We start from the raw sequence: 72,089 nt of genomic DNA, 5'->3' as shown, positions 1-72,089 counted from the left end.
ATGCATCGGTCGTATTATGATAGCCAGTGTAAGACCATGTCTGGGACATGCATCAGCCACAGTATGAGAGCCAGTGTAAGACATGTCTGGGACATGCATTGGCCTCGAGATGTTAGCCAGTGTCAGACATGTCTGGGACATGCGTCGGCTACAAGATGTGCTAGTGTATGACATGTCTAGGACATGCATCGGCACGGTTACATGTGTTAGTGTAAGACCTGTCTAGGACACGGCATCGACACAAATGGACGAGAGCTAGTACAAGACCATAGTTGAACTATGGCACCAAGTATACGATGTACTCAAAACCATAAGACGTTCTCCAATTTGATAAATACTGGCAAGTGATTAAGACTAAATGTGGGAACTTGATAAGATATTATTGGTAATTTGAGTAAAAGAAATGTAAGTTTGAGTTGTGATAAATTCACTTATGTTTAGCTAATATCCGCAAGAAATAAAGTTGCGTATATTACTGAGATATGTGAAAATGTGTTTATAACAAGTTGGAAATTTGAAATGTTTGAATCAATATGCGTAAAGCTATGTTGTTGTTGAATATGTATTTGCTTGAAAGTTAAAAGTTTAGAGGCTTTACAATCTTCGCCCCCTTACCAAATTAGAGTTATACGATGAGATTTTCGAGAGATATGTTGCATAAGCTTGCAAAAGTGAAACTAAAGAGTACAATAATGGAATAGTATGGGATTAGTGAAGACAGAACTAGTTAGAAGAATAATGTCAGACTTGCACAGATATTTGAGTATGAGGGATTCAGTTAAATAAAAGTTATGGCTATCTTTCTCTTCTGAGTATTCTATGTTTTCCTCAATTCTAGGAAATACGTATGGTTATCCCTTTCGAGTGGGAATTCTATCGTACGAGGATGCTGGTGGCTATGATATTAGATGAAAAGCTCTATTGGTCCAGTTAGTTATGATCGACATTTCTCCATCTCTTCAGATTTCTATTCTGATATATTAGAATGAAGTCGATAGTAAAAATCTATGTCAAATTATTCTAATGTTCTATTGATTATGGTTTATATATATACGGGAATTATATTATCTCTGTTACGAGGAATTCTAGAACGTACAGACAATAGTTTCCTTCTAGTCTTCTCTGAGGGATTTTCTGGATCATCTTTATTATTTTCTTTTGGATTATATTCTCAGATTCCTGGTATAGTCTTATATCTTGGAATTTCTTATATTGGTTTTTCTCTCGTTCTTGTTTCGAGAATTATTGAGCTTGGCTTATCTTTACGAGTAACCTTTGACTTGCGACATTAGAATCTATTATTATTATGCTTCTAGCTCGACTATAGAAGTATGGGGATTTCAGTGTTGAGATTCTTTAAGATTCTTGGGATTATTCTGCAAAAGTAAATCTGAGTTATGTGCCTTTAAGTTTATTCTCTGGTTCGAGAATACCGTTACATGTTCCTTGGTAAGTAGTTGTACAGTCAGAAATGATAAGGTTTTATTCTTATAAGTATGATACAAAAAACATAATTAGTTGGATTTCTCTCATTCGAGAGATGTTGTATAAGTAAAGTTGTCCTGATTAATAAAGAGATCACATCTATGAAGTTGGAATCGTTTGATTCATGTTAGTAGAGTTTCTAAGCAGTTACTGATCAGAGTATAGAAATGTGGCTATAAGTGGTAAATTAAACAAGTACAGCATGATTCGACTTTTAATTTGTAATTGCAAGGAAGATTTGATTTCTATTTTCTGTTACTATTATTTCATAGTAAGATTAGAGTACTGAGAAACTCCAGGCTATGCAGAGAATTGTGTACAGAGTTCATAGCATTCTTTTTTCTATTCTTCCAAAGGATGTTATATTGACTACTGGGTAAAGCCGAATATCAAATGTATTCGAGATTATTACTGTCAGTGATGACAGTGGGAAGAAAATGAGAAAGGACTAGTATGAATTTCGTACCGGGATGTCTTTCTTCTCCAGGTAAATAAGAGATACCATATTGGATTGTGATAGATTGATGATAGTAGTCGCATGACTATTTTGATATATACAAAGATATTGTTAAACGGATTTGGACGAGTGGTGTTTCTAAGCTTATAGTTCTTAGAATGTCAGTTTTCAATATTTTGAATTGAGCCGAGACTTTTATGGTAACTATGGAAAGGTTACAGAAATCCTGAGTATGAGCTTGAGCTGAGTTGTTTTGTAAGTTGTGAGAAAAATATATAAGTGACTCGTGAAAGTAGAGAGCAACTTTTTCTGGTAAGATTTTCGGGGACAAAAATCCCTAAAAGAGGGGAAGAAATGTAACAGACTGATTTTGGGCCTAGTCGGAACAGTGGTTTTGAGACCACTATTTCGAGGCTGGAGAAAATTATTTTATTATTATTTTATATGTTATAATATAATTTTAGCGATTTCTAGTCCAATTTCGAAAAAGGACTAAATCGCGAAAAAGGTAAAAGTTGTGTTTTGATGCCTAAGGTGTTAAATTGCTTTGTGTTTAAATTGGGGGACTTTAAAGTGAAATTAGACCCTTAAATGAAGCATGACCGGCCATGGGGGACAAAAATTATTGAAAAGTCAAAATTAGGTGAAGTTGGTCACCAATTTTGACTAGTTTTATTATTAACAAATCAAAAAGAAAAAGTTATCATTTTTCTATTCTCCTCCACCGAAATATGCAGCAAAGAAAGGGGTTTTGAAGCTTTGAAATATCAGCCACTTACATCCCTTGCTAGTAAGTGATTTTTAATGTCTTTCTTGATGATTTTTACATTTTTGGAACCCTATGAGCTTTCATATGAGGGGTCTAGTTTGCAAAATGATGAAGAGTCTAGGGTTTTTCCATGAGAGTAAATGTTTTTTTGTGTGTGTTTTTATGGAAGATTATGAGTCCTAGTTGTCTAATAAACAACTTTTGTGAAAGAAATTGCATGAAAACACCTTCAAAAGGGCTAATTTGCCAAGTTATAAGATAAGGTGTTAGTGTGTGTAATAATGATTTTTGTGAGTTGCCATAGTTATGAAAATGGTTTATCTAGGCTTAAGGAGTAAAGAAATTGAATAAAAATCATTTTTCGAGCCTAGGGGCAATTTGGTAATTTTGGCAAAATAGAAAGGCAAAATTGTAAATTTTGAAAAAGTGTGTCAATGGACTAATTTGATTAGTACATTGTTTTAATAAGCTAAATGTGATGTTTTAGATGTTGAAAATCGAGATTTCGACTTAGAATGGAAAGAAATCGATTAAGTGATGATTATGTCCTTTTCACCTTTGTCGTATCGACTTAAGTTCGTATGGTAACAATAATGCAATATCATGCTTGAATTAAAATTCTTTATTGTTATGGCATTAAGTGTATGGTCTAAAATATTAGAAGTTTGTATGAAAGTAATGCTCAATTTCATTATGATGTGCTTAATACTTGATATTGCACGAAATGTGGATGTATGCCTCTATTGGAATTGACTTATGAGGATTCAATAAAAAGGTGATGATATGTGTGCTAGTATAAGACCATGTCCGGGACATGGCATCAACAATAACATGAAACCTCGTATAAGACCATATCCGGGATATGGCAACGATATGTGGATCCATGTAAGACCATGTGAAGGACATGGCCTTGGGCATTCTATTCCGTGCATGATAACTCCGAACATCCTTTAGCGTCCTGAGTGTCCAACGGGTAATGTAATGGATGATGTGATGAAAGCACTAAGGAGAGCATGTGACACCCCTAATTTGACCCTAGTCGGAAAGTGGTTTTGGGACCACAAAACCGAGCCACAAAAATAATTAATTGTTATATTTTATGCCTATTATTTATGAATAAGTATGTGTGAAAATTTCATGCTTTAATTTTGTCATTTGGATGTGAAATAAATAAAAAGGGGCTTATGTGAAAAATCTTGAAAATGTTATAGGTTAATTGGTAGTGGCTAAAAATTTGCATGGTTTGAAGCATGAGGGACTTGCATGTCAAACATTCCTTTTTCTTGTTAGTGGACGGCAAGGATGGGCATGAATGACACATTTTGGCATTTTGTATGTTATATTTTAGTTAAATAATATCAAATAGTTTTATAATAAATCAAGTTATTATATGTCATAAGTGATAAGAGGAATTAAATAATTAAAAGGGTGAGAAAAAAAAAACAAAGTTGGGTCTTTTCTTCTCCTCCATTGCCGTAGCCTAAAGGGGGGGAGAAAGTTTGGTTACTTTGATTTTTGGCTTAGAAGATGGCTAGAATGAGGTATGTATTGAATGATTCTTGAAAATATATGCATGTTTGAGATGATTAGTTCAAACTCTACTTATCCCATAGATTAAACTTAGAATTTTGAGGTTTGAGATTCGGTCAATAAGCTTGAAACTCATAGTAGTTTGTTTTGGTAAGCTTGGTATACGGATGATAGATGTGTTTTGGTTTTGGTTTGATAATGATGTTAATGATGGTGATTTTCGGTCATGCATTAACTTAAATTGTAAGTATGATTTATGGTATAATTTGTGTGATGGAATGGTCTTGAGATTTGGCTTGATTAAATGGGTAAAATGCTAAGTGTTTTAAAGATGATGTAATGGTTATTTCGGTTTATGTGAAGTAAATATAGATGATGGTTATAAGCTGTTTTATGATTTGATAATGGTGATTAAATCTTGTAGTTAAGTGTTTAGATATATATATATTAATAATGAATTTAGTTGTACTTGCTATGTGAGAAATGTGCAATGCTATAGGTATTTGATTATTAGATATGGTTATTTTAAGTTGATTTGTAATGGTATGATTGCATTGATGAAATGGTTTGGAAATGGTGGGAAGAATTGGCTATTATGCTTGATACTAATGCCGAATATGAGAATGTTGTACTTGAAAAATGTAGGTGAACATGACAAGTGTATTCGGCTTAGGGCATAAAGGATGTGAAAATTTGGTATTTATTTTTGATTGTGTGTGTATGACCATGGATAATTGCCTGCACAAATATTATGAATTCATAATGTATGATAAATTTATTAAGCTACAAAACATTATACATGATCGGCCAATGTAAATTATTTGAGTAAAGTATATCTTGATGGTACATTTCGGCTAGTATAAAATGTATATGGATGTCGTATGACTATGTTTAATTTGGGAAGTAAATTGTTTGATTTAGCTCAAGAGCCTAGAGGATCAAAGTTGGATAAGGGAAAGGAAAAAGTGATCGAATAGCCGTCGTAATCGTTCGGCAACTTCCGAGGTAAGTTTTAAGTGATTAAACGTTGAGTAAATTCAATCATAATAGGACATAATGAGTTGATTTAATAAGATATGATGTGGCCATGATATGTCTTAAACTCAAATGGTAAGTTCATAAGTGTTTGGACTGGGAAATTTAAGAGCAAATTGTAATAACTTGCTTAGGACAGCGGCAGTAACGTGATTTTAGAAAATCACTATAAATTGTTGGTGTGGAATTATAGGCTGAATAAAATATGTAATGAAAGCTTAATTAGTCTAGTTTCTTATAAAAGAGACCGTGTAAGCAAAGAAATTTCCTATAAAGAGATATTTAAAGTTGTGTGAGACAGTGTCAGAATGACTCCGAAATCCCCTGTTCTATTTTTAGAAAATCATTATAATTTGTACAAAAATGGTTATAAGATAAAATTTATATGTTTAGACTTCTTAATGAGTCTAGTTTCAAATGAAATCAAATAGAACATATTTTGAATTCTGTACAATGAGAAATTTGATTCGTAGTGAAGAGTGGTTAGATTAGTCAAACAGTGAAACAGGGGAAACTTTAAGAAAAATCTGGTATTTATTGGCCAAACCTAAAATTCTGAACATTTTATGGATGGAAGATATATGAGTCTATATTCAGGGAAAATTAACGGCAATTGATTTTGAGTTTTGTAGCTCCAGTTATAAATAATTTAGTGACTATTGCTCAGGAAAAACAGCTTGTAGTGAATATGTGAATTTGTTGTAAACATTGATGAAACTATTTGAGTTGCTTATAAGCTATTGCTGAAATTGATGTACAAGATAAATATATATGTGTGTGGTAAAGCCGAATGGCTAATGTGAAATATGTATGAGATATGTATATGTGGTAAAGCGGAATGGCTAATGTGAAATATGTATGAGATATGTATATGTGGTAAAGCCGAGTGGCTAATGTGAAATATGTATGAGATATGTATATGTGGTAAAGCCGAATGGCTAGTGTGAACTATGTATGAGATATGTATACGTGGTAAAGCTGAATGACTAGTGTGAAATATGTATGAGATATGTATATGTGGTAAAGCCGAATGGCTAATGCGAAATATGTATGAGATATGTATATGTGGTAAAGCCGAATGGCTAGTGATTCGGCTAGTGTGAAATATGTAGGAGATGTGTGTATGCTGTGGCCGAATGACCAAATGTGAAAGGTGTGTATTATTAGATATTTGATGAGGCAAATGAATTACAAATATGACAGTCGATGTGAATGTTGTAACATGTGAATAAATGTACATGAAACTTGGAAATATATTCCGGGTAAGACCCGATGACTACGTGTGGAGATTATGTCCGGGTAAGACCCGATGACTACGTGTGGAGATTTTGTCCGGGTAAGACCCGATAACTACGTGTGGGGACTATCCGAGCTAAAGGTTTCGTTGAAGATTCGAGTAAAGCATAAAATTATACGACCTCATAGTAACGATTGGTAATAAATACGTTCAATGCGTTAAGCTGGTCAGGTATGTATTTTGAGATTATATTTAAGCTTGATTTGGACTAATTCACAATGTCGTTATGTGATGCATATGTGAGTAAAGCAATAAGACTGTTCTATGATTATTTTGCGTTTGGTCAATGCGGAAAGTTAGGTGAAAATGTGTAATGTACCTATGTTTATAAGAGATCACTATCAAGTGAGAATTTATCTGCCTATTATATATGATGAGATGGGCATATTCGGTAAAGGGATGGTATGCCCGAAGGAAGAGTGAAATAAAAATACGAACAACTATGTTATAATTTGACTGTTATCTGTTGACACTGCTTAAAAACTTACTAAGCATTGTAATGCTTACTCCGTTTACTTTGTTTCCTCTGTTTTATAGATCTCATTTGGAAGCTACAGGCTCAGGGATCGTCAGCAACTAGTCACACTATCACTATCCACTGCTTGTTACTGTTATGTTTCGAATTATTTATGGCATGTAAAGAATAGACCAGTGGCCGAAGAATATTTTGGTTAATGTATATAAGCCATGCGAAAATGGCATCTTTTAAATGTGTACTTATAGCAGTTAAATTGTATCCCTGACTGTCTTTAGTATTTACCTAAAGGAACATTCTTTATAAAAAAAATATATATTCAAAATTTTTACTGTTCGGATATGAGTTTCAAGTCCGGTAATGCCCCTTTACCTATTCCGGCGACGGATACGGGATAGGGGTGTTACAGAGCATGTTAAATAAGGTATGATTATATATTTTATCACGAGTTCGTATAGGTATGTACACTGAGCTTTTGAGTAATACCTTGATATGTGATAATCTATGATGTTTATAGTATTTGGTAAATACTATGGAAATGGCATGATTTGGAATAAGTCTTTGATATTTGATGACAATGAGATTATGGATCCATGCTTATGATGCATAGCTATGTGTTCTTACCATGATAGATGATATGATGTTGTATTAATTTGGTGAACAATAATTGTGAATGAATAAATTAGCCTGGACAGTGTTGGGCTATTGCAGTGGTGTAACTTTGAAAATGCACCAGAAATAGTAGAAAATGAGTTAGAAGCTAAATAAAATATTAGAATAAATATTATTGAGTCTAGTTTCTTATAAAAGAAACCGTGTAAGCAAAAGAATTTTCTATAATGAGATATTTGAAGTTGCATGGGACAGAGTCAGAATGACTTCAAGATCCCCTACTCTGATTTTATAAAATCATTATATATTGTAAAAAAATGGTTATGAGTTATGATTTATATTCTTAGAATCTTCAATGAGTCTAGTTTCAATAGTAATAAACGAGAATGTTATTTGAGTCCTGAGCTATGAGATAATTGAACTTTAATACAGAAGGGTCTGAACTGTTAGACAGTGAATCAAGTATAAATTTTAGGAATAAAATGTACTAATTTACTTAGCCAAAAATTCTGTAAATTTTATGGTAGAAATTTATGAGTCTAGTTTCAGGGAAAATTAATGGAACTTAATTTGGAGTTTCGTAGCTCCAGTTATAAATAATTTAGTTACTACTACTCAGGAAGACAACTTGTTGTGAACTTGAGAATATGTTGTAAACATTGATAAAACATGTTAATGAGTTATTTATTGTTTTCATATGAACTTACTAAGTGTAAAGCTTACCCCCCTTTCTTTCCCATGTTCCCTAGGGTTGTCAGGTTAGCTCGTGTTGGAGGCCGTCAGAGATATTATCGCACTGTCGAGTCAACGCTATTGGCGTAAGTAAAATCCTAGTGTTTCGAATTTATGGCATGTATAGGGTTTTAATTTTGAGTATGTGATATTATGATTTAGCCAAAGGTGTTGGCTTGTATTAATAAAGTGTTGTAGCCATGTGAATTGGCCTATGTTGGCTAATGATGTTGTGGGCCTAAATGTTTATACATATATATGTATGATACTATCTCTTGTGATGTGGCATATAGCATGTATGCCTAGAGATTGAAATGAGATTCATTGATGAGTTAGTAACTGATGCAAGATTAGGTGATTGGTAAATAGTTAATAATGCCTCATGAATGATTTTTGGAAATGATTATGTATGCTTAGTGATGGACATGAGGCTTCTGATGTAATGATATTTATGACTAGTATGTGGTAATGATGTGAGCAAATTCTATGATATTTATTGCATAAGAAAATGACTTGAGCATAACTTGTTTGTAGATGTTTAAGAGCTCATTTATGCCATGTTGTATTTTATTGGATAAGTATGTGTGCACATGTTGTGAGGGTGACAAATGGCTTGGAAATAGCCTTGTAATTGTCCACACGGGTAGACACACGGGTAGACACACGGGCGTGTGTCTAGACTGTGTGTGACATACGGTCTGCCCCCATGGGTGTGTTGTCCAACCGTGTGTCCCCTGCACCTAATTTTTTCAAGTCAGTATGCATGGTAGTAATACACGGTCAAGAGACACCGCCATGTGCCTCAGCCGTGTGAAGGACACGGTCATACGACACGAGCGTGTGCCTTGGTCATCTGGTTTTGGCAGAATGTCTAGGTTTCTGGACACCGGTTCGTGACACAGGCGTGTCCCTAGCACACGGGCGTGTGCTTTATACCCACACGGGCGTGTGAAGCCTTGGTGCAAGAGATTTTCTACATTTTTTAGGAGTTCTCGGAATGTATGTTTTGGGCCTCGTAAGCCCGTATATGGGACAGATTGCATGTGAAAAGAAAAGTTTTTTAATTGATCAAAATTTTACTGCCCGATTTTTGTGTGATTGATTGAGTTTAAGTCAGGTAACACCTCGAACCCTGTCCCGACATCGGATACGAGCGAAGGGTGTTGCACAACCATGCTTGAAACCCGAGTCCTTTATACGACTAAGACACATGATCGTGTCTTTTTCCCGTGTACTATCCTGACATCAAATTTAAGGATACAGGGGACACATGATCATTTCACAGGCCCGTAGGCATACCGTGTGTCACACATGGTCTAGACACACGCCCGTGTGTCTTACCTGTGTAGACGAAATAAGGTCATTTCCTAGCCCTATTTCTCACCCAAACTTAACCAATCCCCTGCATGAAAACTTACAAGTATATACCATCCATTTCAACCAATTTCCAATATTCAAATTGATATGTTCCTATTTTCAATCATACTTCTAAACTTACTCTTACATAAAATTTGACAATTTGTGTTCATGGATGGTTTTAATTAACTTGATTAACCAAAAACAACTCATGATACAATACCATATCATATCATCATTAAAACATACATTACTAGCCATTCCAATGGCTAGATTACAAACTGTCATTCTAAGTGTTACTTGTCTACATTAGTCTATACATGCCATTATATCAAAATAAGTCTAACATTTTTACCAAAATCAAGGGATAGATAGTGTGATGATAACTCCGACCCGAAATCCAACCTTCACGAGCTTTGAGCACTATAAAACTAGAAAAATAAACCTAGTCAGCATTAATGCTTAATAAGTTCATATAACCAAAATACACTTACCATTCATGTTCATCAAGTAATTTACACATTAAGTAATATGTCCATTAACTTAGTTAATTAGCAAATAAGGCCTATGCACAATCATTCAACCAATTGATTAGTTTTCAAAAACACTAGAATGCATAGATGAGCTCATCATACCATTTCTCTTTATATATCTATGTATGTCGTTACCGCTAAATTATTGAATATTCGATGGACCTTTCCTTTTTCCAGTTGTACACTTGAGGTGTACATTCCTTTTTAAGTGGTACACACAAAGTATACCTTTCTTCTTCATATGGTATACACAATGTATACCTAACCTTACCAAGTATACACACAAAATGTACATAACCTTTTCAAGTTGTACCACTTGGGTACATAAGTCCTTTTCAAGTATCACCCTTTTGGGATACGTTTCTTTTTCATAATGAGATCAAAAGATTATCCTTTTGGAACAAACTTTACTGTAACATATGTAGGATCTTATATACACGGTAATCACCTGTCCAATAGGAAATCAATATTTAAACGGATTCTTGTAATATTTCATCATTTACATGTAAATCACAAATCATTATTGGTTTATTACTTGTACATACCAATTGAAAATCATGATGTACATAATTCAACAATCAATTTAACACATCAATATGCTTAATTTAGTTATATACGAACTTACCTTGACAATTGATCGTATTTACTAGTCCGAGACTTTTTCTTTCCCTCTATATTTTTCTTTGTTCGATACTTCCGGATCTATATAAATACACTTAATCATCAATTCTATGATTTTTACATTCAATCAAACCCATTTCACATTTTAGGCAAAAGTACCATTTTGCCCTAAACTTTTAATTAATTTCAATTTCGTCCCTAGGCTTGGAAATTGAAATTCATGCAATTTACTCCTTATTCCAAGCTTATTCAAAATTCCAATATAACTTTTACAGCACATGTATTTCATAAATTTCAAAATTTTTCCAAGAATTTCACTACTTTGCAATTTAGTCCCTACACATGTTTTCACTAAAAATCACTTTGTAAAAGTGGTTTATCTATCAATAATCTTTTATTTTCTATCAAAAAATTTCAATTTACAGAATATTCATCCATGGGTAATTTTTTAAACTTTGGTTTTCTTTTAATTTAATCACTCAAATAAAGAAATTAAGCTTTCTCGATCACAAAAAATATAAAAATTGCTAAAAGCGAGACATAGAACTTACTGATTCATGCTTGAAAAGTTTCCTTTCTCTCTCCTAGGGTTTCCATGTATTTTATGAAGAAGAAGATTATATAAAATGAGTTTTAATTCTATTTAATCATTTATCATACTTTATTTAATTCAATTTCCAATTTAATCCTTAACCTTTTTTAATTTTTCCATGGATGACTCATTAAAAATATCTACATATTTTTTATCAATGGTCTAATTGCTATATAAAGACTTCTCACTTTTAATTCTATAGCTATTTAATCCTTATAACTACTAGAATTTAACTTTGACATTTTATTCAATTCAGTCCTTTTTGCAATTAGAAACATAATTGATAAAATTTTTTGATAAAAATTTTCATGCAATATTCCTATCATAATACCTATCATTTTATGAAATTTAAATAATTTCATTTTTCAGACTCGGATTTGTGGTCCCGAAACCACTATTCCGATTTCACTGAAATTGGGTTGTTACAACTCTCCCCCCTTAAGGATTTTCGTCTTCGAAAATCTTACCAGTGAAGAGATTCAGGTACTACCTTTTCATGATATCTTCAGGTTCCCAAGTAGCTTCTTCAATTCCATGTTTCTGCCAAAGAACCTTTACCCATGTTATCTTTTTATTTCTCAACTCTTTTGTTTCCCGTGCTAAGATCTTAATTGGTTCCTCACTATATGTCATGTTCGGCTGAATTTCCACTTCTGTTGGAGAGATAACATGTGATGGATCTGATCGATACTGTCTTAACATTGAGACATGAAAAATATTGTGAATTCTTTCAAGTTCTGGCGGTAATGCTAACCAATAAGCTACCAGTCCAATTCTTTCAATGACCTCATATGGTCCAATAAATCGAGGACTTAATTTTCCTTTACAGCCAAACCGGAGAAGTTTCTTTCAGGGTGACACTTTTAAGAATACCATATTACCAATCTCAAACTCAATTTCTTTTCTTTTAATATCAGCATAAGACTTTTGTCTGTTTGAAGCTACTTTCAAGCTATCTTGTATGACCTTTACTTTTTCCTCAGTTTCTCAAATTAGATCAACCCCATGAATCTTCCTTTCATTGAGCTCTATCCAGTACAATGGTGTTTTACATTTTCGACCATATAAATCTTCATACGGTGCCATTTTAATACTCGATTGGTAGTTATTATTATAAGCAAATTCAATCAGAGTAAGTACCTTTCCCAGCTACCTTCAATTCAATCACACAACACCGTAATATGTCTTCTAAAGTCTAGATCACCCATTTTGATTGACCATCAGTTTGAGGGTGGAATGCAGTACTAAAATACAACTGGGTACCCAATGCTTCTTGTAACTTATGCCAAAATCGAGATGAAAATCGAGGATTTCTATCAGAAATAATAGAAATCGGTACACCATACAATCTAACAAATTCAGAGGCATACAATTCGACTAATTTATCCAATGAAAAGTTCGTAGGTACCGATATGAAATGTGCCGACTTTGTTAACCGGTCAACAACTACACAAATGGCATCTTTCTTTCTTGGTGACATATGCAATCCCATTACAAAGTCCATGGTAATCCTTTCCCATTTCCGCTCCGGTATATTGATTGGCTGTAATAACCCTGAAGGCATCTGATGCTTAGTTTTCACTTGTTGACATATTAAACATTTGGCTACGAATTTAGAAATATCTCTTTTCATTCTCGGCCACCAATACATCTTTTTCAAATCATTATACATTTTATTACTACCGAGATGAACTGACATTGTACTATTATGAGCTTCAACAAAATCTTTTGTACCAGTTCTAAGTTCTTTGGAACACATATTCTATTTTTAAACAACAAGTAATCATCAGACCCAATTTGAAACTCTGAATCAGAATTCTTTTGACATTGCTCCCTTTAACTTGCAACTCATTGTCACTCTTCTATGCTTTATAGATTTGTTGTATAAATGTCAGTCTAGCTTTCAATTGAGCTACAACCGAACCATCATTTAAACAAGATAACTGGGTGTTCATTGCTCTTAAAGTAAACAAAGATTTCCTACTCAGTGCATCCGCCACGACATTGGTCTTTCCCGGATGATAGTCAATAATCAAATCATAATCCTTTATTAACTCAAGCCACCTGCGTTGCCTCAAATTCAAGTCTTTCTGTGTCATTAAATACTTCAGACTTTTATGGTCAATGTAAATATGACATTTTTCACCATATAAATAATGCCGCCATATTTTCAATGCAAACACTATGGATGGTAGTTCAAGATCATGTATTGGGTAATTTATTTCATGTGGTTTAAGTTGTCTTGAAGCATAAGCAACCACTTTACCTTCTTGCATCAAAACACAACCTAAACCATTTAAAGATGCATCACTGTAAATTACAAATTCCTTACCTGATTCAGGTTGTACCAATACAGGTGCTTCAGTCAACAAAGTCTTCAGTCTATCAAAACTCTACTGACATTTATCACTCCACTCGAATTTTACAGCTTTCTGCAACAAACAAGTTATCGGAGAAGCAATCATTGAAAATCCTTTAACAAATCTCCAATAATACCCGGCTAAACCTACGAACTTCTGACCTCTGACACGTTCTTTGGTGGACTCCAATTAATAATTGCTAAAATTTTACTCGGGTCAACCCTGATACCTTCAGCAGATGCGATGTGACCAAGAAAGCTGACTTCTCGTAGCCAAAATTCACATTTACTAAACTTAACATACAATTATTTTTCCCATAAAGTTTTCAATACAATCCTCAAATTTTCAGCATGTTCATCTTCACTTCGAGAATAAACTAAAATATCATCTATAAATACCATAGCAAACTTATTTAAGTACAGTCTGAAAATCCTGCTCATTAAATCCATAAACACTGCTAGTGCATTTGTTAATCCAAATGGCATCACCAAGAATTCGTAATGACCATATCTAGTTCTAAAAGTTGTCTTTGGAACATCTGAATCCTTCACCTAGAGCTGGTAATAACCCGAACGAAGATCAATATTTGAAAATACAGTAGCTCCCTTCAACTGATCAAATAAGTCATCAATTAGAGGCAGTGGATATTTATTTTTTATAGTGAATTTTTTGAGTTGTCGGTAATCAATACACAACCTCAAAGATCCATTTTTTTCTTTACAAATAACACCGGAGCACCCTATAGTGAGAAACTAGGTCGAGCAAACCCCTGTCAATTAATTCTTGTAACTACGCCTTCAACTCTTTTAACTCGACAAGAGCCAATCAATAAGGTGCTATCGATATTGGTGTTGTTCCTAGAATTAGATCTATAGAGAACTCCACTTCTCTGACAGGTGGTAAGCTAGGCAATTCTTTCAGAAACACGTCTGGAAACTCACATACAACTGGCACAGATTGAATCTTTGACTCGGTTACCTTAGTGTCCAACACATAAGCAAGATAGCATCATATCTCTTCTTCATACATTTTTGTGCTGCTATTGCTGAAATCATATTAAATAATCCATCTAGCTTGTCAGATTCAACATGAAGTAACTTACCGTCTTGACATTTCAACACAATACATTTCTGCTTACAATTTACCATTGCATCATGTTGGGTTAACCAATTCATTCCCAATATCACATCGAATTCATCAAAAGGCAGTAGCATTAAATCAGCTAAGAAACATTTACCCTTTACCATAAGTGGACAATTTTTAGAAACTTTATCCACCTTTACACATTGACCCAAAGGATTTAAGACTTCCACCACAAATTCAGTGAATTCAACAGGTAAATTTTTAACATTTACTAAATATGTGCATATATACAGTGTGTGGAACTAGGATCAATCAATGCAGTAATATCGTTATCTAGTAAAGAAAAAGTACCAGTAATGACATTTGGAACTGAAGCATCTTCTCGGGCTCGTATGACATATGTTCTTGCAGGAGCTCAAGCCTCAGATTTAATATTTGAATCTTTTGTAGTGCTTCGACTACCACTAACATTTTCGGGGTGACTAGGTGGTCTGCCTCTTGAAGAAGTGTTACCAGGTTTTGAAGTCTGTTCAGCATCTCTTTCTACTATTTCTGGACAATCTTTCAAGAAGTGATTAAATGAAACGCATTTGTAACATGCACCGATTTTCATTCGGCACTCACCATAATGAAATTCGTTACAATGTTTACATCTTGGCTTCGTGTTTCCCACACTTCCAACACCAGTCACTGACGGTGACGATGGCCTGGGATTAGAGCATTGAGAACCACGTTCTTTACTGGAATACCTAGCTGAAGTAGTAGATCCTTTTTGATACCTCTTTGATTTCTTTGAAGAAAATGATTGAGACCTACCAATAGGTTTTTTCCCAGAGGATCGGGCTTCTCTGTTTGTCTTCTTCTTTTCTTTACTTAGCTCTTCAGCTTTCTTTGCACGATCAGCAAGTGCTGCAAACTCTCTTATTTCTAGAATACCAATCAGTAACTTTATGTTTTCATTTAATCTTTCCTCGAAAGGTTTACATATTTCTGCCTCTGTTTGTACCCATTCACTAGCATATTGGCTTAACCGTACAAACTCCCTTTCATGTTCTGCAACGGTCATGTTCCTCTGCTTTAATTCTAGAAATTCTTTCCTTTTCTGATCTAGGAATCTTTGACTAATATATTTCTTTTTGAATTCAGTTTGAAAGAATTCCCAAGTAATATTTTCTTTTGGAACCACTGAACTTACTGTTTTCCACCAGTGATAAGTCGTGTCCTTTAACAAAGATACAGCACATTTCAAGCATTTAGCCGGAGTACATGATAATTTATCCAACACTCGAGTAGTATTTTCCAGCCAGAATTCAGCTTTTTCCAGCCAGAATTCAGCTTTTTCTAGATCATCATCAATTGTAGCTCTAAATTCCTCAGCCCCATATTTTCTGAGTTTATCCACTGGAGCCTTACCAATTCTAACAGTTTAGTACCCGATGGTCTCTCAAGAACTGTGACAGCCCTAAAGTGACCCTAATCGAAAAGTGGTTTCGGGACCACTAAACCGAGTCATAAAAATAATTAACCGTCATAGTTGATGCTTATTATATGTATGTATGCATGTATAAAAATTTCATATTGGAATTTTGTTAATTGTAAGTGAATTTTATTAAATAGGACTTATGTGGGAAAATTTAGAAATGTGCTAGGCAAATGTAAAGTGGCCTATTTATGCATGTTGCAAAATAATTGTACTTGCATGTCAAATTAACCAAAGAACAAGATGGTGGCCGGCCATGCTATAAGTTAAAGCCTATTATAAACATTTGGTGTTAGTGTTTTATGGGAGAAAGAATAAAATAAAAGGTTAGTAATAAAGTAATAAAAAGGGAGGGGTGATGAAAACAAAGTTGTCTCATCCATGTTTCTCCCCCCCATTGCCGTGACTTGAGGAAGAAAGAAAAGAAGAAATCGGTTCTTCTTGGCCGAAATGAAAAGAGGAAGAAGGGAGTGAAGCATTCGATTATCCTAGGTCAATATTAAGGTAAGAAAGTTTATACTAGTTCTTGAAATTTTAGTTGATATGGAGTGAGATATCAAGTTATTTTTGTAACCCATGTTGAAATTTTGAGTGTGGAATGAGTAAGGTTTTCGGCTATGGAGATTTATAAGGGTGATGGTTGTTGTTTCATGCTAAATCTAGATGAACAATGGTAGTTGCTTACATCTTGATATTTATGAGTTCCTTTCTTGGTTCTACCTTAGACCCACGAAGTATATTTTTATTTAGTGTTGTTGGAGATTGATGATAGAAGCTAATGAGTGAGAGTTGGATAGATATTATGAGGTTAAAATTCATGGGATTGTAAGCTTGTAAGTTGGATGATGAAATTCATGCTTTCTGAGGGTAAATGGGTTAAAAGAAGCATTCGGCCATGATGTAAAAGCATGATGAAGTGATGTTAAATGCTTTGAATATTGAGTATATGTTGTTATAAGTTGAATTTAAGGTTTGTTAAATTGTCTTTGTCATTGCCGAATGTGTGTAGTTAAAGAAAAAAAATTGTTAAAGTGCTTAGTTAATTGATATTAGGTTAATGTATGTGTTTTGAATTGATGGAATGGAGAGGATGCTTTAATTGTGTTATGAACAATTATATGTTAAATTAAGGTTTGCTAAGCTAGCTATTAAGGTGAAGTACTAATGTTAATATTTGATTGCTAGTGTATATATGGGTATTAGCCGAGTTTTGAACTTGAAACAAAATGGTATTTAGTCAATACAAGTAACCATATTCGTAGAATGTATTAAGTATAGAATTGGCCTCAACATAGACATGCATATTCGGCCACATGAGGTAGATTGATGTTGCATGTATTCGGTTAGAGGCAAGCATATTGATGCTTTTATCTTGTCTTAGATAATCGGCTAAAAGAGAGTGTGGGCTAATATGTTAAGTTGAATCATGATTTCATATATATGTGACTCTAATGTCTAATGTATATATGGGTTAAGTACCTTGAGTTTCTCTTTTTGATGTTCAAATGATTAAATCAATTTATTTGTTAAATTAAGCTCAAGAGCAAAGGGGAACTAAATCCGATAAAGGGAAGGAAAAAGTGATCGAATAGCCGTCGAAATCGTTCGACAACATCCGAGGTAAGTTTTCGAGTAATGAAACTTAGTTTACGATTTGATTAAGTCATGACGTATAATCATAACAAATATACGGTGATATAATGATTCTACTTGAATTATATGTTGAGTTAATTAGTCTATACGTATGATGGGTAGCCGTATGTGCATAGAGATCATGTCACAAAGCAAACCAAATCATGCTGTTTGTATGTGGCTATTGAGCCGAAAATGGGAATGCTTAATAATTGATTTGTGTTTGAATTCTATTTATGAAAATGAAATAAAGATGTGTCATGATTTATTGATATGTGCATGAATATTCGAATGATAACGAAGGCATTTGTGCTAGTGACTAATCCCGGGCTAAGTCCCGAAGGCATTTGTGCGAGTTACTAGATCCGGGCTAAGTCCCGAAGGCATTTGTGCAAGTTACTATATCCGGGCTAAGTCCCGAAGGCATTTGTGCGAGTTACTATATCCGGGCTAAGTCCCAAAGGCATTGGTGCGAGCTACTATATCCGGGCTAAGTCCCGATGGCATTTGAGCGAGTAGCTATATCCGGTTAAATCCCGAAGGTACTTGGTTTGGGAATGAGCGATTTTGCTGTAATAATTTCAATTAATATGCTCGTAAAATCCCCAACGATGAGGTATGTTTCGTATATGCATTGGATTAATTGATTCCTTTTAAATAGTATTCGCTCTGTCGATTAATGAGCTTCCGGCTTTTGGTTAAGTTGATTTCTTATGTATGAGTATAAGGGTTGGTAATGTGAAGTAGGTATGATTTTGAGAATGTGTGTATATGAAATTATCCGTTTAGTCATATGAATGCTATACTTCAATTGTGCCTAATTTCATTGCTCAAAACTTACTAAGCATTAAATGCTTACTCCGTTTCTTTGATTCTCTGTTTTATAGATTTTGGTTCGTCAGCTATCAGACTCGGGATTGTCGAAGTCGAAGTCGTCCACACTATCAAATCCCTTTTGGTACACTTTTGGTTGAACTCTGAAAATGGCATGTATAGGACTACCCTTTTGTTGTTAGTCAAGTACCTTGGTGTTGTATATATTTGGATAGCCATGCGAAAATGGCTTATATATTTTGAGCATAGTGTTATAATCATTTTGTATGTATATGGTTAATGAGAGGTGTGGATATGCTTGGCAATGATTGGCCATTGGAATGGTTAATCATGATCATATTTTGTGATATATATGCTAAAGGGCTAGTTGAATCATGGAAACTATGAAATAGGTAAAGTCTACCTTAAAGGCAGATGCTGACAGCAGCAGTGATGTAATTTTGAAAAATCACTAAAAATAGTAGGAATGGAATTAAATAGTGAATAAATTATGTAATATAACCTTGATGAATCTACTTTCATATGGAAGAAACGAAACAATCATATGAGTCGTATTTTAAGAGATATTTAAGTTTTCATGGAATAGGTCCAGAGCGATTTCTGGATCCCCTGATCTGACTTTGGAAATTCACTATAAATTAACCAGAGATAATTAGAAGTCATTCCATATATGTATAGATTTCTTTTTGAATCTAGTTTCCTTAGAAAGAAACATCATAAGTATTGAATCCCTGTACAGGGAGATATATAAGTCGTAATGCATGAAGGTCAGAGCAGTCGAACCCTGAAACAGGGGAGACTTTAACTAATAAATTGTACTAATTGGACAGACCAAAAATTCTAGAAAAAATTTTGTAGATGGAATTATGGGTATAGTTTCAGAAAAAATTTACAGAACTGGTTTTCAAGTTTTGGAACTCGAGATATGATTTTTAAGGTGACAGTGACGCAGTTAGCCAGCTTGTCTGGAAATTTTAAATGAACTGTGTTTTACAATGAAATAAGTCCGTAAATACCTCGTGTTTGACTCTGGCAACGGTCTCGGGTACGGGTTGTTACAAGAACAGTCTGAGTATTTGGTGGGGGAGGTTGTAATTGAGAAGCAGTAGAATTTCTTCTTAAATATTCATGAAACCATTTATCCAACATTTTAAAGAAAGCCTCTTTAGCATATTCACTTCAACCCTCTGATTCGGACCATTTACTACTACTACTATCTATAGCTCATCGTACAAAAGCTTGAGAAGCACTCTCAGCTTCCTCAGATTTTGCTCTTGCTTGGTTGGAAGACATGTACTATATGAAAAACACATTTAAAATGGTCAGGAGATATCACACTATCATCAATTATATAATGGCATGTATAGCTAAATTCACACTTGCTACATTAGTCCGAGAATCGGTTAAACCATAACTCTGATACCACTAAATGTAACACCCTTAACCCGTATCCATTACCGAAATAGGGTTACAAGGCATTTTCAAACTTATACAGTAGCATTTGTGCAAAACCGAGTCATAAATTTACATTCCAAATCAAAACTTTTCAAATTTCATCAAAAATTCCATAATATGGGCCTACGTAGCCTAATACAAGCTTTGGAAGCGGTTCAGGACTAAACCGGCAACTTTGGAAATTTATCCTTAAAGATAGGGACATACGCCCGTGTGGCTTGGGACATGGCCGTGTGGCCAGCCCATGTGGAATTCTGACTTGCAATTTCTTAAGTATCAAAGGAGCACACGACCAGGGCACACATCCAGGGCACACGCCCATATGGCTAGGCCGTGTGGTACACTGATTTTTCACCATTTTTAAGTCATTTCACATGATTTTGACACACGAACATGCTTGAAACCTGAGTCCTTCACAATACCAAGACACACGGCCGTGTCTTTTTCCCGTGTACTATCCTGACTTCAAATTTAAGGATAAAGGGGACACATGGTCATTTCACAGGCCCGTCGGCTTACTGTGTGTCACACACGGTCTAGACACATGCCCGTGTGTCTTACCCGTGTGGACAAAATAAGGCCATTTCCTAGCCTTATTTCTCACCCAAACTTAACAAATTCCCTGCATGAAAACTTACAAGTATATACCATCCATTTCAACCAATTTCCAATATTCAAACTGATATGTTCCTATTTTCAATCATATTTCTAAACTTACTCTTACATAAAATTTGACAATTTGTGTTCATGGATGGTTTTAATTAACTTGATTAACCAAAAACAACTCATGATACAATACCGTACCATATCATCATTAAAACATACATTACTAGCCATTCCAATGGCTAGATTACAAACCATCATTTCTAAGTATTACTTGTCTACATTGGTCTATACATGCCATTATATCAAAATAAGTCTAACATTTTTACCAAAATCAAGGGATAGATAGTGTGATGATAACTCCGACTCGAAATCCAACCTTTAGGAGCTTTGAGCACTATAAAACTGGAAAAATAAACCTAGTAAGCATTAATGCTTAGTAAGTTCATTTAACCAAAATACACTTACCATTCATGTTCATCAAGTAATTTACACATTAAGTAATATGTCCATTAACTTAGTCAATTAGCAAATAAGGCCTATACACAATCATTCAACCAATTGATTAGTTTTCAAAAACACTAAAATGCATAGATGAGCTCATCATACCATTTCTCTTTATATATCTATGTATGTCATTACCGCTGAATTATTGAATTTTCGATGGACCTTTCCTTTTCCAGTTGTACACTTTAGGTGTACATTCCTTTTCAAGTGGTACACACAAAGTATACCTTTCCTTTTCATATGGTATACACAAAGTATACCTAACCTTACCAAGTGTACACACAAAGTGTACATAACCTTTTCAAGTTGTACCACTTGGGTATATAAGTCCTTTTCAAGTATCACCCTTTCGGGATATGTTTCTTTTTCATAATGAGATCAAAAGATTATTCTTTCGGAATAACCTTTACTGCAACAAATGCAGGATCTCATATACACGGTAATCACTTGTCCAATAGGAAATCAATATTCAAACGGATTCTTTTAATATTTCATCATTTACATGTAAATCACAAATCATTATTGGTTTATTACTTGTACATACTAATTACAAATCATGATGTACATAATTCAATAATAAATTCAATACATCTACATGCTTAATTTAGTTATACGAACTTACCTTGACAATTGATCGTATTTAATAGTCCGAGACTTTTTCTTTCCCTCGATCTTTTTCTTTGTTCGACACTTCTGGATCTATATAAATAAATTTAATCATCAATTCTATGATTTTTACATTCAATCAAACCCATTTCACATTTTAGGCAAAAGTACCATTTTTCCCCTAAACTTTTAATTAATTCCAATTTCGTCCCTAGGCTCGGAAATTGAAATTCATGCAATTTACTCGTTATTCCAAGCTTATTCAAAATTCCAATATAACTTTTACATCACATGTATTTCATAAATTTTAGAATTTTTTCCAAGAATTTCACTACTTTGCAATTTAGTCCCTACACATGTCTTCACTAAAAATCACTTTGTAAAAGTGGTTTATCTATCAATAATCTTTCATTTTCTATCAAAAACTTTCAATTTGCAGCATCTTCTTCCATGGGTACTTTTCTAAACTTTGGTTTTCTTTTAATTTAATCACTCAAATAAATAAATTAAGCTTTCCCGATCTAAAATTTTAAAAATTACTAAAAACGGAACATAGAACTTACCGATTCAAGCTTGAAAAGTTTCCTTTCTCACTCCTAGGGTTTCCATGTATTTTATGAAGAAGAAGATGATATAAAATGAGTTTTCATTCTATTTAATCATTTATCATACTTTATTTAATTCAATTTCCAATTTAATCCTTAACCTTTTTCAAATTTTCCATGGATGACTCATTAAAAATATCTACATATTTTTCATCAATGGTCTAATTGCCATATAAGAACTTCTCACTTTTAATTCTATAGCTATTTAATCCTTATAACTACTAGAATTCAACTTTGACATTTTATTCACTTTAGTCCTTTTTGCAATTAGATATATAATTGATAAAATGTTTCGATAAAAATTTTAATGCAATATTCCTATCATAATACATATCATTTTATGAAATTTAAATAATTTCATTTTTCAGACTTGGATTTGTGGTCCTGAAACCACTATTTCGATTTCATTGAAACTGGGTTGTTACAGTTTCGACCGAAGCTATCATGTGTAAAAGATTTGAAGACGGGTTGAATGAAGATATTAAACTGCTAGTTGGCATACTTGAAATAAAAGAGTTTGTAGTATTGGTTGAGCGAGTGTGTAAAGCCGAAGAGCTTGGGAAAGAGAAAAGAAAAGTTGACTTTGAAGCTAGAGACTCACGGAAGAGATCATCGAGTAAGTCATTTCAATCGGCATCAAAGAAGTTCTGAGATTATTTTAGCCATTCTAAGGCAACTTCGGGTTATTCTAGACGGGATCGGGATAGACCACCTGTGAGCTCAAAAGCTACCTCAGTAGCTAGTGTTTGGTAATATTAGATCGAATCAACCTGAGTGTAATTGTGGTAAACGATATTCTGGAAGTTGTAGATTTCATGATCGAGCCTGTTTTAAATGTAGATCGACAGATTATTTTGTTCGTGAATGCCCTGTGTTAGCTGAACAAAATCCAGTACAAAATGAGAGACTGGGTAGTGTGTCAGTGTGAGGCAGACCACCCAGACATACGGGTTATGTGAGTGGCAGTTAAAGAGAGACTAAAGATACAGTAGTCAGATCTGAGACTCGTGCACCAGCCAGAGCCTATGCTATACGCGCACGAGAGGAGGCTTCACTCCAGATGTTTTTACCAGTACATTTACTCTCTATGATACTAGTGTTATTGCATTAATTGATCCTGGTTCGACTCATTCTTATGTGTGTGAGACCTTAGTATCCAGTAAGACTCTACCTATTGAGTCTACTAAATTTGTAATTAAAGTATCAAACCCTTTAGGCCGGTGTGTTCTGGTTGACAAAGGGTGTAAGAATTGACTGTTGATGATTTGAGGTTCGTGTTTCCCAGTTGATTTAATGTTGCTACCATTCGACGAGTTTGATATAATTCTGGGTATGGACTGGTTGACTTTGCACGACGCTGTGGTTAACTGCAAAAGAAAGACTATTAATTTACAGTGCTAGAATGATGACGTTATTCGGATTGAATCTAATGATCTGAATGATTTACCGACAGTGATATCCTCGATGTTAGTTCAGAAATATGTGAGAAAAGGTTGTGAAGCTTACTTAGCATATGTGCTTGATAGTAAAGTGATCGAAAAGAAGATTGAATCAGTACCAGTTGTGTGTGAGTACCCGGATGTATTTCTTGAAGAATTGCTGGGTTTGCCACATGTTCAAGAGGTAGAGTTTGGTATTGAATTAGCGCCTGGGACAACTCTAATTTCAATAGCTCCATACAGGATGGCACCTACTAATTAAAGGAATTGAAAGCACAGTTGCAAGAGTTAACAGATAGAGGCTTTGCATGACCAAGTTTCTCTCCCTGGGGTGCGCCAGTCCTATTTGTGAAAAAGAAAGACAAAACTATAAGAATGTGCATCAATACCGTCAGCTCAATAAGGTGACTATAAAGAAGAAATACCCGTTGTCACGTATTGATGACTTGTTTTATCAACTGAAATGGGCTACAATGTTTTAAAAAATAGATTTGAGATCACGCTACTATCAGTTGCGAGTTAAAGACTCCGATGTGCAGAAAACTGCCTTCCAAACGAGGTACAGACATTATGAGTTTCTGGTTATGCCTTTCAGACTTACTAATGCACCTGCTGTTTTCATGGATTTGATGAATTGGATCTTCAGACAATATTTGGATCGATTTGTGGTTGTGTTCATTGATGATATATTCATCTACTCCCGTGATGAAACCGAACATGCCGAGCATTTGAGACTCGTGTTATAGAATTTTCGAGAAAAACAGTTGTATGCGAAGTTTAGTAAATGTGAGTTCTGGTTACATGAAGTTAGCTTTCTGGGACATGTTGTTTCAGCATCAGGTATTCGGGTTGATCCGAGTAAGATTTCAACAATACTTGACTGGAAACCTCTGAGAAACATTTTTGAAGTCTAAAGTTTTTTGGGACTTGCTAGTTATTATAGACGATTCGTGAAAGGGTTCTCGATGATTGCAACCCTGATGACCAAGCTATTGCAAAAAGATGTTAAGTTTGAGTGGTCAGAAAAGTGCCAGAAAAGTTTTGATCAGTTGAAAGACCTTTTGACCGAAGCTCCAGTCCTAGTTCAGCCAGAATCGAGTAAAGAATTTGTTATTTATAGTGATGCATCTTTAAATGGTTTGGGCTATGTTTTGATGCAAGAAGGCAAAGTTATAGCTTATACCTCGAGATAGTTAAAGCCGCATGAAAAGAGCTATCCGACGCACGATCTAGAGTTGGCAGCTATTTTGTTTGTATTGAAAATATGACGCCACTATCTATTCGATGAAAAATGTCATGTTTATTCCAATCACAAAAGTCTGAAGTATTTGATGACTCAGAAAGATCTAAATTTGAGACAACGTCGATGGTTACAGTTGCTAAAAGATTACGAGCTTGTGATTGACTATCATTCGGGAAAGGCTAATGTTGTTGCTGATGCTTTAAGTCGAAAATCCCTGTTTGCTTTACGTGTAATGAATGCACATATGGTTATGTCAGATGATTGTGACACCCCTAAACTGACCCTAGTCGGAAAGCGATTTCGGGACCGCTAAACCGAGTCACCAAATTATTTGAATATGATATTTATTGTCTAAAATATGTGAATATGAATGTGTGAAAGTTTTAAGCTTCGATTTAGTCAACTGCATGTGAATTCAGCTAATAGGACTTATGTGTGACACTTTTGAAATGTGATAGGTTAATCTATAGGATCTATTAGTGCATGTAATAAAAGGGTGGACTTGCATGTCAATTTCCCCCTTAATTTAGTAGTGGCCGGCCATGACAAGGAAGGAGGACAAAATGTTATGGGCAAAACATGTCATAAACATGTTATGTTAGTGATTTATGTTAGGAAAAATAAAATAAGGAGTATGGGTAATAAAATAATAATGCAAAGGGAGGAGTGATGAAAAAAAAAATTGTCTCATCCATGTTCCCCCCCCCCTCCATTGCCGTGAATTGAAGGAAGAAAACAAAAGAAAAAAAATGTTCATCTTCTTCTCCTACCTCTCTCAAGCCGAAACTAACCAAGAAATGGAAGAAAGCACACCTAAGGCATTCGGCCATCTTGTGTGGGGGGAATTAAGGTATGATATCATGTGATTCTTTTGGAATTTTTGTGAAGTTGAGTTTGTTTTGGTGCTCATAACATGACCCATGTGTTAATTTTTGAGTTTGTGTTGCAAGAAACATTTGGTTATGTCCTTATATGTCAAATTGATGATAAATTTTTGATATTTGGTGAATGAATATGGGTTTCGGTCATGGTAGATAACAAAGAATGTGGTTGTTGTTCTTGTTAATTTGGATGAATTTTTGGTGGATAGGTGCTTGAATCAAACAAATGATCATGTGTGTACACTAGGTGCTAGTTGAGAAGAATCGGTCACTATATTGGAGGCCATTGCCGAATATGAGTTTAGTTATTGAGTTGATGGAATAAAAGAATGCTTAAAGATGTGTCACAACAAATTATATGTTAAGCTAAGGTTGTTAAATTATCAATCTTTCTTCCTAGCCGAATATGTGTTTATAAAGTTGAGTTGTTAAATAGATTTTGAAGTTAGCCCATGCATTTATTTTTGAATTTAAGAAGAATGATACATTCGACTATGCTTTGATGTGCTTGGATTGTTGTTCATTGAGTAAATGATTGAGGAATGGTTAGAAGAATTTGAATGCTAAACTAGTTGATTTGTTTGATGATATATATATATATGTATTCGGCAATGGGATAAAATGTGTATTAAGGTAAGTTTCATGGTGATTATGCTTGTGATGTTGGGTTAATATTCGGCATTGAGTAATGTGGGGTAAGGTGATTAATTGGCTATGAAATTAGCTAAATTGAATAGGTATGTTTAATAATATGCTTAGTATAATGTATGATCTTATAACTCGGTTTGGTATTGAGATAAAGGTTAGATGTATGATTGGATTTTGGTATGTGTTAAATTGGTCAATCAAAGATTAAATGATATGTGATTGCCAAATGTGATTGTTAAGTGAATAATATTAGTTAAGTACTTAAGCAAATCTATTGTTTTACTTAAGCTTAAGAACAAAGAGGATCAAAGTCGGATAGGGGAAAAGAGAAAGTAAACGAATAGCCGTGGACATCTAATCGTCGACCACTTCCGAGGTAAGTTTTAAGTGATTAAGCGTTGAGTAAATTCAATCATAATAGGACATGATGAGTTGATTTAATAAGATATGATGTGGCCATGATATGTCTTAAACTCAAATGGTAAGTTCATAAGTGTTTGGACTAGGAAATTTAAGAGCAAATTGTAATAATTTGCTTGGACAGCAGCAGTAATGTGACTTTAGAAAATCACTATAAATTGTTGGTGTGGAATTATAGGCTGAATAAAATATGTAATCAAACCTTAGTTGGTCTAGTTTCTTATAAAAGAGACCGTGGAAGCAAAGAAATTTCCTATAAAGAGATATTTAAAGTTGTGTGAGACGGTGTCAGAATGACTCCGAAATCCCCTGTTCGGTTTTTAGAAAATCATTATAATTTGTACAAAAATGGTTATAAGATAAAATTTATATGCTTAGACTCCTTAATGAGTCTAGTTTCAAATGAAATCAAATACAACACATTTTGAATTCTGTAAAATGAGAAATTTGATTCGTAGTGAAGAGTGGTCAGATTAGTCAAACAGTGAAACAGGGGAAACTTTAAGAAAAATCTGGTATTGATTGGCCAAACCTAAAATTCTGGAAATTTTATGGATGGAAGATATATGAGTCTATATTCAGGAAAAATTAACGGAAAGTGATTTGGAGTTTTGTAGCTCCAGTTATAAATAATTTAGTGACTATTGCTCAGGAAAAATAGCTTGTGCTGAATTTGAGATTATGTTGTAAACCTTGATAAACTTGTTTTAGTTGCTCATAAGCTATTGATTAAACTCATACGTGAATTCTAAATTGTGATATTGGAAAATGATAGATGTAGATTCAGGCAAGACAGTGTGTATACGTGAAAGTATATGTGGTATGTGAAGTATATTTGGATAATTGTGATGTGAATACATGAAAATTTATATTTTGATTTAGGATTTTATGTGATGGATGTGAAGATGCGTATGTGTGATAAGGCCGAATGGCCAATGTGATGAATGTGAACCCGTATATATATGTGTGATAAGGCCGAATGGCCAATGTGATGAATGTGAACATGCGTATGTGTGATAAGGCCAAATGGCCAATGTGATGAATGTGAACCCGTATATATATGTGTGATAAGGCCGAATGGCCAATGTGATGAATGTGAACATGCGTATGTGTGATAAGGCCGAATGGCCAATGTGATGAATGTGAACCTGTATATATATATATGCGTGATAAGGCCGAATGGCCAATGTGATGAATGTGAACATGCGTATGTGTGATAAGGCCGAATGGCCAATGTGATGAATGTGAACATGCGTATGTGTGATAAGGCCGAATGGCCAATGTGATGAATGTGAACATGCATATATGAGATAAGGCCGAATGGCTAATGCGAAACGTGTATGAGATGGATATGTGGTAAAGCCAAATGGCTAATGTGAGATATGTACGAGATGTGTATATATATATTGTGGCCAAATGACAAACGGTGAAAGGTGTGTATTATTATATTTTTGGATGAGGCAAATGAATTACAAATATGACAGTCGATGTGAATGTTGTAACATGTGATTAAATGTACATGAAACTTGGAAATATGTCCGGGTAAGACCCGATGACTACGTGTGGAGATTATGTCTGGGTAAGACCCGATGACTACGTGTGGAGATTATGTCTGGGTAAGACCCGATAACTTCATGTGGAGATTTCGTCTGAGCTAAAGGTCTCGCCGATAATCCGAGTAGAGGTTAGAGCTATAAGACTTCGCAATAAGAATTGCATATAAATATATTCAATGCGAAAGGTTAAACAGGTATGTACTCCAAGTTTATATGTGAGCTTGATTTGAACTAAATCATAAGGTAGTTATGTGATGCATATGAGAGCAATCTATGAGACTATTCCTATGATTATGTGACTTCGGATCAGTGTGAGAGGATATGTGAAATCATACAATATATCTATGTCACATGAGCTCACTTTTATGTGAAAGTTTATCTGCCTATTGTATATGATGAGATGTGCATATTCAGTAAAGGGATGGTATGCCCGAAGGGAAAGTGAAATAAAAATATAAACAACTATGTTATAATTTGATTGTTATCTGTTGTCATTGCTTAAAACTTACTAAGCATTGTAATGCTTACTCCGTTTACTTTGTTTTCTCTATTTTATAGATCTCATTGCGAAGCTACAGGCTCGGGGATCGTCAGCAACTAGTCACACTATCACTATCCACTGCTTGTTACTGTTATGTTTAGAATTATTTTATGGCATGTATAGAATAGACTAGTGGCGGAAGAATATTTTTGGTTAATGTATATAAGCCATGCGAAAATGGCATCTTTTGAATGTTTACTTAGAGAAGTTTAAATTTTCTCCCTGGCTGTGCTTAGTACTTATTTAAATGAATGATCTTTATTTCAAGAAAAAGTTCAAAATTTTACTGTTCTGACATGAGTTACAAGTCCGGTAATGCCCCTTACCTATTCCGGCGACGGTTACGGGATAGGGGTGTTACAATGATGGTGTGATAATAGCCGAGTTAAAAGCAAGACCGTTATTTATTCAGTAGATTTGCAAAGCTAAGAAGGTCGACAATGATTTGATAGTAAAGCGGGCTCAATGTGATTCGAACGTTGATTTAGAATTTCAAGTGGATGCTGAGGGATGTATGCAGTTTAGAAACCAAATATGCATTCTGAGAAATATAGAGTTGATTCAGATGATTTTGAACGAAGCTCATAACAGTCGACTATCTGTTCACACGGGTAGTACGAAGATGTATAATGATCTTAAACAGTTTTACTGGTGGCAAGGTATGAAACGAGACATTTCTGACTATGTTTTGAAATGTTTAGTTTGTCAGCAAGTAAAAGCCGAGCATCAGGTACCTTCTGGATTGCTTCAGCTAATCATGATACCTGAATAGAAATGGGACAGAGTTACGATGGATTTTGTATCCGGTTTACCGTTGACACCGAGCAAGAAAGATGCAATCTGGGTTATTGTGGATAGATTGACTAAATCGGCTCATTTTATTTCGGTTCATACAAATTATTTGCTCGATAAACTTGTTGAGTTATATGTTTCTCATAGTGTGAGACTACATGGAGTACCTATTTCTATTGTGTCGGATAGAGATCCAAGGTTTACATCGCGGTTTTGGAAGAAACTGCAAGATGCTTTAGGTACTAAACTGCATTTTAGTACTGCTTTTCATCCCCAGACAGATGGTCAGTCTGAGCGAATCATTCAGATACTTAGGATATGTTGAGATGTTGCATTCTTGAGTTTGAAGGTATGTGGGAACGATACCTACCTCTAATTGAATTTGTGTACAATAATAGCTTTCAATCGAGTATCAAAATGGCACCTTACAAGGCTTTATATGGCCGTAAATGTTGTTCACCATTGTATTGGACTGAACTTAGTGAAAACAAGATGCACGGGGTTGATTTGATTAGAGAAACTGAATAGAAAGTTAAAGTGATCCACGAAAGTCTAAAAACAGCGTCAGATCGTCAGAAATCATATGCAGACTTGAAACGTAAAGATATAGAGTTTCAGATCAGGGATAGAGTGTTTTTGAAAGTCTCACCGTGGAAGAAAATACTCAGATTCGGTCGTAAAGGCAAATTGAGTCCGAGATTTATTGGGTCGTATGAGGTTATAGAGCGGATTGGGCCGGTTGCGTATAGACTGTTGTTGCCACCTGAGCTAGAAAAGATCCATAATTTATTCCATGTTTCGATGCTATGTCAATATAGATCTGATCCTTCACATGTGTTAAATCCGTCAGAGATTGAGATTAAGTCCGATATGACTTATGAAGAAGAACCGATTCGTATTCTGGCTCGTAAAGTGAAACAATTGTAAAATAAGAAAATTCCGTTAGTGAAAGTACTGTGGCATAAACACGGGGTTGAAGAACTCGAGAATCAAAAGATACAATGAAAGAACGTTATCCGAACTTATTCACCGGTAAGATTTTCAAGGATGAAAATCACTAGGAGGGAAAGTTGTAACAGCTCGATTTTGACCCTATTCGGAACGGTGGTTTCAGGACCACAAATCTGAGTTAGAAAAATATTTTTTTAAAATTATTTTTGGTGTTTATAATGTCTGAATTTGTGTGTGCTAAATTTTTGTTTTAAAATTTTATCATTTGGGTGCCCGATTTAAAAAAAAAAAGGGCTTAATTGCATAAAATAAAAATTTAATGGTTTAATAGAAAATGGTCGAATTGAATATGTCTTTTAAATATGGAGTATTTAAGTGGCAATTTGACCATATTTAAATAGATGGACGGTAGTGGCCATGTTTTATAATGGTCAAATATTTGTTAATAGAGGTTAAATAGGTAAATTAATAAACATGTTATATTATAATAAAACATAAAATGAGAAAACATGCTTTCATCTTTTTAATGGCATGACTGAAACACAAAAAGGAAGAAAAGAAAGAAAGCTTTAGTTATTCGGCCATTGTTGTCCAAAATTAAGGTATGTAACTAGCTCGGTTTTTGATAATTTTTACATTTTTTAGATTGTTGCTTCAAATACTATCCGACCCTAGCTATGTTGTTGTGAGATTTTGCATATTTTGTGTTTTGCGCAATTCGGATTAAATTGTAAAAAGTGTAAAATGTTAGGGGTAAAATGGTAATTTTCCCATTTATGTGTTTTTGGACTAATTGAATGGAATTATATTTTTATTAGTTTATTTTGAATATATTTAGATCAAGAACCAAAGGAACCGGACTTCGATCAGGGGAAAACAAAAAAAGTTGAATAGTCATTTTATACCGTTCGCAGATATCCGAGGTAAGTCTATAAGCAAATAAACGTTGTTAATTTTGAATGTAAATTAACTTGATATGCTGATTTGAATATTATGGATTTATAATTGAGATTGCTAAATGTGATTATGCATAGAAATAATGTGTTCAAGTTCAATTCGATCGAGTTACGACGTCTGAAAAGCCCCGTACGAACCTTAGAAATATCTAGGATACATATGTCATGACATAGGATTTACGATATGTGATTGCGTGTAAGACCATGTCTGGGACATCGACATCGTATACGTGATTCGTCTAAGACCCTATCTGGGATAGTGGCATCGATATGTGATTACATGTAAGACCACGTCTAGGACGTTGGCATTGTACGATATGTGTGATTATCCGAGTATCCTATTCGATTCCAAACCGTTCAACAAGCAATGATAAATTATGAGCGAATGTGTTTAACGAGCTAAAATGACCAAGTATGTGATGTTTGGTTACCTATTTAACAATATGGTAAGTTAGTTAATTTATATGTTATAAAAATAATTCAAAATGCTATTATAAATATATGTGTGAATATGAAATACATATTCGGCCCTATTGATAGGTATAAGTGTGTGATTTTAATGCTTGATCTATAAGTATGTTTAGATGAATACATGAGAATAATCGGATATATATGCCAACATGACTTTGAAATTGGAGAATGTATTTGTAATATATATACAAGTGTATATTCGGCTATGTTAAGTTGTTTATGAAAGTATATGTTATATATAAAATTATAAGCTTGAAATTATAAGTGATTATAATTGCTAAATCAGTTTGGTTAATTGATTTGATTATGTTTTTAAATGTTTTATTTGCTTATGACTTACTAAGCTTTTATAGCTTACTGTGTGTATGTTTATTTTCTATTTCATAGATTTTGGAAGCTAGTTACGGGCTCGGGTGTCGTCGGTGAAGTCTATCACTCTATCGTTTGTTTTCGGTACTTATATAAAGTTGAACTTTAACCTATGGCATGTATAGGCTGGTTTGTGTTATGTTTGATTTTGGAGTATATATATATGATAGCCATGCAAAAATGGCTTAATTATGAAATTAATGTTGCTTATATCTGGTTGTGTTTTAACTCATTTTAAAGGTATGTTTTATAATGATCATGCTTGTGATGTTTGATTATGAAGATAGCTTAATTGAATAGATGATTATAAAGTTATGCTTGGTGTTATGAATAGATTTATAATTTGACTTGGAAACGAGTTAAAATTTGGATGTATGTTAGGTATTTGTTATGCGTTAAATGGGCTAAGTGATGCTTGTATCATTGTTAAAATTTGACCAATAGGTACGGCTAGAGATAGATAATTTGAACTTAGTTATAAAAATGCATTTGATATGTTGATATGAAGTATGGTTTGAAATGACTAAGTTAATGGTTGTGTATGTGTTTATAAAATTATGGTTTATGTTATGTTTGGAAGTATTTATTTATAAAATATAATAAATTGGTATATTAAGTATGTTTTGAAGATGGATTTTAATTTCATAAACTCGGTTGATGAAGGCAACTTATGGTAGTGTATTGATTTATTATTATAGCCGAACATGTATTGAATAGATTGATTTTTGGGTGTGACATTTTGGTACATTGTAAATAGGTGTAATAAACATGTATTGATTCAGTACTTGTAATTTATATTAAAATGGTTTAGCTGAATTTTATATTATTATAAAATGAGTTTGAGATTCGGTAGTATGATTAAATGATAAGTCAAGTATAATGTATGTTTATATTTGACTAGTAATAGGTAGGATCAATGGGCATATGTTTATGTCGTTAATGACTTTGATTTAGTTATTTTATTAAGGTTAAGGTAATATTTTATTAAGGTTAAGGTAATATATATATATGAATGATGCATTTATAAAATGCAAATTATAGTATGTTTATATATGCTTCCATGTGTGATTGCATATTTGTTTAGTAATGGAATAAAGTTGGAAGGGAAATGGTAATAGGCGTGTGTATATTCGGCTAATGAGATGAGAATTGACCAAATGAATAGTAGCTTTTGCTAGTTATTATCAAAATGCTTATATATGAATTTGTTAAATAGATATGAGCTTTGTGCGTCTATGTTAAGGTAGATTGTGGGAGTACATTATTGCTCAAGATGTATTCAGCTTATTATATGTATTTATTTAAATGTGTTTATATTTAAAAGCATATTATACCTGACTTGAGATATGAATTGTATTTTGTATCACGATGTATAAGGTATGTTTAATGTTTAATTAGTCATATGATTTATGTAATGCGAATATGACATGTATAAATTTGTGAATGATTGAAAACTATTTCTTGTTCGGTAATGCCTTGTAACCCTAATCCGGCGACGGATACGGTTAGGGGTGTTACATGAATTACCAGTGCAGGCTAAATTCAGACCCTAATCGGATTACCCGTCCGGGCTAAATCCATTTCAACACACTTATTCTTCGGGAGGCTCGATCACTAAAGGAACATCTGTCCGGGCTAGATCCTTTTTACCGTCAATTCATTTCGAGAAATCCATCAGATATCCTTTTATTTCAATCGGGACACTTCAATTCTCTTTTAAACTATACTACCACATTTCATGGATTATCATGCAATGAATGTCTAAATTGTCATACATTCAAATATATACATTTTGTGCATATTAAGAGTTTGCTTCGAGTTACACGAACTTACTTGGCAATTGATTCGGGTTCGTATTTCGATTATTCCGAAACCTTTCGTTTTCCACGGTCAACCTCCAGAATTGGTTCTTCGGGATCTGTATCAGTAAAAATCAATTATTAATACCTCACATTGTTTATTTTCGGTTTAAGACTCACCCCGAGCAAAATGACCAATTTGCCCTAACCTTTCACACTTTTTACGATTTAATCCTAAGGCTCGTATAATGAAATGCATGGAATTTCTAAGTTATCCAAGCCTAGCCAAATATTTTTCTTGCTTATAGTAGCCCGCATTTTCTTTCATTTCACATTTTTCTACCCATTTTCACAACTTTTACAAAATGGTCTTCCATGAAAAACTACTTAGTAAAAGTTGTTTACTATCCTTTAAACGCTCATATTCCTCCATAAATCATCAAAACACAAGCATCTCATGCCTTGGTAAATTTTTGAACATGAACCCTAGCTTGAAATATGGGTAGAAATAGAGAGAACATGTTACGAGGATCTCAAAAACATAAAGAACATAAAAAACTAGGCTAGGGAATACTTACTATCAAGCTTGAAATGTTGAACCAAAACCCTAGCTATGGCATTAGAGAATTTCGGCAGCCACAAGGAAGATGATTGCTGATTTTAGCTATATTTTTCCCTTTTTATTTCATTTATTACCAAATGATCAAAATGCCCTTCCTTAATTACCTTTCAAAATTTTCCATGCATGCCTATTTTTATCCAAAAACTTAAAAATTGGGAAAATTGATATTTAATGCCTCATAATTAATAATCCATAGCAATTTCATACTAATTGCTTCTAGAACCCAAGTTTTGCAATTTATTCAATTTGGTCCCTAATTTTCAATTGGACACCTTATACTTAAAATTTCTTCATGAAACTTTAACACATGCTTATTTTCATATCCTAGACCTCATAATAATCATAAAAAAATATTTTACTGTCGAATTTGTAGTCCCAAAACCACTATTTTGACTAGGCCCAATTTTTGGGATGTTACAATAACAACCTAATTTTCAATGATGTCAAAAATAGTGATTCGAGATTACTAAATCTAATGAGTAAGTTTGAAAATTTGAAAAATTAATATTTATAAGTTAAGTGTGATTTTAGATGAATTTTTGAATTAGTGAATTTTTTGATTTAAAAAGAAATTATTAGGTAAATTGGGAAAAAGAAATTTTCCCTATGTGAGTTCAATTCTTCCTTTTTCTTTGTAATTTTTATGTTTTTATGACTTTTACAATTAAATCCAACTATTGAATCCATTTGTTTTTATTCTATGAGTGATTTTGAAAGTTAGCATGACTGAGTGTTGGAAGTTTATGATGAATTATCATGGATTTGAAGCTTTAATTTCATTATATGATGATTTTATTAAGTGATTTTTAATAGAAAATGATTTTTAGGACTTAATTGTGAAAAAATTTGTAAATTAGAGCTTGGTGTTGAAATTTTGTGTATCAAAGGTTGTATAATAGCTTAAAATATTCCGATAAAGTGTGAAGAATTAGTTCAATTGATGGATAAATTAAGCAGGGACTAAAATGTAAAAATTGTAAAATTTAGGGTAAAAGTGTAATTTTGAAAATTGAAGGGCATAAATTGTGAAGTGAATTAGGATTGAATTAGATGCTAATGAATGGAAAATTTTACATTATAGATCGAGAATCTGAAGATAAACGTGAAAAGGAGAAAATTTCTAATTAGTCCCTGAATTCCTACAACTTCTACAAATTAGTCCAGGTAAGTTCATATGGTTAAAATTTCAGGTTTAATTGTTAATTTTGGAGTGGTATTATGTGTTATTTCATGTTTCTTTATTGAATTATGATTATTGTAAAAATATGAGAATACGAGTTAGGGGTGTTACACAAACTTTGTAATATGATTTTTTTATATAAATTAAATACATTACAGCATTAAAAATTGGAAAAAACTTTGTAATAGAAATTTCTTTATATAAATTACATAAGCTCAATTCCTACCTGATCGTGATGATTGTCCAACATCGTAATTTCGCTGCAGGCATTTACTTCGATTATGGCCAGCTAATTTGCATATTCCACAATGCTTACCATTGGATTTCTCCTCAATGTCCATATCATTACGGATTCTGGATGATTGTGGATGACGTTTCGAATTCCTACGCAACCCTCTGTTTGGGACAAGCTCGAAAGTCGTCAGAGGTACCTCCCGCGTAGATAGGCCAGGCAGGACGGGGAACTCATTCTCTCAGACACGCAACGTGCATTCGAGTGTGTACATGTCATTGACAAATTGTTCAACACTGAGCGAGACTTTAGCACACACTGCCACAATATGTGCACATGGATAATGAAGTGTTTGGAACCTCCTACAATCGCAATGTCTATTTCAGATATCAACTCTATAGGACCTAGGTTGTATATCGGGTCGACGACCAATGGTCTCCGTAACTTGAAACATTTCAAGATATCGTGAATATTTTTCTACATTCATCAACCTCGCCATCCGACAGTTTGCAACCATTGCATCTTCGACAAACACGTGTCCTACCTCTATCTGGTTGACTTGTTGCTGACCCATTCTTGGCATTAAGGTAGCCAACTTGTAGAATGTAGCCGAGAAGACAGATGAAATCGAAAGATGTTGTGTTTTCAACAACACAGTGTTGGTCCCCTCCACCAAGTTTGTGGTCATTTGACCATAACGAAAGCCCTCGTTAAAAATTTGAGCCCATTGCCACTGCTCCATGGTACCCAACCACTGTTGGCAAGATGTGTTCGTTTGGCCCTCCATGTCACTCTCAAGTCGTGTCATTCTTTGGCGGAAAATGTGTGGTTGTAGCTCGTGCGCTGTATATGTATTAAGAAAAGATAATTTTTAGTATTGCACTAAAACATTAAAACTTATATTGAAAAGATAAGGTAATCCTTTACCCATTTTCACAACTTGTCTCTTCCAGTCTACATTTTTATAATCTCGATGAAAGTTAGCCGCGATGTGCCGGATGCAATAAACGAATCTCTATGGCACATCAAAATGCCTAATGACGGTAATTAATCCTTTCCCTCTGTTGGAGATGATGTAAATATTATCATTGCTAATAACATACCTCCGCAGGATAGTAAAAAAGAATTCTCACGATTCCACGTTCTTCTTATCTACGATGGAAAATGCTATCAGGAGCAAGTTTCTGTTGTCATCTTGAACAACCGTAAGAAGTAGGATCTGTGTATATTTTCCATATAGACAGGTCCCATTTACTTGTACAGACGGCTTGTAGTGGGGAAATGCATGCACACATGGATCAAACGTCCAAAACATCTGATGGAAACTTTTTTTTCCCAGTTGTAGTTGGTTATCCGGGCCGTAATAAGGTAGTGTCTAACTCAATGATAGTCTCCTGTACGTACTCCCGCATAGCGGCTATCCATCCCTATAGCTTATTATCGACACATCGAAATCCCCGTACAATTGCTCCATTGCCATCTGTTTAGCTATCTATGCCTTTCGGTATGATAGTCGATACTGGGATCGTGCCTGCATTTCGGCAATCAATACCAAAACTTTAATGGTCGGCATGTCCTTCACCATTGGCATGATACACGTACAAATAGTTTTGGAATCAAGTTTTCGATGATCTTTTGTCATACATATTGATGTGCATGTGTGAGGCTTCACAAATTTTCGTATCTCCCACAACTATGAATTTTGAATAAGTGCAGTTCGTACCCACCAATTGCAGCCTTCCACCAACTTCCAACACTCCCTAATATATAATGTCGATTTAGACACTACGACTTTGTAATCTATTGATATATTCATACTATACCACTTAATAGAAAATACGCACTCTTCCTTACTTTCGAATCTCTGGCCTACGAATAACTCCTTAGGATCAGAATTTACGGCCAGCCGATGAGCAGATACTATTTTAGGGTACTCCGGGAACTCAGCTACGTGCATCGCATCGGGGTCTATAAGCGACATGTGTGGCTCAGGATTATTGTGTATCACAATACGTCGTATCTGGTTCTTGACTGAAGACGCATTAATGTTTCCATTGTTATTCATGCCTTCATCGTTAATATCATCAGGGACCCCGTCCACATCGGGATCACTATCACTATCGACCTCTTGATCACAAGGATCACTACTATCGTATCCATCATCACCAACCACATCAACATTGGGTGTAACATTAAGATCGATATCGGTTCCGCGTATAGTCGATTTACTATCAACGTACGATATTGGAGCCACCATGCACGGTTCTTGAGCTCCATGTTCTTCACCATATGCAGTGAGATCTTCATTTTGCTCCATACCGGCTAACTCAGCAAATAAGTGAATCAGTGCATTTTTGTCACTCTAATTCTCATAGTTAAGAGCGATCATTGTCTCCATGTCTTCGGTGTCTACAAGTTCTATTTCAGTGAATTTGATGGGATCTGCCGAAACTGGAAACTTTTAGAAAAGTTTTGAGACCCTTCTCCCACAACGTCTAACAATTTTTGCGTTAATCCTTCCCTTCATATCATCCAACGAGATATTTCTATTAAATCTCATTGATATTTGTTGCAGATATTCAAATATACATCCAACGGTTGTTGTCAAGATGATTCCATCGAAATAAACGCATACGAAAAACTAATTATCTATCTTCAATACTCAATCTGTTAAAAAATTAACAAAAAAATCTCAAAACAATTTCAAACAGCATTAAAAAACTTGCTTAAAAAATTTAATGAATGATAATAGTCCATTTCTAACAATATCAAATTTATTGTCATTTCTAACAATATCAAATATATTAAAAAATTTTACAAGATAACATTCTCAATAATCTAAACATAAAACTTACTAACAAATCACAATAAACAAAATATAAAAATAACACTAAACAAACTATATAATACTAACAAAATTTTTTTTCTTATCATAATCTATTATATTTGAAAAAAACAATAAGAAAATTACATTTTCTTTTCTTTCTTTGAAAATAACAATAAGAAAAATACATTTTCTTTTCTTTCTTCTCTTTTCTTTCTTTCTTCTCTTCTCTTCTCTCTCTCTTGTTCTGTAATTTTTTTTTTCAAACTGATACGAGCCGGATGGGGGACTTGGGGGAGGGGGGAATATACTAGAGGGTGCCGCCTATTAGATAGGCACAACTGGTGCCGCCTTTGACAGCCCCTTCACTGGTGTCGCCTCTGATATCCCCTCTACTAGTGTCATCTCTAACATCCCCTCCACCTAGGCCATGTCACCATTTATTATTATTATTTACTATTTTGATCAGAAAATAAGGGTAGTGTCGCCTATGCACCACCTTCTATTACTTGAAATGTACCATTTTGATACTTAATTTTATCAATATACCATTTTAGAGTTTTTTTTTTCAATATTTTTCGATAAAAAGCCCTCAAAATAACAAAAATAGGAGAAAATAGGTTTAGGGCAGACCACTGTAGCGCTTGGCCGAATGCCGTGGCATACAGACAGCTTGTCAATCAAGGGCGTCATGGCACTTAGCTAAATGTCGCGCCCTTACATCCTTTCCCAGTGCTATTGCTTTTTAAGCTCTAGCCACTCATTTCAGCTTCGAAATATCCTTGAGTGCTTGTTTTACTCGATATTCTTAAGCTTACATGACACAAATACTAAAAAGGAAATTAGAAAGTAAAAGGACTCTGAAATAAATCAGTCATGCAAAATTCAATGCAAAAATAGAAAAGAGAGCGTTTAAGAGAGAGTAGTTCTTAACTTAGAACGATTTCCCCGTCTTTGATTAGGACCATCTGAAGATAATATTTTTACACATGTAAAATAAAAACAGTTATCTATAAAATTAACTTTGTCGTTTACTTTACATTTAAAAAAGTCTGCCTCCTGGTGTCAGAATAGTTCCTCTTCCTCTCTTTGAAGTCTTAAGGTATTGCTATCTGCCGAAGCCATAAGAGAGAAAGAAGTTCCTGCAAAAGCTTTTTCCAAACTTTCTCTTGTTAACACATCAACAAAACAGACCCCAAAACCCAAATAAAAATATTTCTGTCAAAATAGCCCCCGCCGCCCCAACCAACTAAAACCCCCAAAGCACCTCTCTTTCTCTTTCCATGAACTTGCATCTGAAGCAATGTAGAAACCAGCATGAGTCAGACCATCAACAACAACCACCTTCTGCAAATATACCAAAACTTCACCTTCATCATCATCATCACCAACACCCATCTCCTCTTCCTTTGCTCGTACCTCATCACCACTGCAAATCCAGCAGCAACAACCTGCCACCACTTCCTCATTCATCCTCCACGTTTCCCAGCAGTGAGATTTTCTTCCTTTTTCTTTGCTCCTTTTTTTTTCTTGGCAGGATTCTCAGAAAAGTTTTCAACTCCTAAGTTTGGGAAGTTTCTGGCTAGCTTGCTTACTTGATTTTTTCCTTCTAAGTTACCTTTTTACTTCTCCCTTTAGTGATGGGAAGTTTCTTCAGCTTGTCTCAATGGCAGGAACTGTAGTTACAAGCTTTGATCTTTAGATACATGTTAGCAGGCGCAGCTGTTCCTCCCCAACTCCTTCAATCAATCGACAATACTACTATTCTTCACTCTCCTTCATATTTCCTCCACCACCCTCTTCGACACTTCTCCCATTACCAGCCACCTTGTGAGTGATTATATTTATGAGATGTGTGACCTGTCCTTGCTTTTATATTTTTATGAAATGCGTACTTTAGCATTTTCTCATCAAATTTATAAAGAAAATAAGTACATAGTAAAAGAGATTGATGCATAAATGATTTTATAGTATTATATATATATATATAAACCCGGGTGAAAACACGAACAAAAAGAGAGAAGAAACGTAGAAAGGGGGGAAGAAGTCTAGTGCTAGTTCTTACTGAAACTTTTTTATTTAACTTTCATTTTTGAGTGGTTTCTTTGTTCTCTTATTTTGATTGAAAGAAAGACAAAACTTCCATATATATCGACACGGTCTACCTAAGGAACTTAATGAATCTGTCCAAATAGTATGTACTTAAAAGATATGAAGAGTAAGAGGATGTCGGATCAGTGTTGCAATCAGGGTATTGGGGAAGAGCAGCAATGGATCCAGAGCCAGGCCGATGCCGGAGGACTGACGGGAAGAAGTGGAGATGCTCGAGAGGCGTGGTGGCTGGCCAGAAATATTGCGAGCGCCACGTGCACCGTGGCCGCAAACCGTTCAAGAAAGCCTGTGGAAATGCTAAAATCTAGTGGCGCCTGCACCAACATCATCAACAACAATACTCTTGTTGGTGCTGCTGCTGGTGTTGTTGATGTTGGATGTGGTGACCTTAAACCCACTTCTCTGATCCCCAATTCACCCTTAGAATTGGCTGGTGATAGAGCCAACAGTTTTCTCCTTTCAGGGCATTCCTGATCTTCTTCGCCTTAATTATAGGTAACTTCTTTTAATTGGATTTGAATTTTTTTAAGAAAAAAAAGTTGAGAAAATTTGATTTGTGAAAAAGATATAAATTACATAAAATCATACTTCATACAATCTCTTCACATTTTTAAAGTTTGCTAATATTTGCTATCTATTTTGTAGAAAGTAAATTGTTTTACAGTAGCGATGATGATTACCCCTTGGTAGGACCCTAATCAATATCTGACCAATGGATGTATCTCAAAATCTGGGCAGGGGGTTTCGATTCTGTACAAGCTGACCCCGACCACTTCTTTAGTCTTTATAACGTGCTTTCTTTATGGTCCATCACAATATATTTTCTTTATTTTGCTTATTTTTGTTTGCCCTACAATGTTTGTGTTTCTTTTGTCTGGCAGTTTCTCAGATTCTAAAAATGTTCATAAGGGCCATTTCGATGCCCAAAATGAAGTCAATAACAGATCTGATGGTCAAATGTTGAGACAATTTTTTGATGATAGGCCTAGATCCTTACAACAACCAGACAACCATGCTGAAAGCCCGATGAGTTCTGCAACATGCCTCTCCATTTCAATGCCTGGAAATTCCTCATCAGACGTGTCGTTGAAGCTGTCAACTGGAAATGGAGACCAATTGAATTGGGCTGCTGGGTGGGCCTCATACCAGGCGGCTTCGATGGGAGGGCCCCTTGCCGAGGCTTTAAGATCATCCATATCCAATTCACAACCTTAAAGGCTCTGCATCTCAAACTAGCATTGTTACCACTTGAATCTTTTTTAGGCACTCCAAGACTTAAAGTAAATTGCTTGCACTCTGTTCTTTACTTTTATTGAACCAAACTGACTACAATAATGGTTCCTTTAAAATTAAGTTTGCGAGAAAAATTAGCACATAAGTTGTTTCAGAACATGCTAAACAGGACTCTGAGCATAATTCAGATAACAAACCGATAAACATTTGCAAGTGACCAACTGAAATTTGACTAATTATCAGATGGATAATCAACTGTACTGCACGTGAAAGAAAAAGCCTTTTTGAATGGCGATTGTTTCAGCTCCTGGATACCGAAACTCCAAGGTCATGGACTTCTACATTCTGTGTAAGTTGTAGGCCTTAAAACAGCAGGCTGAGTTAGGGTAGCTCCTCAATAAGAGATTCTGTGATAGAGATAGTTTAGCAGTCCAAAGGTTCTGATTCTTCCACAGGTTTCGATGCCTTCACAGCTTTGGCTTCTTCAACAGTTTTTAACGTTTTGAGTAAGTTGTAAATTGCCAGTTGCTTTTGGTTCATCTTCAACAAGCGCATAAACCACCGCTGTTCTATTTGGTGCATACACCAATAGGAAACGAGGGCGGTTATCATACCATCCTTCCTGGAAAAGCCACCATTAGGTTTTTCTAAGTTAGAGAACCCTTGGGTGAATTGAAGACAATGGTATGTAGGAAGAGTATGCAGAATTCAGCAATCAATGTTCTTCAGAGAATTTACTTACATTGCTGAAAAACTCAACGTCATGGTTAAGTCTGTTGAACCCTCCAAATAATAGATCATCTGAATCCAGTACAATCTGGAAGAGCAACAAAAAAGAAGTTAAATTATGATTAATGAAGAACAGGGTAAACATTTTTCTGTCACTATATTCCAAGAGTCAATAACAAGATGTAAAATAAATGATTAATAGAAATGAATAATCGGGATGTATTGGATGAGTAAACAAAAGGCTATAAACCACAAAATCCTATACCTTGTACTTTCCTGGCTTTGAGCAACCAACCCGGTAACCGCAATAGCTTTCATGCCAGTGAAAGTTGAACACAAAAACCAGGTTGCCTCTTTCAAATACAATTACTCTTTCACCTTTATCCTTCCGTGATATATATTGGTGCTCAGAAGTCATGAACTGAATAAACAACAGAACATCAATTTTACATTCTAAACAAGTAAAGCTTTTTGGCTACCCAGACAGCACCGTTCGGGCAAATCACTTTGCATGAAACAGGTGTAAATTGTAGAAGACCATGAAAAGAAACGTAATAGTAAATCAGAGGTCTAACGTTGTATTCCAAGAAGTATGAAATAACGGTAATAGAATAATCCAAAAAAAATTCTGAAATCTGAATTATTTCCTTTTGTCTTTATGTAGAAGAGAGTATCTAATAGAATCAGAGCCATGCTCACACAGGCATATATAATGGCGAACTTTGGAAGGTTTATATATCAATGACCATGAAACAGTTTTAAATGAAATCATTTAACGATATTTTTTTTTCAAAAAGCTTTAAGGAATGACTTGACTTTAAGAAGAATATTAACTTAACAAAAAAAAAAAAAGTATATCTATTTGTAAGTAAAAAATATAATCAACATTTCTGAATATCGTTTCCTCTCTTCTATAATCTCCACTGATTTTCAATTTTATCATCCCTTTATTTTAAAATTTCACATGTAATTTTTGTGTGATTAATCACTAGTACAGAACAATTATTAAATAAGAAAAAAATGTATGGTTCTACTATCTCATAATTCATCAGAAAGTATAAAACAACAAACCAGTAAGCATCATCATACTTACGCCATACTTAGCTTCAACATGCTGCATTGCCTGATCAAATTGTTGCATCCCCTTATACCTCAGATAATTTGCATCCCCCTATGTGCATATAACCAAATATTTAATTGTTGATTGTAAAACACAAATACATATAATGTTTGCCAGTAGACCTGTTCATGGGTCGGTTTACCCGCTCAGGCCCGGCCTGTTTTAAAGTTTATGATACTTTATATTATGTTATTTTTATATAGTATGTAATTTAGAACACATTAAAAAATAAAACTATACTAATATATAATACTACTCTAATGTAAACATTAAAATAAAGTTATGACTATATAAAAATTTTCAATAAATAAAAATGTATAAATTTATTAAATATTAAAATAATATGGGCAGGCCTAAAAAGGGCTTGGGTTAGTCTTTTGCAAATATGGGCAAGTTTAAACAAAATTTTAAGCCCATAATTTGGGCCGGGCCGGGCTGGGCTTGGGCAAGCATAAAGTATGTTAATATCATGCTTAGGCCCGGCCCATTAACAACTCTAGCTGCCAGTTGCCAGATAAAAGTAAAATCATGTTTACCTTCAAACTTTTAATGAATTGTAGCACAAGCAAAAAGTGAATTCAAGAGAAACCTTACAAGATCGAATCTACGCCGACATTTATCATAACTGAAATTATTCCCAGGAATTACTTTGCCACTAGGAAGATGTTGCTCTCCCCTTGGAAAATCAATCCACTCTGAGGAAAAGAATAGCTAAGAAATTATATTACAGCGTTGAAATTAAAGAATGATGAGATGTCAGGAAGAGTTGCAACCAGTTGATCTTACCAGGATGTCCAAATTCATTTCCCATGAAATTCAAATATCCTTCTCCACCTAGTCCCATAGTAATAAGCCTAATCATTTTATGTAATGCTATACCACGATCTATAAGTGGAGTACTTGGTCTGTCCAGAGACATAAAATCATACATATCCTGCAAAAAGGAAATGAAACTAAAAAAATTATAATGCTGAATCAGACTGATAATATACATTTTCTCCATTTAATGAAAAGCATAACTTTTTACAGTTGTATTTAACTTTGCAAGGAAGCAATATAATTGCAAAATTTTAATAGCTAAAGAAGTCAAAGAAAGAAAAGATGATCAAGTAAAAGCATTTCTTTTAGCCTGTTAGCCTTCTAAGTGCATAATACTCATCAGCATGAATATAAGTAGAACATATTTAACCTTATCCATCAACCAGAATGCTATTGTTTTATCACCAACTAGAGCTTGGTCATGACTTTCAGCATAAACAACACACTTTTCCAACCACCTCCTGTTGACGAGCGTGTAAACAATGTCACCCATTTTCCAGTCTTCATCCCTCTTCCTATATGAAAAAACAAGGCAAAAAAAGTACACATTAGTTTAAAACAAAATACATTTAACAAGATTTTATATCTGAAGTCATAACATGGTAAAAAGTTTTGAGTTGGAAAGTTAAGCACTTGAGAAGCTCAATCCATTTATCAGCAACAGCCATGTGCAATCTGTAATCAAATCCCACACCACCATCTTGCACAGGAAGGCAAAATGTAGGCATTCCACTCACCTGTATAATATATAATTGAATGATTGCCAAAAAGAAAACAAAGACTACTGACATTTTCCAGAGAATTTCCGATCTTTGTAACATTCCTCTTAGTGTTATTATTTTACTGGTTTTTGTCATTATGTAATTGTTTTATTTATGACAGATGACAATTTAAGAAGGTGGAAATCTACTTTCAACTTTTGTTTCTTATCCAACCATCTTGCCTGAATGTTCACAGAACTTTCAGAATGTTATTCTGCAAATAATATATGAAAGTATGCAGCAAAATCACTCCACTAATCTATTTATTTATATAAAAGGGTCACTCCAAAATAGCATTTTGTTAACTAAATGTTCTGTACAAAACAATGCTAATGTCTCTTACATTTTCTTGTGCTAGTAGCCCTTTAGGTATTCTTCGTACAAAGGATGAAATTTTTGAAACAGCAAGAATATTTTAAGGTTTCTAGAGATTCTTGTTACTTCCCTCCTATTGTTTTTGGCATCTTTAGTTGCTATGTTTCCATAACTCTTGGTCTAAAATAAAATTTAGTTCAGTTTGCAACAGGTGTTTTAAGAATTCTTCATTTCATTCTACAATGGTCAAATTCACTTAATTACTAGCAGGGTAAACCTACTTATTCATATAGTGGCATACGAGCACAATGGAACAATGAAGAGAGGTGATAAAGCAGAAGAAAATTAGTAAAACATGCACGATACGCAAAAGTTTGGTAGGCTATTTGTACCCTTAACATCCACATGCATGCAAAATGTTTTGGACAGAAAATGTTGCTTTAGAAGAGACAAGAGGACTTAAAATTGAATGTCTAGTTCAGGAATAGACAAATGATTACAAGTCGAAGGATACTCAACATGACTCAAAAGGAGTTACAGAACATACATCTTCACCAATGGTGACAGCCTCAGGATAGAGTCCATGAATCATATCATTAACCAGCATCAGATAAACAACAGCATCTACATCAGTTGCATATCCAAAGTACTCATTGTAATTTCCAGTAAATGCTACCTACAGAAAGTTCAGGAAAGCAAATGTTAAGATGGGATAATACATTGTAAAGATGCAGTGCCACTGATATCCTTCAGTTCTCCAGAATATCAAACCATGAATGAAGAAAGCCGTGTGAGAAAAGGAAAAGCAAGATTTAGTTAACAAACATAGAGAAATGTTGCTTCATCATTAGAAAGCATGGTGAATGAGCAAATATCCTCCCATGTTTTAAAATGTCACTTTATCCTCCTTGACTATTAAGGATGTTAAAAAATTGGTGAGAATTCATACCTTAATTCTGGGTCGACATAGCTCATTTTTTAGCGAAGTTTTATTTCATTTATAGGTTATACTCTTCTTTTCACTTTAATTTTAATTTATCTTATCAATTAAGAATTAAAAACTCAATCTAAATACCTAAAATTTTCTCATAATAAAAGAAATAAAAAAACGTTTTGGAGTGAAAAACAAAAAAAAAAATTAACTATGAACATTTTCTATTCTATGAAAACCCAAAACCCATGCCCTTCACAGATTTGAAAAAGAAATTGAAAATATAATTTCTTCTAGGATTGAAGCAGAAAAATAAGGATATCAGAAAAGAGCTTAGATCCATTCGTATGGCATAATTGTGTTGCATCTAGAGGTGCTCATGGGCCGGATCGGGCTGGGTTCAAGCCGAGCCTAAGTATGATATTAACATATTTTATGCTTGTCCATGCCTGCCCGGCCTGAATATGGACCTAGAATTTTACCTAAACCCGTACATATTTGTAAAAGACTAACCCAAGTTCATTTTAGGCCCGTCCATATTATTTTTTATTTTTATTTTAAAAAAATATTATATTATATTATTTTAATATTTAATAATTTTATACATTTTTTATATATCTTAACATTATTTTAATGTTTACATTAAGAGTAGTATAGGTTTATTTTTTTAAGGAGTTCTAAATTACATAATATATAAAAACATAAAGTATTATTAACTTAAAAATGAGTCAGGCAGTGCTCGAGCCTTGGATGTTAAAGCCCAAGCCTGGCCCATATTTTAAACAGGCTTAATTTTTGCCCAAACCCTCCCAAATTTCAAGCGAGTCTTCAAGCTTGGGCGGGTAGCCTGGCCTATGAGCAGGTCTAGTTGCATCCATAGTTCAAAACCCACTCATACCCCAAAGTCTTACTCTCCTTAAGGCAATGCAAGGCCATGCTTATATTTGGTTAACATAGCGCTAGGGTATGATTAAACTGACATATTAACTAATAATGTAAACAGTCAAAGGGGAAAGTAACATTCTAAAACAAGATGGCAGCTTTGTGACCATCATATTATGTATTGGGTTTTGCATATTTCACCCATGCAGGAACCAAAAATTACATCAGTTCCACTTCTCTATATGATATAACTCAAAACTTTGACAATTAATATCTGGACATGCAAGTGATTTATTTTATGACACCAAGCAAAAATAGAATTATCCAAACTCACTAGGGTAATACCTGCAACCCATGATGGGTGTACATCATTGAAGTCACGCCATCAAATCTGAACCCATCAAACTTGTATTCTTCCAGCCACCATCTTGCATTTGAAAGTAGAAACCTTAGTACCTAAAGCAACATGTAAAAAATTAGATACAATAGGAAGGAAGGAACCCAAATTCCTTCAACAATGTATGACAAACTATTATACAAGAGAAGTTTCAACAGAAGTACATACTTCCCAGCTTCCATAATTAAAAAGGCGAGAATCCCACATCCAGTGGTGACCCTTTGACCCCGAATGGAAGTAATGAGCATCAGTTCCATCAAACATGTTCAACCCATCCAAAACGTTATTAGATGCATGGCTGTATTCATAAAAGATCAGTCAGATAAAAAGATGAATGAAAAATTTTAAAATTTTATTAGTAACTTAATTAATGACTCTAAAGATAAAACTTTCTTTTTAAAACAATATGCTAAGGTACCAATTGTCATTCGGTTACTGTTTTTGCTACCAGTTTTTTGCTTCCACAAGCAAAAAGTATATTTGGATAGGAAAGAAAATAAAATAATTAAAAGTATTTATATATATCATTTCTTTTAGCACAAAATAATTTGATTTTTCTTTTAATAGAATAGTTATACTAGAAATTTTGTTACATTTTAGTCATATATTTTCAATCAATAATGACTTTGCTTTCTCCCTTTCCACTTTTCAGCAGCCTTTTAAAAAATCAAAAGCTCCGAAAGAAGACACAAGTTTAAACCTTGGAGACAAAATTTTCGGGAGGGACAATCACGAATCCCAAACACGGATCATAAAATGGACATGGAGAATACCAAAATACAAGAAACAAAAAGCATATTTGCGGAAATCGGGGATTCTTTTCCAAGAATCTCGGGATTTGATAGGCTAAATTGAAGACAGACTAAATTATAGGAGATTGTGTATGGGTAATTGATACTTTAGGAGAGATTTTCTTTCTTATTGTAGCTTATTTTTTGTGTATAAGGTTGGCTTTTCAGGCAGTAAAATTTAAAATATAGAGAAAACTTCTATTTCTTCATCCTAATTCCTCTTTAGAATTCTACATGAATTCTTCATAATCTTCTGAAAATTTCTACATGGTACCAGCGCCATTTGGCTTTCTTTGGTTCAAACTTCATCCATGTTTTGCCTCTATTATTTAATCTAAAGCAGTAACCTGATCCAAACCCTCATGGCCTCAGAATCAGGCAATATCAGGAAGCATGTCTGGTCAGGAAAGTTTGAGCAGTGGCAGATCAGAGGACTCTGTTATGTTCATCACTTGCCGCATATCAGAGTGATTACCTCACTAGTGCTGCCATTTCCCCAAGACAGGATGATCCATGTTTCAGAATTTGGAAATCAGAAAATAATATGGTTTCTAATGCTAGGGACAATAACATCAACAATGCCTAAAAAAGTTCAGCGGGGAACCAATTCAGTCTATGCTGCAAAGCAAAAGAAAAACAGGTCTAGGTGTGATCATTGCCGCAAACCAAGACATACTTGAGACACATGCTGGAAAATTCATGGTAAGCAGGCAGAATGGAAGCCAAATAAGGACAAAGAACCCCATGGTTTTGCAGCTGCTTCAAAGAATAAGGATAAATCTGACAGTTAAACTACCTTGGTCAACATGTAGTAGGTTGAATGGCTACAAAAAATGTTTGGCTTAAATTCAAACTCTACCGCAACTGTCTCTACTAGATCCACTGCCCAAAATGATAATTTTTTCGCCGATCACCATGTTAATGCAGATGATACAGCAGGCTGGATTATCAATTCTGGATCTCAGACCACAAGACAAATGACGCATCTTTATTACAAGATTGCAGTCCATGTCACAATAATTATGAAGTCAGCATTGCCGATAGGTCACTTTCCTAGTATATCTGACACATTAATACTTCAATCTATCCTTTTGCTTCCAAAGTTAACATGAAACTTGCTGTGTTAAATAGTAAACTTACTAGAGATTCAAAGTGAATTCCAAAGTTTTTGTCTTCTCATTGCATGATTCATATTTGGATTCTTGGGAAGACGATTGGCAATGCTAAAAAAAGTTGGTATTTACCAAATTAAGGCCAAGGATCCTCAGAGGGCTCAAACTCATCATGTTGACTCCTGTATGATCAATGTTTCAGGTTCATCATTTTCTTGTTCCAATAAAGATGGTACAATAATGCTATGGCACTTTTGTCCAGGACACCCAAATTTCATGTACTTGCTCAAGTTGGTTCCATCATTATTCATCAATAAAAATCCAAAATCCTTCCAATATGAGGTTTTCATTTGTAAAAACATTGTTGTAACACCTATCTGCTTCAAGAATACAAACCATCTCAACCTTTATCAATCATCCATAGTGATATTTGGGGACCTTTAAATTTGATCAATAAAACGTCATCACGGACCTTTAAATTTTGTGCCCCGTGTCGAGTCCTATGTAAGTCTGTTCAACAAAATAGTCATGACAGATATTTCACCAAGAGGCTTTGGATGTTTAGCCTATCTCCATGTCCCCCTCTCATCAATTAAGTAAATTTGATTTGAAGTCCATCAAATGTATCTTTCTAGGGTACTCACCTCATGAGAAGCGTTATAACTATTACACTTGACTAATTGACAGCTGACAGTATATAATTGAAAATTTGTATAACTTATTTCTAAGGATTAATTAGATTCAATCAGCTTCTGTTTAGGAATTTTAGTCATTACTAATTTCCTTTTCTCTTCCTACTTTCCGTATATAAATAGCTATGTAACCTACTCATTGAAACACATAAATACAAAGAAATCTTCTCCTATTCTTCATTTTTGCTGCCCCCTCTAGTTTTAACATGGCATCAAAGCTAAATTTCCAGATTTAGGAAGAAATTTTTCAATTTTTTTGAAATCTCTCAAAACCCTAGAACTAAAAGTTTGTTACTTACCCCTTTAGGTCCATTTTCCTTTTTCACTGCCCACACTAGAGATGTCAGAACCCCATTGCCAACAAAACCCTTGATTCTGGTGGCCAACAGACCTGAGCATAAGTCCCATGCACCTCCATCAGATTCTAGTTGATTCCTCATGACCAACGCATGTAGCTCACCCTGCCAGAGTTTCTTCTCTGCCACCGCCATCGATCTTGAGGCAGTATATCCAGCCTAGCCCTCTGTTTTGACTCCATTTGGTGCTGGTCAGATTTTTTTATTTTTTGGCCTATTGTTGGGTAACTATATTGGCTACTGTTAGCCTTTAGGGGATAAATTACTTGTTGCTAAATTGAAGGGATTTGATAGACAAAATTATAGATTGTGTATAGCTGATTGATTCTTTAGGAGAGATTTTCTTTCTTATTATACAGCTTAATTTTATTCAGGCTGTAAATTTTAGAATATAGAGAACTTTTACTTCTTCATACTAATTCGTCTTAGAATTCTACATGAATTCTTCATATCTTAAAGCTTCTATTTGCATAAAGCCTACGGGAGAGGAGCATAGAATATAGGCAGAAAAAGAAGAATTTATATTCACTTTTTGTCGAAAAAATATGGGACAAAAACCATTTGGATAAAAAATGTAATAGAATTTACAACTAAGGAGCATATTTCTATAAAATATATCTCCCGAAAACCTAATTTGTTTACCTGTGCACAATATCCATAAGAACAAGTAGACCCAACTCATGAGCCCTGTCTATCAAAGACTTAAGATCATCCGGGGTTCCAAAGCGGCTGCTTGGTGCAAAGAAATTTGTCACATGATACCTGCAACATATTAAATGCAAATTGGTAAAGTAGAAGAGTTTAGTTTCCATAACGGAAACTAAATTGTAAAGACATTTTATTTTTACGTCACAACATAGCAGAGTTTAGTATAAGTTAACAAAACATAAACAGCAGGAAATAGATTTGAGCTAATATTATGATTGAGATAATACCCAAAGCTTGCGTAATATGAGTGCTCTTGAATAGCCATGATCTGAACTGCATTATATCCAAGTCTTTTAATGCGGGGAAGCACATTATCTCTAAAGTTGGCATACGTGTTAATTACTGGCTCCTACATCTCAAAGTTGATAATATTAAGAAAACTAGGAAATGGAATAACTATACCATAAGGTAGCATGGAAAATAAAGGCTGGAGATGTTTATGATAAAAATGTTCTTTGAACAACATTATGCAGGAAAATTCAGCTACTTAAAAAATGAGTAAAATTTACACAATGATCGGTAAGGGGCCAAAAACCACAAAGCATGTTAGACTTATATTATATGCACATACCACCACCACCGATTTTGAGGTAACATATAAGACTAAGTTTGATTAATGCAGAATCAATGTCAACTACCAAGAAAAGAAAGAGCAGACCAAAGAAAGGCTAAAGATTAGTTGACAGAATCTTCCTTTTTAAAAGCAAACATCTTAAAACGCACTACACTGTTATTTATGGCTTTCTTCGTAACAACAAAGGTTTTGCCTAGTGGTTGTTACGCCTCATTAAATAGGGTTGAGATCTAAGGTTTGGATCCCCTCTCCCTTCTTAGACTTCTTCACATGCATGTATGCCACAGAGGCATACTGGTTTTCAGCATCTACAGGTAATTCATTAACAGAAAATCTATAAGTAATTTGGAATGAATAAAATTTTCTATAGGTTTTTTTATTTTTAGATGAGTTAAACATAGTTTATGCATGTCTAGAAATTTTATTTCATTAAATTAAATTCTTTAAAGCTAATACATATCAGTAACATGTATCTTTTTATAGTGTAGGAATGACTTATTAAAATACAAGGTGAGATATAACTTAATAAAGTTATTAAAAAAGCAAAAATCAAGTTCTTTTTACCTACAAAAAAACTTCCAATTAGTGCCTACTTTTATGTAATTTAAAGGAAATCCATAAGCTCAATATACAACCAATAAAATCTCTTCAAAATTAAATTAACATTTTACCGCATTTGCAATACGACAATTTTCTTTGTAAATGTTCTTTACCTCAGGATTCTTTACCTTGGAACAGTTATGCAACTTAGCTTTCTAAAGTTATGCCTACAAAGAATATGACCCATGACAACAAATTCAATGTTATTAGTCATAAATAATTAAACTGAATTTACTTACCCCAAAAAATAAAGAAGAACAACATGTGAAAACCAGGGATGCCATAAAAATCTTGAATAAAGAGAGTGAGATATTGAGAAGGATAAAAAATTTGTGTATATTAAGGTTTTGAAAAAGGGTTTTGTAGTAAAAATGATGCTAATTTTTATTTTTTTTTTAAATTCTCTTGGACATTGTTCTCTATGCAATGCAATTTTGAAGTGGTATTTGCAAAAGATTGCATTTAGTATCTTTTTTTCCCCTACAGTACAACAAAATCATAAAACTGTCCAAGCATTTGGCTCAATGATAAATGTGTTCCTTTACTCAAATAGTTGGGTTATTTTCCTTCTTCATAGTCAAATTATATAAAAGATTAAACTCATATTTAGTGCACTGAACTACACTAATTCGATTTTTAAAGAGAAAAGAAAAACACAAAACACATTTGGTCTTAGCTTCATATTAAAAACATGTCGTGGAGAAATCTGAAGATACTTCTAGAACCAAAATAATTGAAAAATCTACCTAAACACAAATTAGGCCTGAAACTAAAATTCCCAGAGAAAAAACTAATGAAAACCAAGAAAAAGACAAAAGGAATGGTCACACTGATACAATAACAGTTTGTGAGTGCTAAAACAGTAACTTGGATTGGGTTTTAGCATATTTAGTAACATGTAGCAAAAATGAAAAGAATGGAATGGTTTTCTTCTACATTTAAGAATATTAATTGTCTGTAAGCTGCATACAACTTAGCTTATTAAGACCCAAGAACCGCTAAAGGCCCTTAAAACTATATATTTGTAATACCATGTCACAGGACCTTGTGGACCCAGACAGACACCTTAGTTAATAACCATCATGAGGACAAGAAGATGAAAAATAGTTCCAGATTTTGGTTTAATGCAAATCCAGGCTTCTTAATAGGTTTCAGAAATGGGTGAAGAATCCTAATGAAATGCAATTAATCCAACTTCCATTTTGTTGATTTCTAACCGCTAAGTGAGATATTTCAATACACAAAGCAGTTAACAGAGATCCAAGTGACTAGTTATTTGGCATTTGCAATATCATTTACAGAAGTAATACTCAATATTTAATGCAATCCAAATGGAAGACAGTCTAATTTCCTTTAATCCAAGAACAAGGGAAGTCGGCCACATACACCTACAAGGGTTTTGGAAAGCTTAATCCATCCTTTTCTCTTTAGGAGAGGTCACTTTGTCATCAGGATTCAGACTCATTTTAAAATTAAAAGGTTTCTTGAGACAGCTATACAGTTTGATGCACTTCCCAGTGCATGTTTTTAAATATAATATTAAGATGATTTTTCAGTATAAAAAACTCCTGCTTTTCTTTTCATTCTCAAAGTCTTGGAGGAACATGTCATATAAAATATTGGAAGAAACAGTACAAAAAATATGGCATGATAGCAATTAACAACAAATTAGAACTGTTAAGCAATGTGACAGAAGAGTGGAATAACAATTCATGCAAGGGAAAAGAGAGATGCATACCGTGCTACTCATTCCAACATGTGATTCATAAATTCTAAGTGATTTTGGTCTTTTCGGATGGGGGTGTTTGAATACGTACTTTTCCTGTCACAATATAAATTCCGTTAGTCACAAAAGAGAGTAACAAAAATTTGAGATTAGATACATAGAACTGCCTGAATCTGGCAGTGATTAAACATGCACATGCAATAACATAACTTAAAAACTGATTTCACATACGAAAGTGAACCAACCAAAATCGGTTAGTTATAAACTTTTTTAAGGGAGTTGATTCCTAACACCAACACTACGTTCATAAAAAACAACCTCCTTGCATAATTATTCAAAGCAGTATAAGAAATTATTTCTCTTTAAGCTCCTTTTTTCATGCATGCTGACGCATCTTCACACTCATGCATTCATTTTAAAAGTATTACAAACATTAGTTGGTACTTCTGATTTTACCCAGGCTCCAATTATTTCAGCAGCTCATAGTTTGAAAAGAATTAAGTCATTTAATATTTCCAAGCAAACGACACTAAATATACCTCTTCTGGTGGGTCATAGTATATTCCACTGTATGGGATTTCACCAGGTGCTTGAACAGAGAACTTGATCCAAGCAGGAATAGAATCCTTAACCCCAGATCGAGTTTCCATGCGAATCTACAATCATATGGTCAAAATTTTAAAATGCACAAATGGAAAAGGAACTTTAATAAATGGTAATTGACATTATCATAGCAGCTAGCCAGAACAGGGTCAAAAAATCTCTTCTGTTTCTTTTTTTTTCTTTCTGTTTTTTAAAGCTGGAGTTGGTTGGATCTCAGCTAACTTAAATAATTTTGTTTGACTTCAAGCATCCATTAAATACATTAATGCCAACAGATACAAAGCTTTACACAGACAGATTATAAAGGTATTTTGCTCCATTCCATTTTTTTCTGAGAAGTTTCAAAAGATTTTAAATTTGCATAAATGATCTTAGAAGCAAGTTCTACAACAGGAAGAGCTTAAACAATAGAACTTATAATCTCAATTAGTGAAAAGAGTAACATATATATTTTAAGATTATTTAATATCTTAATATGATATCAAAGCCCAGGTTTTTCCTGATCCTCCTACCCCCCATGTGAAGTTTTACTAGCCCTTGAGAGGTTGTACATATCTATGATCCTGTGGGGCTACATGTAAGGGGGAGTGTTAAGTGGTATTATCTCTCATCTGTTAAGTCTTGGTTTTACTGTTTGTCTTGTTTTCAAATCAGGCCCTTCCACTTATGGCCAATTGGTTTTAGGTTGGATGCTTAACACAAGTCATGTAAACTTGGTGTTACTTTTAAAATGTTCAACTCATGTCCACCGAACTCAGCAACTAGCCTTCTCAGTTCTCACACCTCTTATTTTTCTCATTACATTACAAATTATTCCCACAATTACTATTCTTTATTTCAATAATAACAGAAGAAAATTATCTCACTTTTTCAATCTTTTAGTAGCACACTTTTGTGTACTGAACTCTAGTTAAATTAATTATTGTAAACGTTGTAATACAACCCAAGGTTCAAAATTTTATACTGAGAGCTTTTATTCAATAGATATTTCTGCCAATTAGATGAGCAACAGGATCAGTTCCTCGTTCACAGGTCATGACCAAAAGGTTAAATACATTATTTATTCACAAGGAAGAGTTGCAAAATTTTATAGTTCCATTTTTCTCTGAATTCACAAAAACGGGGAAAACGATTTTTTTTTTTTAAATAGCATTTGAATGTACACACAATAACATTCAAGAGCCAAATTTATATTCATTTACTGATAACTTACCTTCACTCGAGAACCATGGGGAATTGCTGGTGAGCCATCAGCAGTATTAGGCAAAAAGATCTCCCAGACACCAAACTCATTCTGTTAAAATATAATGGATGATTATAGAATTAAGCAATAGATGGAAAATAAAAGACGGTAAAAGCAACACATCACTACCAATGTAATTTACATGGCTTTCTAAGAACTTAGCACATAGTCATGTTCCCTTTTATGCTTGGAGGACTTGGGGCTGCATGGCATTAAATTTTAAATACATGAATCTGCATGGCAAGGTGACATCTCATTATAAAAACTTTGATAGTGTTTATCTTCTTAACTTTTCCATTGGGAGCTTGGAGGCATACCAACTGTACCAGACTATGCACCTAATCTTTGGTCCATTGAGAAGCTTATTTGTGCTCACATACATACAAAAAGATCAATGTTTACATTAGCGTTAAGCCAAGTTTTTGAAAACCAAGCTTAAATCTCTTTAAACTTCTTTCAGCACATGCACTGAGAGAAGATATAAGCATCAACTTATGAACAGCCAACAATGCAAATATTCAGTTCCCAAAAGCATTGATCTTAAAAGCAGACTAATCAGAGACAGTAAGAAGAGCAGCAGAGCAGTAGCTCAATAAAAGCAACACAAATGATGTGGAGTTCAGCAACAGATATAACATAGCAAGAAGACCGCCCCAAAAACATAGTGCTGAGTTGCTGATATTTTGAGATGTCAGCAGAACCAGCTAAATCTTATGGCTGCATAATTTAAGACATGCATAGAGGAGAAAGTTCACATAGCAATAGAAGAAAATGCTTTTAGTAAATATAGGACTTCAATCAAGCTGAACCCTAACAACAAGAAGCTTGAGCTTGACATCAAACTTGATCAAGTTTCATCTTTAAAGCTTGAGCTCAATTAGAGATAAAATTCGAATCATTGGAGCTCGCACAGTCAGGTTCGTTTACCTAGTCAAAAATTAATTTGATTCTTATGCTCAACTCCAAACTCAATATTATGCTAGAGCTTGACTTGTGCATTAAGATGCTCGAGTAGGGCATTAAGATGCTCGAACTTGACTTGCTCGATTACTTGAGCTACTCAAGATCAACTCCACAATGACCGAGCTGAATTTAATTTTTTCTGAGCCGAATTTAAATAGCTTGCAAGCACAGGTATCCCATTTACACCAGCTAGGTGCACCTAATAAAACATTATTCTGCTAGTTTGTACTGCACTACACTTCATTCAAGTAATCCTCCATCTACAACAGGACATTTCTTACAGACATAGGTAATATAAATTCAATTAATAAGTAATGCACAGGTAGCAATTGTTCTTGCAGAAGAAAGCATAACATACCTGGCTCATCGTATCTGCACTAGGGCTCCAATTGTTAAAATCTCCAATCAGTGCTGCTGACTGAAGCATAAAATGCAGTAGAACAATCACAACATTGAAGTAAAACAGAATTCTAAAAGTTAATAAGATTTTTTATTGGATAGAAGATAAGACGACTAATTGTTAAAGTCTCAAAGTGTTGTAATGGTGCATAACAAACCTTAGCTCCTGGGGCCCACTCCCTGTAAGTTATTCCTGTCTCACTGAAAGCCGGATGAGATTACATTAGAAGAGCAACATCAAGTTATCATAAAACAACTTCTAAGACATAAAACATGGAGTCAGCCTTTTTCTAAAAATTGAAGCTAACAAGATAGCTATTACCCATGTAATACAAAAAATTGTAAAGGAAACATGGAGAAGACATTCAGAACTACATAAACAAATAAAACATATAAAAGTGACACATTGAGGAAAGGACTAAACCTAAGGGCTGTAATAAAATTCGTCACTTTTTACTTGCACCAAAGAAACAAATACTTGCTCCATACTTTGAGCATCAAGGAACTTGATTTCTTTCTTAGATTAATTGTCCTGAATTTTAAACATAAAAAAGTAAAAGATGAGGAAGATCATGGACACTTTTCCAACACAAAAAAGTTACAAGAATATTCCAACACTAACTCATTTAATGAAAATTGTTTGTTTGAATAAAACAAAATAAATTTCACTTATCATAAAAAGCAAAGACATGAAACCATGAGGGCTACAACCAATATGCCACACTAGGTATTGGAAGGAAAGTAACCTGCGCGTGAAACCAAGCTTCTCATAGCCACGAGAAAACACTTCCAAGCCACCTTCATACTTGTCAATTTCCTTGCGTATTTTTTTATATTGTGCATACCTATAATGGATAAAATATACAAAGTAATCAAATCTGGACAATGTTATTAATTGTATTCCGGATATGAAACAGTGCAGAAAAATGAGGTATAGCACAGATTAAATAAGAAAAGAGGAAAAAACAGATAGTACAAGCTAATATAACACCGGAGAGCTATGCAGTGAAAACAAAACATATTACTGACAGTAAAAACTAAAGCTGGCAAGTCAAATCACACCTAAAACAAGCAACTTAATCAGATACATCTTTTTTACATTTTCAGAATATTTTCCAATAAGGAACTGTAACTCCTTCCCCTGCAGTTCAAGGGGACATATAATCATAAGACCGTAAGCAGCAATATCCACTTGTGTTTGAACACAAGTACAATGATAAGATCAATAAGTAGCTTATTGCTTTAACAATTTAAGCCAGTCAAGAATAGCAACATAATTCCGTTACAGATTCTAGCAAACGAGAAAGAAAGCAGAGTGACTTGCTTGCTTGTTCAATCAGATCAAATCTAGTTAAAAAACAAAATAATAGAAATAGACAACCCACAAAAGGCCCTAAAATAATAAAGCAAACGCAAAGTGTAATGAATTCTGAGTGCTTTTCCAAGTATTGCTTCTCAAAAGTCAAAGCATAGAATAAATATTAACAGCTAATAGGAGACAAAAATACAGATTTATTCACTGAGTTCCTATCCAAATACCAGCATGGACCTCCAAGTACCACGTGCAAGTCTGCTGTAGTGAAGATAGGCAATCACAGTACACAGGCAACTATAACCAATATGGCAAAAAATTCCAAGAAACTAAAGAACTAAAACCTACAGCTTCCTTCTAAAGCCCGGAGAAGAGTAAACACTTGAATTCCAATTATCAGATGAGACGCATACAAGTAAATAAAAGAAGATTTATATTACCGGTAATCGATATGATCGCGGAAACCCAACAATAGTGAATCTATTTCATATATTTTCTGCCCTGCACCAGGAGGGGGAATGGACCTTGGTTTTGCTTCAGTTTTCTCAGTACTTGCGTTCCTGTGTAAAGGGACAGATGGCTCCTCAGCATGAGCTTCTTCATCATTATTTGAAAACACAGACGGAAAAGATTCTTGTTCTTCAACTTCAATCTTTTTTTCATCTTCCATTCCTTCACTATCTACATTATGAATTACCTATAGTAGAACCATAAAGAGATAAGGACTTTTACTCTTTGCATTTGATTTAGTTACCTAAAATGTAGAACTTCAAAGATAAAAGTAAAACTAAGAAAATGCCATTCCTCAACCTTAGTCCTCAGCTGCTCAACTTTTATGTCCGTTTACTATAATTTTTCTTCCAAAACAGTAATTGTTCAGAATCAGAGTCACAAGTTTTCAAAAAAAAAAAAAAAAGAGGTTAAAAACTGTTTTAGAGAACCAACAAGCTTGAATGACTTCATCAAAGATAAAAAAACCAAGAACATACCGTTCCCAAATATATCCTTATATGTTGTTTATTATAATTTTACTTTCAAAAGATTCGGAGTTCAGACATAGAACCACACGAATCAACAGGCTTGAATGGCACAAACACCATCCCAGAATTTCATTTTCCAAATTTACTCCCAAGTATAAAATCATGAAAATTCAACTGCACTCAATCTAAAAGAAAAGAGTAATATTTCTGTAAATTCAAAACACAGTACGCATTATTCTCAGAAAATTGCAAACCTGAGGATCATCTGAAATAGTGCTAGGACTTTCCAATTGATCTGTCATGGGTGAAGAAGCATCACCCTGACCACCGGGATCCAGCACTTTCTTGGATGCAGCAACGGTTAAGGATGAGAAGGCTGAATGAGAAGAAGACTTTTCTATAAAGATCCTCCCTACAAGCAAGCATCAAATCAATTCTCCACATATTGTGAAGCCAATGTCTATAAAAGCAGTCACCATTCATAGAGAACTCTTTTTCCAGTACTAAAATTATACTAACAAATTCAGATCCGTCTTCATTACAGAAGAAGAGAAATCAGAATCAACAGCCATATCGGGAAACTCAGAAAATAAAGGAAATGATCCAACCATGACTTTTGACAATAGGCTGATGATGCAACAAATTATACGCCTATAACTCTTTTAATAGTTATGATTTTATTTTCTACTTAAGGTTCCCTAACTGCGAAATTAAATTATCGTCCTTTTTTACAGTTCCTTCCATATGCAATTATTAGTTTTTCATTTCATAAACCAGAAACTTCGTTGCAATTTTTTTTATTGCAACAAGTTCAGCGGTAACATTTTGAACATGGTGATCAGTTGTTCAACAATCCATGTTTCTTCCAATATTAACAAATCACTCGTTGGCGATCGCGATAGCCATAGCGTGCATCAAAGAATATTTAAATATTCATACTTTAACTATAAATTTCATTAAAGGACAGAATATTTGAATTCTTTTCGTTTCTTCGTATGGATCATCTACAACTCGGAACTCCTTTTCGCCATTGTTTCCAACTTTTTTTTCTTAAATAAATCAAGCATTATAGTTTTGAGTGATAAAACTTGCTAAAGCTAACCGATTACTGTTTCATAATAATTTTTTTTTGTTAATAGGAAAATGAAAACAAGATTAGATCAGTTATAGAAAAATAGAAGAAGTTATGAAAGTTGAAGCTGAACAAAACAAAATATATAAAGAAAATAGAGAAGAGAAGGGAGGCTGAATACGAGAAAAGTGATGCTTCTTCAACAAAAGCGACAAACTGCAACTCGTAGAAGCGCCATTGAAGCTTGACGCACAGTACCTGTAGACTGGAGACACACGAGGAAACCGTAAACCAGATACACTAAAAAGCATTATTTTTTCACAGTTTCTTTTTTTACTTTTTCTGATTCGGAAGGTAGTAAAGGAGAGGAAAAGTGTTTTTTCTTTGAAAATAAAATACAGATCCGTGGGAGAGAGAGAATGAAGAGCAAATATCGGCAATGAGTTACACTGAGAAAAGCGTGAAATATGAATGAAAAATCTAAAATCAAAATTGAGGGAACTAAATTAAATGAATGGGGAATGCTACATGTGCCGTGGAGAATTGCATGGGAATGGGTGATTTGGACTGTGGGACCTACCTAGTATTCATTATCATTTATCGGCCGTTCATCTAACTCATTCGATCTTTTCATGAAATTGGAACCGTTAACCGATGCCTTAGTCAAGTGGGTTCTGCTTAATAAGCAATAGACAGGAACAACGGATGGTGAAACCACTGCCATCATTTCCATTACTTTATTACTAGTTTTCAAAGTTGCATGATGAGGGAGCTAAACAAAATCAAGATGGTCGTAATTCCCAAAGCCAAAAAAGATGTGTATAAATTTGGGCCCATAAATTACTGCAGCTTTTCATATAAAATTTTCATATAAAATTATTTAACATACTTGTTAGTTGGATTAAAACATTTTATTGGAAAATTACATCAAGAATCTTTGTATGGCCCTAATGGATGAGACTTCTTTAGTTTCTGACATGATTAATGACTATAATATTTAGGAATGGGGTAAATTTGCCGGTAATAGTAGTTAGAAGGCTCTCTTACATGTACACGGCACTTCTATTTTTTTCTAGTTGGGGTTGATATTTGTAAGTGGACATGGTTAGCATTGAGTAGTGCACTGTCTTGGTTGCTTATCAGCAACTTGTCTAGGATGAATGGACTCTAAGGATCATGCTTGGAAGGTGATGTGGTCATATAAAGGACCCTAGTAGATTCATCAATTTCATTGGTTGGTATGATAAGGGAGGCTTTATAATAATGTTGCTCGTCTAAGAAAGGTATGGTTGTAACATTTCTTATCCGTCTCGGCGTATATTATGAATGGGAGGTACTATTAAAGCACTTTTTAAATCATAGTAAAAAAATTCTTTTAATAAAATACCATTTGACAACTTTATAAAAGTCATAAAACAATTCCCAACATTTAAAAAAGTATCAATTATGATTTGAAATCATTTTGGGTAATTAGATACATATTAGGACTTATTTAAATTCTAAGCCAAGTGTTTGAAGCTTATCGGCGTAAAATGAAATCATTTGAATTGAAAGAAATAAAAATTTTACTAAACTTGAAACTTTAAAACTTTTTTATAAAATCATTAATTCAATTTTAGGACAATTAAAAGTCTTTAAATACAATTAAAATCATTTTGAAGATGCTAGGAGGTCGTTGAGACCCAAAACAGAACTCAGAAAGTCAAAACGACTCAAAACAATGCAGTTGCTTGAGTCTAAGGCACTTGTTGTGGTACAAGTCCATAGATGTACCAATACAAGTCCCTGGACTGTAGCAATTTGGATTGTGTTTGCCTTGTTGTGATACTACTAAGCCCAAGTATTGATACTAAGGCCTTCAACTAAAAGTTTGTTCTAAAACACTCCAAAACATATCCAAACATCACCATAACATTTCCATATGTTCCAAAATATTATTGTTAAATATGACTCTTATTTTTAGTCAAATTTGAGAAATAATATTTCAGTTAAACTCTGTTTATTTGTTTCAATCAAACACTGATTCGTTTAGATTATTTTATTATTATTTGACCTATGAATTTAGCCTATAAATAGGCTCTTTTAGAAAAAATAGCGGAATAAATTGAGAAATTGAACACACAAATTTAACGTTAAAAAATCCCTCCAAAGAGGATAAAAAACCACAGGCAAAGATAATTTTACTATAATGGCAAAAGAACAAAGAGTACAAAAGATGGAGATAAAAACTAAACCTCGAAAACCCAAAAACAAAGAACCTCAAAGCATAAACACAAAATTCTCTAAATGTGTTATGAGTTCTAATATCTAATTGGTGTATTTTCTAATGTTGTAAAAAAGCCTATTTATAGGCTAAATTCATAGGTCAAATAATAATAAAATAATCTAAACTAATTAGTGTTTGATTGAAACAAATAAACAGAGTTTAACTAAAAGATTATTTCTCAAATTTGATTGAAAATAGGAGTCACATTTAACAAATCTCCACCTTGACTCATATTTCCACAACACCATCTTTGCCAAAGCCCTCCACGAGCTTATCTTGAACTATGCAGGGAATTAACTTAGTCGAATTTGTGCTTAGAAACTGGAAGACTTCTAACATTTGACTTGTACACTACCAAATCAAAACTAACCCGAGTCTGATTTTCACGAACACAGTGCCCTAACTTTTCAAAACCTGCATCCAAAAGAGAACCACTCTTCAATGAAACAGTCATACATTTTTCCCTCCTATGACCAAGTTGCCTCTACTCCAAATTAGTTGACTTCGACTCCATAACGGACAAGGGACGTCCGATTTCACCGATCACTGTAGAACCTTCCAGAATATAAAGACTATTGGTTCTTTTACCTTTTAATAAAATGAGAGCTCCACAAGATACTTTAATGCCGCTCGACTTGATGTCAATTCTACATCTTTTCAAGTCTAAAATACTCAATGAGATGAGATTCTTTCGTAAATCAAGTACATACCTAACATCTGAGAGTGTCATAATCATCCCATTGTGTATCCTAATTTTAACAGTACCAATACCAATTACCTTACTAGATGAATCGTTCCCATGCACATAAGTCCACCTTCAGCTGAACTGTATGTGGAGAACCATTCTCTATCGGAACACATGTGGAAATAACATCCCGAATCTAGGATCCACTCGGACATGAGCTTGAAATTATCGCTCCTTAACACTAATAAGAAATCATCACGTTTTCATCGGCCAAATTAGCACCAGCTACATCTTCCTCGTTACTCTCAGTAGCTCTTTTATTTCGCAATTTATAACAATCTGCTTTGACGTGACCTAACTTTTTATAAGATGTTCAAGGATGAACACACATTTTTTTTTCTTTGTTTTCTTTCTTCCACTCACGGCAAAGGGGGGGGCATGGATGAGACCATTTTTTTTTCATCACTCCTCCCTTTCATTATTTAATTACCATGCTCATTATTTTATTTTTCCTAACATACATCACTAACCTAACATGTTTGTGACATGTTTCCACCCATAGCATGGCCGGCCACTATGCTTTAATTTGGCTAATTTGACATGCAAGGACAATCACTCTCCCACATATATTAATAGGCCACTTGAACACTTGCCTAGCATATTTCTAAATTGTCTCACATAAGTCCCTACTAATAAATTTCACATACACTGACCAAATTAAAGTATGGAACTATCACACAAGCATTTACGCACATCATAAACACATAATATAATCTTTAATTATTTATAAGACTCGATTTCATGGTCCTGAAACCACTCTCCGACTAGGGTCAATTTAGGGCTGTCACAAGTTCCCTGCCTCCTTCTCTCTGTGTCCCTTTTTCTCTTCCTTTAGGGCGTATTTATAGGCTGTAGAATGCCTAAAAGCGCTCAAAATTAGCCTTTTTTGAATTGGACTCAACTTGGGCTCGACAGGGACACATCCATTTGTGATTACTTCAGGCTGTGGTCAAGCCTGTTAAATAGGCACGGGCGTGTGGTCTACCCGTGTGAGTCGTGCTTTGATTCTACCAAAATGACACAACCATGTGGTCTGCCCGTGTGAGGAAGTCTAGGCCGTGTTGATTTTGTACTTTGGCCCATTTTCTCAGTTTTTGGCTTGTTTCTCGTTCCTTTCGCTCTCTTTTGCTCACCTAAGTATAAAACATGAAATTAAGGCATTAGGAGCATCGAATTCAAAAATTCTAAAGAAAAATCATCCATAAAATGCGTTAAGCACGGCGTAAAAATATGTATAAATTACGGTTTATCAAATACCCCCACACTTAAGCATTTGCTTGTCCTCAAGCAAAATTCTCAACTCATAATCAAAATAAATTCTTCTCAACCTATAATTTCTATCGATAATATCTTAAAATAATCCATAGGTAATCATACATTAAAAATTCAACTAAAATAACATCAAAGTTTCAAACATTCCAAGTTGAGTATTTAATCATGCAAAACTTTAGCCATCTCTCATTATCTAAGTGGTTACTTCGATTCGAAAGCTCACGGAGTTTAACATCCTCACTAAAGATTCACTCAAATCACTCAAAGTGTTTAAGGACAATGTGAGTAGCACTCATCAGTCAATATGAAAAGTTATGACCATAGGTTTGCATGAAAATCACATCTCCACCACTATAATTTGAGATGATCCATCAATCAAAAGGTCTTTAGAGGGTTGTAACGTGGCTTTGGTTAGGGGGTGTGGTCACATGCTAAAAGAAATAGTTAGAATCGAGATTGAATTGAAAAATCACTTAACTAGAAAAAGATTTAATCATCACTTGCGTACAACAGAGCTTCTTCTCAGAATATGGAATTTAAATACTTAAGCTCAAAAACAAAAGATTACTACTAATGTGTATACACAATTTTTTTTAAGAACAAGTTAAATAACATAGACTAACTATTAAGAACAAGACATAGCTGAGTAACTGTTTCAATTCAAATCTCGACAAAAATAGGGATCAAATTTAATTTAGGGATTTCAACAATAATGGGTTAAGGCTTAATATTACGGGGTAATACAAAAAAATGGGTTGTTAGGCTCAAAGGGGTTCATTAGGGGTTAATTTTGGAGGTAGGCTTTTCATGGCATGAGTGGGTTAATCCTCAGTGCCTTAATCATTTTGACCTATCAAATCAAATGTTGTGGTCTTGACATGCATAATCAAGCAAGTTCTAGAATAACAGTTCAATACTGACGCACTCAAAGCAATAATAAAAGTGAGTATGAAAAAATTAATAGATGTTCAAAAGGCTCAAATATCTCACAAAAATTATGGCTTTTTGATGTTTAAAACTTGTGAATTCCAACTCAAAGTAATACCTAAACTTTGGGGAAACAACCTAAAATTTTAAATTCTTAAAAATCAACTTATCATGCTTGATTCTCTAATGTCTTAAAGTTTAAACAATCAATGTATAATGCCAATGTATTATTTCAAGATATATCAATAAAAATCATAAATCAATCAAAATTTATCCTAAATATGATATGAGAGCTTTTCAAGAGCACCAGGTCGTCAGTCAGGGATTTTTCTGATAATGAAATGAATACCTCCACACTTAAGATGTACATTATCGTCAATGTACAAAGATAGATATAAGAATATAGAAATATGATAGGGAGAGGAGTGAAACTTCCTGAGTGATGAGTGAATTTCCTTGAACTGGAGTTTTGGAGAATAATTGGCGTGAGGGTGGAGGAGGATACTCCGACGGTGGTAGAGGTTCATTAGTCCATAAGTCCTGCGCCAAAAGAATATTATATCTGAAGTTGGTTATGATCGTGGTCGTGCAGGACATGTCAGTCGTGGAGAACCTTTCCCAGTGGAGTTTCGAGTTCCTGAGTAATAGTGAGCTGTGGAGCTCTTTGTAACTGTGATAGAATTAGGAATCCTTTAGGAAATATATAAGGAAGGGTAAGTACTCAATAGGAATTAGCCAAAATTAAAAATTGTAAAATAATAATTATAAGTCTTAATAAAAATAAGGTGAAAGAAAGATAAAAAGTAGTCTTAAAATAAAATAAAAGTAAAAAATAAAATAATAAATAAATGTTTTTAAACATCTTCATCGCTAAATGGTTCGCAAGGTGGGGGTGGCGATGAGATGTGGAGGTGCTGACAAATCTGCTGTAGAGTAGCATCAATGTTGTCAAATCGTTGAAAACACTACTGCTCGAATCGAGTGAGGCGCTCAGAGATGTCAGCATATGAAGCCGCCGCATGAACTGGACGAAAGGGTGGTGGTGGCTGAGACGGTGGGTCTTCGTGTTGTGGGGGGACATCATCAGTAATGTCCTCGGGGGCCTCCTCCTCAGTAGATTGGGCGAGACGATATTGAGGTGGGTAGGTACCTCGGCATTCTTCGATCATCCTCATGCTAAGCATGCTCGAGATACCTTGTGGAGACATCTGGCCAATGAGGGTCAAGGATGATTCTTGGGTCGCGGTGCTAAGGAGCCTGAAGTGTCAAGCCAATCGCGTCACATAGGGACCAAAGGAGATGACCCCCTTCCTATTCCGCTCCATCTAGAGTTAAATGGCGAGGGAAATAAAATAGGCAAGGTAGATGACGTGCCCGTGCAACATACACCATAGAAAGTAGGCGTCGTGTGTATTGACGACGCCAGTGCTCTCTCGCCTTCCTATTATCGTGTGAGCCAAAATGGCGTGTAGGTACCTTAAAGATGGAGGGAGAGCCGATGCCTTGGATCGGCTAGGGTTGTAGGTGGCCGCGCCTGGTACTAGTGTATCCTAGCACCGTGAAGGAGAACGATGGATGTGGTGGTTGAGAGCATGTAATTCATTCTCCCCATTGAATTCCTCCATATATAAACCTACTGTAGTACCAAATTCTGGGTCGCTGAGCTGGTGGACTAATCCGTCTAGGCAAAGTGCCGAGATCATCGTAGTTCATCATTACGGTCTGAAGATGAAATGTAGAGCATAATTCCATCATGAGCTCGAAATACGCCGGCTTGATGATCCCAAAAAAAAGCTCCCAAGGGTCGGTGGTTAGGAGGGCCCAAATCGTATCAGCCAACTGAACTTGTTCTATTGTAGCCTAGTCGATGCAACGGCCCACAATTAAAGGTCGGGACCGGAGTATTTGGAACAGTTCTTCTTGTGGCCCGGTGGGGAGCCTCAGTAAAGGGTGACGAGCTTCCGCGGTTGGACCCAAAGAAGATGATGCTCCCTTCTTTTTCTTTGAAGCAGGGACAGCAGCCTTTTTACCACGTGAAGACAACATTCTATGCCTGCAATTGGAAACATTAATTCGTCTTGATGAGTAGACAGAGAAAATGCGATTAAATTCGAAGAGAAAAATCCATAAATATGTTCAGCCACAATTACTATGTTTAGCAAAAACAATAAGTTCAATGACCTAATTTTGTGGCATTAGCATGGTGATATAAGTAAAAATGGCAAAGAATGGAATGTATCATACTATGCGAATGAACATAAATGTCAACACAAGAGGCATGAATATTTCAACTATCCTAACTATGAATATGCACTTCTAACTAATCAAGTGGAGTAGAGAAATCATGTAATGAATAAGAATTTGAACAAGAAAAAGATGATAACTTGTTCTATAAATGACATTTGAGTGATAGAAAGATGAAAATAATATGAAAAATATAGATTACTATGATAAATAACATTATAAATTAGTGAACTAAAAGAGAAAGAGTAAACAAAAGCTAAATGAGAGAGATTGGGTGTCGAAAATGCAGTTGGAAGTGGCGTACGGGCGTGGTAGGGAGGGCGTGTGGACTTGTAGCGGCTAGGGTTAGGGTTTTTTTGGGTGAAGAAGACAATGAATAGTGCAGCCTATTTATAGATTTTGGGGCACACGGCCAGGGAACACGCCCTTTTTCCTCAATTTTTGCTCGTGTGACTCGCGAATTTTTAATGTGGTACGCCTGACTTTTAGTCTGCGCCCGTGTTCCTTGGGCTTGTGGGTGCACACGGCCGTGTTGCATGATCGTGCCTGGCTTTATTCACTTTTCCCACGCCCGTGTATGTAGGCCCACGCCCGTGTTCGTTTAACATGTTCGATCATGGGTTCTAGACACGGGCATGTCACTCGCCCGTGTTGTTTTGGCAGGTTCAGCCACGGCCATGTCGCACGACCATGGTGATTTATCGTAGTCTGTGTTGGGGAAATCTTTCCCCTGTTTTCAAACGACCCTAAGCACGCCCGTGTGTTTGGCCGTGTCTATGTGGAAAAACCTGTATTGAAGATCTCTGTTAGTAAGTTAGGTGTTAAATACTAAAATTTAAAGAGATTAATATTGTTAGTGCTCGGGTTGCCTCTCGAGAAGTGCTTATTTATAGTTTAAGCTCGACTTACCTCTCCATTGAATGGTCATAGTGGTCCGAGGAGTTTATACTCCTCATTCCTGTTATCATTCTCATCAAAATAAGGGTTTAGACAGATGTTGTTTACCTTAAAAATGCTGAACTTGGGATTACTTACCTCGACTGTACCGAATGGGAAAATGCTAAGTACCGTAAGAGAGATTTCTTCGTTTGGTGTGGTAGTGACAATGTGAGGATTTGCGGCATCTAATAAGACTTTATCTCGAGCCTTAAGTTGACGTGGGAAGGTGTTAAGCTCTTTCTGGCGTAGTTTTGGTTTATCATGTGTTCTCGGTTTATGTGTCCGCCATTCATCTAGCTCCTTGATTTGTAGCCTTCGATCTTCATGAATAGATCCTCTGCTATTGCTTGAGAATGACTCATATGCTTCCTTCAGACTCATTTCCTGCAAAGTAGGTTGTACCATATTGTTAGTTTTAGTAGAATGGTTCAGACGATCACTTTCAATTTCTGATGTGGCACCAGAATTGGGAGCTTGAAGGGTGATTCTTTCGTCTCCCACACGGAGTGTGAGCTCACCTGTGCCAACATCAATAATCGTTTTAGCAGTTGCTAAAAAGGGCTGTCCCAAAATCAAAGAAGTGACAGGTAACACGATGTAGGTAATATGATACAACAATTTGTTCAGTTTGATGGTTTGCAGGACGAGGATTCGAACACTCACTTGGTAAATTTCCTGGAATTCCGCGATACATTTAAAATTAGTGGCATTTCTGATGATGCCATTCGTCTTGGGTTATTCTCTTTTTTTATTGAGAAACAAAGCTAAACAGTGGTTGAACTCGTTACCACGAGGGTCAATCACTACTTGGGAACAAATGACCGAAAAATTTCTATTAAAATATTTTTCGCTGGCTAAAACGGCTAAATTACGTAATGATATCTCTTCATTTGTGCAGATGGACTTAGAAACTCTTTATGATGCATGGGAGAGATACAAGGACTTACTAAGAAGGTGCCCTCATCATGGGTTACTGCTTGGGCTACAGGTTCAAACATTCCATAATGGCCTGAATCCTTCGACTCGACAAATGGTTGACGCAGCTACTGGCGGAACCATAAACAGTAAAACACTTGAAAATGCTTATGAGTTTATTGAAGAGATGTCACTTAATAACTATCAGTGGCAAGTCACGAGGACTAATCCAACTAAAACAATAGGCGTTTATAACGTCGATTCGGTTACTATACTGTCAAACTAGGTAGAACTTCTAAATAAAAAGATTGATGGTTTACTTGGTTCTACTCAGGTACATCCAGTAATGAGGTGCGAGACGAATGGAGGAGGAGCATGCACAGAGTATCAACCCTTCAACTCTAGCATCGAGGAGGAACAAGTTCAATATATGGGTAACAATAACTCTAGATCCCAAAATAACCCATATAGTAACACTTATAATGCAGGTTGGAGGAACCATCCCAATTTCTTGTGGGGCGATCAAGGAAATCAAAGACCACAACATCCTCCGGGTTTTGAAAAACCACCCTATCAACAGGAAAAGAAACCGAACCTCGAAGAGATCCTGTCTAAATTTATCTCGGTGTCAGAAACTTGTTTCCAGAACATCAAGACAACACTTAAAAATCAACAAGTGTCGATCCAAGGGCTCGAAACTCAGATAAGCTAGCTGTCCAAACTAATTTCAGAAAAAACACTAGGAAGTTTACCTAGTAACACCAAATC

The 72,089-nt window shown here is 34.7% G+C and overlaps 2 protein-coding genes and 1 non-coding gene across 3 annotated transcripts; 1 reads left to right on the top strand and 2 right to left on the bottom strand.

The window, feature by feature from the left end:
- Window positions 1-41,809: 41,809 nt before the first annotated feature.
- LOC107948122 (growth-regulating factor 3-like) lies at window positions 41,810-42,910 on the top strand. The gene is made up of 2 exons (XM_041111206.1): window positions 41,810-42,159; window positions 42,577-42,910. Exons 1-2 carry the CDS (start codon window positions 41,810-41,812, stop codon window positions 42,908-42,910), a joined length of 684 nt encoding a protein of 227 aa, XP_040967140.1.
- Window positions 42,911-42,970: 60 nt separating this feature from the next.
- LOC107948121 (1,4-alpha-glucan-branching enzyme 2-2, chloroplastic/amyloplastic) lies at window positions 42,971-62,489 on the bottom strand. Its single transcript, XM_016882590.1, has 22 exons — window positions 62,195-62,489; window positions 61,196-61,353; window positions 60,402-60,658; window positions 59,396-59,494; window positions 58,808-58,850; window positions 58,609-58,668; window positions 57,258-57,338; window positions 55,981-56,097; window positions 55,454-55,537; window positions 52,769-52,890; window positions 52,476-52,595; window positions 49,051-49,180; window positions 48,831-48,941; window positions 47,220-47,348; window positions 46,230-46,333; window positions 45,967-46,111; window positions 45,564-45,711; window positions 45,372-45,472; window positions 44,751-44,828; window positions 43,923-44,078; window positions 43,671-43,745; window positions 42,971-43,550 (listed from the first exon to the last, which is right to left on the bottom strand). Exons 1-22 carry the CDS (start codon window positions 62,322-62,324, stop codon window positions 43,413-43,415), a joined length of 2,586 nt encoding a protein of 861 aa, XP_016738079.1. The 5' UTR covers window positions 62,325-62,489; the 3' UTR covers window positions 42,971-43,412.
- An 8,782-nt stretch (window positions 62,490-71,271) lies between these two features.
- Window positions 71,272-71,378, bottom strand: LOC121228383 (small nucleolar RNA R71). The gene has a single exon (XR_005925959.1). It is a non-coding gene; the product is annotated as a small nucleolar RNA R71 (small nucleolar RNA).
- Window positions 71,379-72,089: the final 711 nt, after the last annotated feature.

The sequence above is a fragment of the Gossypium hirsutum genome, chromosome A04 (genome assembly GCF_007990345.1).
Source record: "Gossypium hirsutum isolate 1008001.06 chromosome A04, Gossypium_hirsutum_v2.1, whole genome shotgun sequence".
Classification (NCBI taxonomy): Eukaryota; Viridiplantae; Streptophyta; class Magnoliopsida; order Malvales; family Malvaceae; genus Gossypium; species Gossypium hirsutum.
The sequence above is the reverse complement of the archived record's forward strand: the minus strand, read 5'-3'. Positions and strand labels throughout refer to the sequence as shown.

Coding starts and splice junctions, on each gene's coding strand:
- LOC107948122 (XM_041111206.1), top strand. CDS start 41,810: ATGTCGGATCAGTGTTGCAATCAGGGTATTGGGGAAGAGCAGCAATGG. Junction 42,160..42,576: donor AACAGTTTTCTCCTTTCAGG/GCATTCCTGATC, acceptor TTTGTCTGGCAG/TTTCTCAGATTCTAAAAATG.
- LOC107948121 (XM_016882590.1), bottom strand. CDS start 62,324: ATGCTTTTTAGTGTATCTGGTTTACGGTTTCCTCGTGTGTCTCCAGTC. Junction 52,891..55,453: donor ATGTTGGAATGAGTAGCACG/GTATGCATCTCT, acceptor TTTGAGATGTAG/GAGCCAGTAATTAACACGTA. Junction 45,712..45,966: donor CATTCTGGTTGATGGATAAG/GTTAAATATGTT, acceptor TCCTTTTTGCAG/GATATGTATGATTTTATGTC.